The 72,089-nt window shown below is 38.8% G+C and overlaps 1 protein-coding gene across 1 annotated transcript; it reads left to right on the forward strand.

The window, feature by feature from the left end:
- The first annotated feature begins 30,991 nt into the window (after positions 1–30,991).
- Positions 30,992–42,457, forward strand: DLK1 (delta like non-canonical Notch ligand 1). The gene is made up of 5 exons (XM_070931563.1): positions 30,992–31,154; positions 34,650–34,713; positions 37,479–37,609; positions 38,557–38,701; positions 41,064–42,457. Exons 1-5 carry the CDS (start codon positions 31,082–31,084, stop codon positions 41,776–41,778), a joined length of 1,128 nt encoding a protein of 375 aa, XP_070787664.1. The 5' UTR covers positions 30,992–31,081; the 3' UTR covers positions 41,779–42,457.
- The last annotated feature ends 29,632 nt before the right edge of the window (positions 42,458–72,089 follow it).

Raw genomic sequence — 72,089 nt, forward strand, 5'->3', positions numbered from 1 at the left:
GCATCCACCTATATTGTGAGGGTATTTTCACACCAGAAACACACCAGAAAATAGCAATAATTTTTCTTTACCTAAGAGGCTCACAGTCAGCTACTCTTCTTTATGGAATTTAAAAGAGCAACCTTGTGGGAATTTTGAAAAAGAATTTAAAAGAACCAGATGTACTTGTTTCAAGTTAACAAATGCAATATTCAGAAGAACTTAGAATAACAGAGTTGGAAGGGACTTTGGAGGTCTTCTAGTCCAACCCTCTGCCCAGGCAGGAAACCCTACACCACTTCAGACAAATGGTTATCCAACATCTTCTTAAAAATTTCCAGTGTTGGGGCATTCGCAACTTCTTTTATAACTTTTTTTGCTGTATACTTCATATGAATATGAAATACTGGTCACACACATTTTTCTTCTTCACACGTCTCTTTAATATATGCATTTTACTGCCATTTTTAAACTGGCAAACTATACCATTATCTTTAGATAATGAACATTGAGATATGAGTGCGTTCACATATGCATTCCTACTAGGTAAATCCACATTAAAATGTATGAAGCAACATCTCATATAGCTCAAGGCAAACCAAATGCAAATGTATTTTTGTAATATTTGATTAGCTCCATAGAAATTGATTAGCTCCATAAGTGAGAACAGTTTTAATTTTGGTTGAACTATAAAGTACAGGAAGTTACATGAGCACCAAATGATTGGGAATATGAAACAATTTTGCTATGTTCCTCCAGTAAAAAAGAGGAAGGGGGAGAGATCATAATGCAAAACAAATGAAGGTCTAAGGACTAATAGAATTATATCTATTTAGTTTCTGTCTTTTAGCTCTTAGTTCAATTGTCTTTTTTCTTAGTTGGCAACAATGTGTGGGAGAGATCTTGTCTTTATAGTAAAAGCAGTATACAGTGAAGGGGAACACTACATAATCCTTCCTTCTCTTTCCTTCCAGGTCTTTCTTGCTGTATGGAATTGACTTTTCAGCCTGACTCAGAATTATATGGAAACAAATTCCAAGAAAATATGCAGGATGAAGCTGTTGGACCATTATGCTATTTGGCCTACTTTTGCACCAGGTTTTTAATTAGTATGTCTAAAGCTTTAAACATTTTACCCAGTATCTCTGAATGATGAACTTCAGTACACTAAAAGGGCATTCAGTCTATTTGCATGTATCCCTTGGTTTCATTACAAAAGTAATTAGCTGCAATCAGTAAATATCTCTGATAAAACCTTGTTGTGTTGAGATACACACAAGTGTACAGCAAAAAAAAAAAGTTATAAAAATATAGAAAAAAGAGAACATCAGAAAGAAAAAAGAACTGCCACAGAATTGATAGATTCATTCCATTTAGCTAGGGTTGCATCTATGGCTTGCTTAAGCTCAATCCACTACTTGTGCATGACTTAAAAATTCCTCAAGCTGCAAGTAAAGGGTGGGGTATATTCAACCAAGTAGCAATCTGCCAGACATGGTTTCATTTCAATTCCTGCCCTGAATTGAATTTTGATCTTAGTGGCTCAAGTGATCCTTTCCAAATCTATGACTTTATAAAGGCTTTTCAGATGATCAACAGGATGGTCAACAGACAGCTTATTTGCTGAAATGGATGATTAGAAAGCCAGACCTTCCACTATTCCCCCCTCAAAAAGGAACACTACAAGGACATTCCAATAGGCTGAATTAGTGGAAGGATACCTGGAATTTGGAGTAGCCTTTCTTCACTCTACTACAGTTTAACAAATCTGCTCACTGATCTTACCCAGGAGACTCAATCTTCTTCTTTGAATTCCACAAATCAATGCTTTGTGTTCTTCTTCAAAAGAAGACCTCAGACAGGCACCAAGAATACAGCCCATCTGTCTGGAACCCACACTGCATATCGGACATAAATACAATCGAGAGAGTCCAGAGATATTTTATGATAAGAGTCCTCCATTCCTCTACCCGCAATAAAATACCTTATGCCACCAGACTCCAAATTTTGGGCTTAGAAAATTTAGAACTACGCTGATTTCAGTCTGACCTAAGCATAGTACATAAAATTATCTGCCACAATGTCCTTCCTGTCAATGACTACTTCAGCTTCAACCACAACAATGCACGAGCAAATAATAGATACAAACTCAAGGTAAACCGCTCCAAACTTGATTGCAGAAAATATGACTTCAGTAACAGAGTGGTCAATGCTTGGAATGTACTACCTGATTCTGTAGTTTCTTCCCCAAAACCCCAAAACTTTAACCTTAAACTGTCTACTGTTGATCTCACCCCATTCCTAAGAGGTCTGAAAGGGGCGTGCATAAGTGCACCAGCGTGCCTACTGTCGCTGTCCTAATATTACTCTTTTCATGTATTCAAATTATGTTTATACTTTTACCTGTTATCTTATATATGCTTGACAAATAAACTTATGAATGTGAATGAATATGAATGAAAGTTGCATTGGCCATTTCCCTGCTCTGATGTTTCGTATCATAGGGAAATTGCTTGTAGACCTTTCTGATATGGCTGGTGATCCTTCCTCACTTTGAGGACTTCTCTTCAGAAACAGGCATGGGATCTTCCAGAAAGACTCTGGCTGCTTTCAGAGCACTCACTGGGCCAACGTACTTGGAATATTCTTTATCTATTTCAATGCTGGCATGAAATGGCTTTGTCCTTACAATAACTCACTCAGAGAAAATACTGTGAGAAAAAGAGAAGTAGAAGAGAAATGACAGCATTGTCTTCTCCTATACAATAACAAAATATTTCACATCTACTCGAGTCTTCAATATTGTGTAAGAAGGGTTGGTTATAACTGTTTATAACCAACTGGAGATGGATTTAGGGAGATGATTTGGATTTATCCTCTCATTATGCATTTTCTCTTAAGTTTATAGGACTGTTAGCATGACTTTACACAGATCATTCCTTCTCAGAGAAGTTCATATTTTTCTAGACACTTGAGTATTTAAAATATTTTATATCATCATATAAAGAGACATAGACACTCCCTAAATGGCTATAGTTAAGGGATATATTGTGCAATGTTAAAAGTGGTAAATTCCTTCCTCATCAGCAATAGTGAATCATTGATGTGTGTTCTTTATATTTAGTACTGGACCACTTTAAGTTGTTTTGTTTATTGTATCTGTGTAGGTATATGTATTTTAGGATAGTGTGAAGTTTGCTAATTAACTTAGATTTAAGATTTCAGAGGTGAAGTGTTTGATATTTGCCTTGTTGGGATAATTCCTGTTGCTCATATTGCCTTCCTTGAGGTTTCCAGTAACTCACTGAGAGTCCCAGGGAGTCCCATGTACAATATACCCACAGAAGCTTCCAACTATGGGACCTGCTAGATGAGTCATTTGGAGTAAGACCAAATCAAGCAATGCTTTTTTGAAATGGGAGAGAAGACATAGGTTGCTTTATAAAGCAGCTTCTCTTGAAGTCTTATCGGTAAAAGATGTTTTTTATTCTTGGCATGGTCTACCCATTCACACACATATGTAATATTTCTTTGTCTTGTTTCCATATCATATATTGTGTCTAAATTGCCTTCTTATTTGGTTTTTACGGCCTGACAGTATTTGGAAGTGCCCAGTGGTGGGATTCAAATAATTTAACAACCGGTTCTCTGCCCTAATGATTTCTTCCAACAACCAGTTCACCAAGTTGCTCAGAAAGTTAACAACCGGTTCTCCCGAAGTGATGCAAACTGGCTGAATCCCACCACTGGAAGTGCCCTAAAACTGGGTCTTCTCTTCTATTATGTTATTTTTTTTCTTTGAATCTAATAAAGCAAAAAACTAAGTAAACAATGCATTCAAGGCTACTAGCAGACAAGAACCAACTTTATGTCAGAAAAGATTTCTCAGAAAAAGAAGAGACTTCTCTTTCTTCAAAAAAAAACCCAACTCATAAATACTGAACTGTTTCATATGTACTCTAGAAATACTTAAAATTGTGTCTTGTCAGCCTAAAGTTGGACAGAAACTGGCACAGGCAAAGCAGTTGGGATGTGCAAAGAAGTTCTTTATGCAAAACAAGTACCCTGACACTATCCTATATATGCATTCTTTTTGGTGTCTCTGCAACATTACACAAATATTAGCATTTACGTGTCTGTGCATGTGTAATATTCTGCAAGGCAAACTGAGTTATTTTATTAGGATTCCTTTTTCTTTTGTCCTTTCTGCTTAAGGATTTTCCAGATTTTTCAACAATGAACTTGTATAAAACTGTTTCATGCCAATATTTTTATGAGTGTCCCTTTTTTTTGCTGCTATAATGTGATGTGGTTGGATTCTATTGTATCAACCTAAGATAAATGCAGTTCTCAACATCTTCTTACAAAATAGATTTATCTTAAGCACCTTCATCATATTGGGACTAAAATGCCACATTGTTCTGTGACTTGACTTTAATTTCCTGGTAAGACAGTTAATTTATATTCATATACTTCAGCATAAAAGGGGTAATGGGCACGTTTTTACATTTTCTCAGCTGGTGGTTCGAAATAATAGTGCAAATGGCAGCCCTGGGCTTTCAAAGCCATTGACAAATGCAAAGTTAGGATTTTATATGGTAATGTGATGTCACTGCTAGCACTTCAGTTAGACTGGCTTGAATGACATGACTGACCAAATGTGTGCTTTTGTCAAGAAATCCTCAAAGAATTATTATATGATAAGAATCATGTGATCTGCATCACACTTAAATGTCATCCATATTAAATAAAGTTTGGAGGGGGAAAAAGTGCTATATTGCTAACAGTTGATGATCAGAGAAAAGAAAAGGGAAGTTTATATTTTATTTTTATTTTAAATCTGATTTTCCATTCATATTGAAAAGAAGCCAGGACAGATTAAGAAGAATATATACATAATGCTGTTTGGCATGTGCTTTGCCTCTGTAGTGAGTCATTCAAACCATCCTTTCAAAGCTGCAATATGTCTTCTCACCTTATTGTGTTTGCCTTATTGTGTTTGCAGTATGCAGGTGCAGAAGCTTCTCCCAGTTATGGAACTGGCAGATGAGAATCCCAGAGTGATTGAAGCATTCCTGGAGGGGAACTGTGTTGCTTTGTGACAGATCAAAGTTCATTGTCTCTTGGCATGAAGCAATTTATTGCAAAAACATCAGCGGTTCCTAGAATCAAAGAGTTAAAATGGCAAGAAATAGGTTGGGGCTAAATATGAGGAAGAAATTATTGACTACATAAGCTGTCAGTCACATGAAAGATGCCAGCTGAAATGGTTAGTTCTTCTTCATTGGGAGGGAGACTTGTTTATCACCTGTGAGAGATGCACTGTAGTGGATTCTGTATATGCAGAAGATTCGGCTAAATGCCCCTTAATGACACTTCTAACTTCCTAATTTTATTAAAACAGCCTCTCACATGGCAGGCAGGCAGGCAGGCAGGTACTGTATTTTTCGGACTATAAGACTCACCGGAGTATAAGACGCACCAAGATTTCGAAGAAAAAAAGTTTTTGCCCTCCCCAGCCCCCAGGAACACTCTGCAGGCCTCCCAAACCTTCTGCATGACCTATTTTTGTGAAAAATGGGCCTGTTTTTGGCGAAAACAGGATGCGCAGGGTGAGGTTTCAGGAGGCCAAAAATGCCTGTATTCGGTGTATAAGAAGCACCAACATTTCCACCCTCTTTTAGGGTGGGAAAAAGTGTGTCTTATACTCCAAAAAGTACAGGTATTTACCAAAAACATTCCTTTAAAAATTAATCACAACCACAGCATGGTTCTCCTCCATTTTCACAATAAATATTCAAACAAAAACTAGGGTGCTTTTTTTTAAAGGTTTTTTTTTTCCCAAAACTAGATATTTGGATATTTCTCTATCTTATAAAACTCAATTTTCAAGTGCCATTTTTAGAGACCTAATTGTTCTCCTGCCCCTCCTCCTCACTCTTCTTTTGTTTAGTTGGCTTTTTAAAAAAATAAAATGAAATAAAACAATTACCACTAAGATTGAAATTTGAGATATTCTAGAAGAGGTGATTAGCTTTTCCCATGCTGTTTTTGTATTCAGTAATGATGCAAGATCTGAATCATGCAGAGGGCTAGAAGCTAAAATATATGATGAATGGTTGCAGGAATTGGGTATGTCTACTCTAACAACAACTAGGGGTGGCATGAGAGCAGTCTTCCAATATTTAAGGGACTGTCATAAAGAGGAAGTAAACTACCAGTATTCTCCAAAGCAGTTGAGAGCAGGAGAAGAAGTAATGGGTAGAAGCTTGTTAAAGAGAGATCCAGCCTAGAAGTAAGAAGGAATTTCTGTTAATGAGAACAAGCCATCAGTGGAACAGCTTGCCTTCAGAAGTTGTGGTTATAGCAAAGGGTCAATATACCTAATACTTCACATACTAACAGCTGCGAGAATGGTGTATGCACAACAATGGAAAATTGAAAACACCGCTTCAGAAAAGGAATTAGAATTAAAAAACAGAAGAGAGAAAGAATATCATGACACATGGAATAGATTTTATCAATGGCTGGAAACACGAGGTGGGAGTCAGAATATGGAAAATTAGGCTAAGTAAACCTGAAATGAATATTATATATGTATTAGAAAGAATACATTGGAAAAAAATAATTGTATAAAACTAGCACTGTGTAAATTCTATATATGTTATTTGTCTTTCACTTTGGTTTCTATGGCAGATGAAACGCCAGGACTCACTGAAAGTTTTTAAGAAGTGATTGGACCGCTGATCTCAGCCTGCTGAGCCTCCAGACGCCAGTACCTGGCCTTGCACTCCTGCAGGTCTTCTCTCTGCTTGGAAAGCCTATGCTCCAGGGGTGGGTTCTAAATTTTTTTACTACCAGTTCTGTGGGTGTGGCTTATTTTGTGGGCGTGGCTTGATAGTCATGTGACAATTATTTAGGATTTAGCAGAGGTACTGGTCTACCAGGCTTTTAACTGGTTGCAGAGCTGTACCGATCTACCCATTTATTTTTGCAGGCACTGATCTACTCATGTATTTTTGCAGGCACCGGTCTACTCATTTGTTTTCTTTTAACACTGATCAGCTATAGGGCGGCCCTTTGAAGCCCCGCAGCAAGAGTTTAAACAATTTTTTTCCCTCTAGCCATCAGCTGGGATTCAGGAGGCAGCAATAGATTGGGAGTGGGGCCAAATAAAAGGTAAGAATAACATGGGGTGTGGGGGTGTGGGGGGCCGGGGGGGCAGAACCGGTTCAGTGACATCATATCGTCACTGCTACTGACTCGGGAGAACTGGGCTGAACTGGGAGGAACCCACCACTGCTATGCTCATAGTCCTCAGTGAGGTGCTTCTACTGAGCCTCCTTCTCAGTCAGATCCAATTTGAACTGAACTGTTTTGCCAACTCTTTCTTGTGGTGGCTGCTTAGCTCCAACAACTGCTTCCTATTGAAGTCCTAAGGAGCCCAGGCGGGGAGGCTGGGAGGGGAGGGGTGAGTAGAGGCTCGAGAGGTGCCCCTCAACGTGAGTGACATCGAGTTGACCACACCCACGCAGTCACAAAACAACCTAGCCATGCCCACCCAGCCAGATTAGGCAGATCATATTAGTGGTCCATGGGATTTAAAATTATGAATTTAGTGGTCCCTGAGGTCTGAAAGGTTGGTGACCCCTGGATTAGAAGACTTCCAAGGTCCCTTCCAACTCTATTATTCAGTTATTCAGTACTCATTAACACTAAGTGTTTAACCTGTAAATAGAAAGGAGGCAGCTTGACCCTAAATCAAATTATGTCAGAGCAATATTAAGATAAATAGAATAGAAGCTACAGGTATCTGGATAATTTAATGCAGACTGGGAAACATTTCTGATTGTTCATTTTTGAATAATAAAAGCAGGAAAATGATCCTTCCTGCACACCTTTTAGATGATATAGTTAAGTGTGAAAAAAGTGTGACATGAACAAAAACAGATTCTTGTGTAAAAGGGCTTAGTGTTCCAGTCAGTCCTGATATTCAGAGTAAATGTCTGGACTCCAAGTTCTTTAACTGTATGTCTTTTGTACAAAAACTAGTTGGTGAAGGCAGGGATTCTAGAAAAAGGGGAAAAGAAAAAAGAAAAAAAGATGGAAGTATGGTGGGAGAAAGATTAACTGAGCCAGATGTCTATTCCTGAGCTAGAGCACCTACATTTGGTGCAATTAAAATTTACTATTAGCCATTCTATAATCATTGGAACAGGTTATTCCTTTTCTTTTCTGTAATTTTGATTTCTTTTAAAAGAAGAAAATTGGATTAAATGCAAGTGTTTTGGCTTAAATGATTCATGAATCATAGCCTTGAAATGAGTGGCACAGTCTATTCCTCCCACCTCCCCACCTCCAAGCAAAGGTGTTATTGGGCTAAATGATACCTTTTAGATATAGGTGAGTCATAACATTTCTCTGCTTGCACCAGAACACAAAATGAGATTGAACTGTTAAAAATAATAGCTCTATGTCATGTGGACCTAAATAGAGTATTGCTCAGTGCCGTTCATGCCAAAGTAGTTGTATCATTTTAATGCAACACCATGTCTCAATTTATAATAAGACTTGCCAAACTTTAACTCTTGACAAGCCTTTCTATAATGGGTAAGAACAATAAATTGGTTATTGATTGGTTATTTTCCATTACTGATATGCAGCTTAAAGATATGTGAGAACATATTACATTTTTTGTGCGTTCTTTAGCATATGTTACATGGATTGTATGCTCTTTTATGTTGAAGGTGATGGTTCCTTTTATGATTATGCATAGGTATAACACTATGAGTGCTCTGAGAAGATGATAAAAAGTGGGATAAATGGATAAATACGGAGAGGGAGACTTATCCTCTGTGAATTTGCCCAGTTTCCTGTTGAGGTTGCTGATTATCTCTCTGTCCACTTCCTGTGTATCATATACAATACTATATACACCATAATCATATATATTAAGAGAACAGAGCCCACAATCTCTGTAAACTGAACTTTACTCAAATTCTCCTGAAAGCATTTTAATAAATGCAGGGTTAACACCTCTGGCCTGCAAAAAGCTGAATGATTAGATGGCAGAAAAGAGATACAGAAAACTCATTGTTGCCATTCAGTGATTCTCTGCATTATTGTAGCACAGATACAGTGGTCCTAAATCTCTCCAAAACCTGTTTTTCTTAGAGCTGTGCATTTTGAAGTGCTCTACTGAAATGGTGGGTGGAGAAATGGAGTGGCCAATTTCTCCAGAATTCTCCAATAATGTCTCAGAAGCAGAATTCCCCCTTACTTGTGTCAATAGCACACCACTATGGAAGGAATTCCCTTCTGATGCCCTTCCTCATGCCTGAATGGAAGTATGAGAAACTAGGAAGGCTTGCAGATGACTGAGAGATCATTATAGAATAAAAACCCACTTGACCATCCTTTAACCAAGAATGTATGTAAGGAAACCTCAGCTCTGCTGCTCCTTTTTATTTATTTTTATTTATTTTATTTTTATTTATCAAACTTTTATGCTGTCCATCTTGCCCAATCTTTCCTTTGCTACCCTTATAAGTGTCAGACCTAGAAGCCATCTTTTACATTTGGGCCTTCAGGCCTGTCACATATTCTTCTGTGGAAAAATATTGGGGGTGTTGGGGGTGTTACTTGGAACCCTGACAATAAGTACTCTTCCATCAAACTGAATGAGAACTTGCTAGAAAACAATGTGAGGATTTTTCTCTAGATAGAATTACTTTTTCCAGGATACATTGGTTCTGTTCCTGCCCTATTGCAAAATCTTGTGCATATAACCTTTCCTTAATCAAATGTGCACCATTTTAATATTGATTCCATCTTTTGATATTCTTTGTCCATGTATTGCTGAACTTGCAAATGGGAGATTCTACATGTTCCTCCATTGATGTGAACGCTGGATATATCCATATAGCATTTCAATAGCATTTAGACTTCTATACTGCTTTACAGAGCTTTACAGCTCTTTCTAAGCGGTTTACAGAGTCAGCATATTGCCCCCAACAATCTGGGTCCTCATTTTACTGACCTCGGAAGGATGGAAGGCTGAGTCAACCTTGAGCCTGCTGAGATTTGAACTGCCAAATTGCAGACAGCCGGCAGTCAGCAGAAGTAGCCTGCAGTACTGCATTCTAACCACTGTACCATCGTGGCTCTTATCCATATCTCATGAACAGAGTGCTAATTAAGTAGAAAGTATATACAATTTGTATTTATCTGTTTGTGTATAGCAGCTATTTTCCAGCAAAAGTTAGTGATTGGCTGGTGGGTTTTGGGGGGAAAACCTTCCTTCTTTTGTCTTTTTGTAACATCTCATCTCTTGTAATGTTTTGATGCGCAAAATTAAATGACAATGACAAGAGGAAATCTTGCCATTAAGGTCAGCTCAAGGACGAACAAATGAGAAACTAAAAGATCAGAACCATATAAACCAGAAACATATAGCATTATCCAGTGGTGAAATCCAAATTTTTTTACTACTGGTTCTGTGGGCGTGGCTTGGTGAGCGTGGTGTGGCTTGGTGGGTGTAGCTTGGTGGGCATGACAGGGGAAGGATACTGCATTCCCTCCCTATTCCTGGGGGAAGAATATTGCAAAATCTCATTCCCACCCCACTCTGGGGCTAGCCAGAGGTGGTATTTGCAGGTTCTCTGAACTACTCAAAATTTCCACTACCGGTTCTCCAGAACCTGTCAGAACCTGCTGGATTTCATCCCTGGCATTATCCCAATTCCTTCTCTCTAAATTAAATTAAAGTAAATATATGGGGAGGAAACCTTACTGTACATCTTAGATTTGTGTTACATGGAAAGCAGTGTTCCCTAATAAGCACTTAAGATTTTGAATACTTCTTTCCTTCCTTCCCCCTCCTCACACCCTCCCTTGTACATATTTCCTAATTTAGAACTGTTTCATCACTAGTTGAAAAGGAGAAGAACATCAATGAGATGAAAAGGAGCACTGTGCTCATGTTTTGAGCATTTCAGAAGGTATCTTGGTAGAGACATCAAAGAATCTGCTTTCATTTCTCATTGAATCTGTCATGTTCCAGAAAAAGAAAGTTAAGACAAAACGAAGCTGTGATGCACATTCTAATTCAAACTGAAGTAAAATAAAAAATAATTCACTGAATCCTCCTGCAAAGGACTATTTATAAACTGCGATTTCACCCAGCACTTTTAACATAAAGTAAAAATTGAACTCGCCTTGATTTCTTTCTCCCAGTGATTGCTTTAGACCTTCCACTGTCCCAATCAAGGATGATGCATATGATTACCCAGAAAGTTTATCTCATCAAATAAACAAGCAAAGTAAATATATTGAGATATAAATTTCCAATATCTCTGATTGCCATCGTTCAAAGTCTGGACTAGGAATGTACAACCATTTTCAAGTCAAGGACCACATTTGGCTTTTGAATTGTATTACTGAAGCTCATATCCCCCAAAAAATGAAGGCAGAGCATATTAAATAAATCTAATAATATAATTATTAATCCCCATACCCCCATTTTTTTACAGAAGAAATTCTATCGATGGCAAATAATGGGAAATGGAATTCAGCAGCAACAATCAAGTCTTTCAAACTCTTCATTCTCAAGACTATACAGATTCAGGTTGTTTAGCCCTTTGCTACACTTAAAGAATCAAGGCATTTTTAAAAATATATAAGCTCTCACTATTAGCTTTTTCAAAAATAAACATAGGGTCTCAGCCCAATGATCTGCTATAATCCCATGTGCTGTGACTAATGTCTAAATTTTCTAGATAAAGGTCACATGTACTGCATTAATACTGCAAGCTTATTGGTAGATGTTGTAGATTTTAACACAAAACAAAAGGAATTGTGCATCTAAAAAATACTGGTTTTTTCCTCTTTTGGAAATTGAATTATTAGAGAGGAGATGGAGTCCTTATATGCTTATCATGCCATCCTATAATTCATTTGAATTGTGTTGTATACTTTATACTAAATGCATTGTTTAGCTTCTCAAAGATTTCCAAAAATATGTGATTTTCACATATTTGCTTCATTAACAAATAAATAGGCTTTTCTCAAATCAGAAAATCCTCTACACAATGTTAGAATCCCAGAAAAAAAAATTTCGTTGTTCAGATGTTTAGTCTTTCAGCTTTCTGATTCTTAAAAATCATATGTGATATTTGTAAATACAGAGAAAGAAAGAGAGAGCGAGAGAGAGCGAGAGAGAGAGAGAGAGAGAGAGAGGGAGGGAGGGAGGGAGGGAGGGAGGGATACAGATATATCACTTCTCTTGTTAATTATCATTTTTTGAGTGCTTGGGGGGGCTGTCATATATAAAATACCTAGCTATTATTTTAAATTCACATAATATGAACCATTGTATTGCTCTTAAAACAAGACATCCAGATGTTTTAAGTATTTAGCATGGCCTCTGTCTAAGGGGAAGTCAAACTTACATATTAAGGGGAGAAAGCATCTGTGTCTAAAAACACATTATTGTATTCTCACTAGCAAATGTTAGTGGTAGGTAACACTTTAGTAAGCATTAGTCCTGTTCTGGGTTACTAATAAGTAATTGATCAAGCCTGGAAAGCCAAGGGAAATCATCAAAACCATAAAAAAGTGAAAGTTAGAGTATTTTGGACATGTGATGCGACACTCAGAAAAATACGGCATACTTCACTTAATCCTCTAGGGAAAGATTGAAGGCAAAGGAGGTCCAGGCAGAAAAAGAACATCATGGCTTCAAAATCTAAGGGACTGGTTTGGAAAAAACTCAACAACACTTTTTCATGTGGCTGTTGATAAAAATAGGATCGTCAACATGATCGCCAATGTCCGATGATGGATATGGCACAAGAAGAAGAATTGATCGGCTTCCGGTTTGGCTTCCGTCGTCACTAGACGGTCTTTTGGGACCGCCACCCCTGCCGCCCGTAAAGAGCCGCCTTTACAGCTGAGAGGCGGCTCGAAAAACTCAGTTTATTTAAGGAAATGTGAGGAGAGCCAGCGAGAACAGGTAGAGCCCTCTGCGAAGTCTCCAGAGATTTTTTTTTACTCTTGGGGAGGAAGCAGGATGAGGCTCCCTATCCAGCTCACTGCTGCTCCGGGCTTCGGGGGAACTCTGCGCTTTGCAGAGCTAGACGATGTGACCAACCTAATCAGCAAAAACTAACAGATTGCTTGAATAAGCAGGATGAAATCCGGATTTGGGACTCTAAATTGCAAGTATTTGTAACAACCCTATGATTGATTTCAAGAATGAAGAAAGAGTGAAAGGGAAAAAAAAGTTTAAAATGGTGGCTGGCTGAGGCTTGAGAAGAAAGCTGAAAGCGAAAGTCTTTCCGTTTGAATGGTTTAGTATGCTACAAAGCATTTGAAGCAATAGCGCTGGCTAGAAGAGAAGAGAAAAATTTCTGTTTTATGCTTCTTCCTTCTTAGAGACTTGATATTGATATTGTGTGGAGAGAAAACTTTTTTTAAAAAAAGAGTCTGTTTGCGTGGCAGGATGGCGTTAAAACTGACAAAGCCAGACAACCAAGCTGTGGGGGGGGCTCCCCCATTTATAAATCACAAGAGCAATTTTTGAGTTTGCAGATGCAGAAGAATGGTTTTAAAGATTTAAAGGAATTTGTTGTGGAGGAGTTGGCAAGACATGATGAGATTATGAACCAGAATCTTGAAAAATTTAGACAGGAAATTAAAGAGTTGGTTCAACAAAAGTATGATAACCTGAAGCGCTATATTGTAACAGCTTTGAAAAGCTTTTCAGAAGTAATTCTAAAGATGGATAAAGATATCAATTTAGAAATAGAGTCTAAAATGAAGGAAGCTGATTATAAGATTCATAATCTGGATAACAAAATACAAAGAATTGAAAATGATTTGACAATGATTCAAGAAAATAGCTCAGAAGTAGAGTCTAAAATGAAGGCTGATCACAAGACTTACAATGTAGATAATATAAAGCAAAGGATTGAAAATGAAGTTACAATGATGCAATTCAGATCCATGGAATTTGTGATTAGAATGAGGGGAATACAGGAAAATAACAGAGAGGACTTGAGAAAGATGTCTGCTGAAGTTCTGGCTGTGATTTTAAAGGTTAGTTTTGAAGAGGTATTCTGTAAGATTGATAAAGTCTACAGAATAAATTCTTGGGTGGCAAAGCAAAGACAATTGCCTAGAGATGTGGTGATTTATTTTACTGATAAAAGAATAAGAAATGATATTGTGCAAAACTCCACTCTAGAAATGAATGGAATGAAGATCTGAATATATAAAGAGCTGCCGTCCAAGATGTTAAAAGATAGAAAGGACTTTGGATTTTGGGTGACTGAGCTAAAGAAACAAAACATCCCATTTAGGTGGGATGCTCCAGTTGGTATAATATTGAGATATCAAGGAGAAAGATATCAATTAAACACTGTTGAAAAAGCAGAAGAATTTTACTATAAGGTTTTTAAAATGGGCCCAACATCTCCACGTATGTTATCAGTGTTAGGAATACAGGAGGGGGATAAAGAAAAGCAAAATGAACAAGAGACTGAAACTCAGGCTAAGCAGATGGAGATGGAGGTAATGGAAAAACAACAAGTTATAGAGGGCTTTTTGGATGAGCCGCTTTTGGATTCTCCTTCAGAGGCTATAGCTGGATCACTTATAAATATAAGAGAGGCGGCTTTGGATCTCGATTTGATGTCTTATCAAGTTAAAGACCAGCATGTAATTCAATCAGCTGATATACAAGTTCTAGAAAGGCAACCAGGGCGGAGATCTAAACCACAACAAGTTAAGAAAAGAAGAAGCAGGTTCTACAAAACTAAAAAATTTTAAACTAAACAATTCTTTTTTAGCCAACAGATTAATGCCAGTTATTTAAGAGATGATTAAATATAATAAGCGGGACTTATAGAAGGCTGATACATGAAAATATAACTGAGGCAAATTATAGACTTATACTATTTTGAGAAGAATAACAGATCTCTGCAGTGCTGGTGTTTTTGGGATGTGGAAGATGGCCTGTGATTGAGCGGACTGGAACTTTCTATTTTGGACTCTCTGAAAAATGGATTATGTATATGTTGAGCTATAAGGCAAGAGAACTATGGAATTGGGGCATGCAGACAATCTGGCTGTTACCCTAACGTGGTTGTTGGAATTAATAATCTAGACAAAAGACATTACAGAAGATACCATATGGAATATAAATATAAAGTCACTCGGGTTTTTTTTTTATATATACAGAAATACTTATTAATGATGGGGGCAGATGGTAATTGAAGATACTGAATACACTGTTGGAAGTAGGATTTGATGTTACCCTAACATGGTTGATGGAATTAACAATCTAGTTGAAAGACATTACAGAAAATACTATATGGAATACAAATTTAAAGTCATTTGAGGGTTTTATGGAAATATCTTTTAGTGATATGGGCAGAAGAATAAAGATATTAAATATATTATGTATGGTAGACCTGTAGGAAAGTGGGTGATATAAAATTGATATGGTACAAGGGGATAGGTTAGGTTACTGATTGCTTAATTTAGGAAAAGGGATGTTATGTTTAGATATTAATATATTTAAAAGAAATATAAGTATCCAGATGGAGGAAATGGGTAGATTATGAGTAGAATAAATGCCAAATTAGGATCTATTATATAGTTTTTAGCCGAATGCTGTTAAATGTATAGTATACAGGGAATATAATAATAATGTTAGGAAGAAATGTATAGCACATAGGGGGTGGTGTATAAGGGTGGTAAAGTATTATATAATGTGATAGTAATTTGGATTTCATCTTGGAGAAGCCATGGGGGGAGGGGAGGGGGAGGGGGGGTTAGGGAGGGGGGGGAAAGGGGGGGGGAATTTGTATTTGAAAAACTTTTTCAATAAAAAAAAATAAAGATGCCAAAAAAAAAAAAAGAAGAAGAATTGATCAATCAAAAGCTATATAAAATCTGTATTATTTTTGCATCAAAAGGTGGGTACATTGCTAATAAACAGCTGAGTGATAAAAAGACCAACCACAAGCAGCTTCACAAATCATTTGTGTGTTGTGTATTATCTTCTTAAGACATTCTGTACTTCTTTACTTGATAGCCAAACCACCAAGTTATTATGGAAATCTCCTTTTGTGGAAAGATTATCTTTAAAAAGAAAAAGAAAATATTTGAAGAAGAATCTGTCTTTTGAAGATTTAACTTGATCAACTGGAAGGAAAAAAATTAATTAGTTATAGCTCAGTATGGACATCTTTATACTCTCCAAGGCAGTTAATAATCTATTGCTTGATAGGAGTGAGCACCATTACTGAATATTCAGTTTTTAAAAATTCAAATTAACATAAAAATAAGGACTTGCTAACCCTAATTTCCCATCTGAGAGTTTGATGACAGTGCAATAGCCTTCCTGTGGGAAAACCTACTGCAAGCAAGAACCCTATAGTGAAGGTATAATTATGTTATGCTTAGGCATAAATTGAATAGTGCTAAGACAGGCATAATTATAATGTGCATTAACTTAATGTCTTTGAAAAATCAAAAGTAAGCGATGTAGGAACTTGCCTAGCAGAAAGCTTTTGTAACTAGTAGGCCCATGTGTTCCTGTTGGTACAATAGACCTACACTTTTCTTTCTCCAGTGTCAAATTTTAAAATGAAGTAGGAAATGGCAATTCAAATGGCATTATTAAGTTTGCAAATTTAAAAAAACTGGATAATTGAAGTTTATTAAATTTAAAGTAATTTTCAGATTTCAAGTTACAGGGTAATCCTTGCCTGGCAACCAATAGCATAACAACCATTTGAAATTATGGCAGATCTCTCCAGAGCTACTTACAATCCCGTTTTGAAGTTCCAATGGCTGCAGCCCAACCCCTCCCCCAACCCCAGTTGTCACGTGATTACATTTTGATGCTTGGCAACTGACCTGCATTTAGGTCCATTTGCAGGGTCTTGCAGTTACACGACTGCAATGTATGAAATTATTTTGCCAGAAAACGGTATTTACTTCTGCTTTCTGGCAAAAAGAAAAATGTTTGCTTAGTGACCACTGTAAAAAAGATCATAAAATTGGGCATAGTCATGTGGTGACCTGCTTAATAACATGCATGATTTATTATCAGAATTCTCAGCTTAATTTGGGTTGTTAAGTCCAGGACTTACAACCTGTATGTTACTTCCCTATATGAATTTGTTGTTGTTAGTTGTGAAGTCGTGTCCAACCCATCGCGACCCCATAGACAATATTCCTCCAGGCCTTCCTGTCCTCTACCATCCTCTGGAGTCCATTTAAGCTCACGCCTACTGCTTCAGTAACTCCATCCAGCCACCTCCTTTTCTGTCGTCCCCTTCTTCTTTTGCCCTCAATCTTTCCCAGCATTAGGCTCTTCTCCAATGAGTCCTTCCTTCTCACTAGGTGGCCAAAATATTTGAGTTTCATCTTCAGGACCTGGCCTTCTAAAGAGCAGTCAGGGTTGATCTCCTCTAGGACTGACTGATTTGATCGTCTTGCAGTCCAAGGGACTCACAGGAGTCTTCTCCAGCACTACAGTTCAAAGGCCTCAATTCTTTGGCGCTCAGCTTTTCTTATGGTCCAGCTTTCACAGCCATACATTGCAACTGGGAAAACCATAGCCTTGACCATACGCACTTTTGTTGAATACTTAAATGCTATAGAATAGATCAAGAACATTAAAATAAAATTGCCTGCATGCATGTATTTGAGTCTTTCTGTCATTCATGAATATAGTGTGAAAGAAGCCAAGTTCATGTTGTTTTCCTTTAGGCAGATATGTTCTAATTTATGTCTTCCATAAAATGATACCCTAGTAACAGCATCTTGAACAGTGTATGCATTATATGATTATAAATACTACACCATCCTAGAGAAGTCTACCTATATAGTAACTAAGAGTCATTATCAACTTGATGGCACATAATCAATCAATCAATCAATCAATCAATCAATCAATGACATTATAAAAGCAATATACCAAAGAACAATGCTGCTGTTAATCCTTGAAGAACTTTAGTACTTACTTTTCACCACTTGCAACCTGTATTTGTAACCTGTATTTGTAACCTGTATTTCCACATCCTGACCTGAAGATTCCTAGAATTTGCTGAGAAATATTGATAACACATTGGCTTTTTTACTTTTATGCTAGCCTCTCTCTCTCTCCTCTTTTTCCTCCCCTAAGTCTCATTTCCACTTCCAATGTTTGCTCCATCCTTCATAATGTTTTCTAAAAAAATCTACAATATTTTATAGTGGTTATAGCTCAGAACTGTTGACTACTCCCCCATAGATCAGTTTAACAGCTGCTCTGCCGTCCTTTTGATATTATGTGCCAATAGCCTCGTTTCACTTCAATTTCAACAGACCCCATTTTTCTTTTCCCGAAAATTTCTCTAGTGTCTAACAAATATCCTGTACCTAATATCGCTGTCTGTCTTCATTGAACTTCCTATACTCAGAGAAAGTTAAACTTTATTCTGCTTCCTAGCAATTAAATGTTGGCTTCCACGATTAGCTGATTAGGTTTCCTAATGTTGCTGGCCCATAACCTCTTACTCTTCACTATTTATCTAGATGAAACAGGATATCTAGAATTAGATCTAGAATCAGTTTATCTACAGTAGATGGAACAGCATATCTAGATAAATAGAATTTACCTAAATGGAACAGGACATCACATCAGTCAAGCAAGTCACATGTAATTTATACCCACATAGATCTCTAAATCATCCACAACCAAAATCCTTCCATCTTCCAGCCCTTCATCCACTTTTGATACAATGAAATGTGTTTACCACTAAAGGATTGGGTGACTTCTAAAGGACTATCTCCATTATCCTCAAAGTGATGTCTTCTTTCTCCAAGGCCCCTTCTAGTAAGCTATCATCCTGGAAGTAAGATAAAGCTATCTCATGCTAGACAGTCTCATCTATGTATTTCTCTGACTCTCTAAGCATCTCTAGCTCATTCCCCCCTCACCCCAAATTTCAATGGAATAGTTTGGTACTTGACAGCCAGGAGTATATTGCACCAAACACAGCTTGTGGGCATTTAATACATTTAATATTTGGTGCAGTAAACTGGAAACCACCCTATCCCTTTCTAGCCTTCTAGTTTCATAGCAGTTAAATAACTTGGGTTCCCCCCACCCCTTAGGTTTGTCAGATCTAAAACTATATGTGAAGGATTATATTTTTACAGAATTTAGAACCATGGCTTTCTCCTTCAGTTATTAATTTGCCTGGATACTTAGATCCTAGAAGGTCTGTGTTCTGTTCCTGTATTCAAGTCGATAGCAAAATTCCCCTGTTTACTCAGTGAAACTGCAAAATCCTAAATGCCTCTCTTTCCAAAAAGTGCAGGCTGGAATTGAGATTTGGACAGAGGAATGCAACTCTACCATTAGCTAAATCACCTTATCAGTGAATCTGCTTCCATTATAAGTCTTTCATTCAGGCATATACTCAGTGGTGGGATTCAAATAATTTAACAACCGGTTCTCTGCCCTAATGACTGGCTGGGTTGGTGTGGCCATGGTGGGTGTGGCCAGGGGGTGTGACAGGCAGCACTTGGCCTCCTGCATCCCCCGGGAGCAAAATTGGGCCATGAGGAGCTGCCCCCCCATGCCCCATTTTGGGCCTAGTAGGCCTCCCTGCGGCCTCCTGGGAGAAAAAACGGGTCACAGGGGGGTTTGCTCCTGGAAGGGGCGGGGCAGGGCGAGCCAGCAATTTAACTACTGGTTTGCCCGAACCGACCAGAACTGGCTGAATCCCACCACTGCATACACTCCAGTGACCAATAGATTGGAATATTTGTAGCCCAGGGTTGAATGCAGAGTCCTTGGTGCTCTCTGAGGTTGTTTGTTTGCTTGCAGATGTTTCATTACCAGACCAGGTAACATCTTTAGTGCTAGAAGGGAGTAGAGTTTGTTTACATACAGTAGTTTATCCTGTCAGTATTGTTGGGATGGGGGTGTTTCCTCCTTGGTAGGTCCTTGATTGAATGTTTTCAATGAACTTGACAGTATCTTTATCCCATTTTAAGGGAAAATGAAGAAAAAATAGGGCATTGCCACACACAACATTTCCCAGCTCTTCAGAAGATAATGCACAAATCTGTTAAGGAGCAAAAATCTCCCTCTTGTTGCCTAAGCTGCTGCAAGTGTTGCAGTAACAAAATTTTCCTCTTTCCTCACTTCACACAAAAGAACAATAGATTGCATGTGCAACCTCCACCATGGCCTTTCCTCCGATTGTGCGTATTTGTCTTGTTAAATGCAAATAGGTCTCAGTAGTTCCTATGTGAAAAGATCTAAAGCTCCCAGGAGGCGTAGTGAGACAGAGCTCCTGCAAATGTGAAACAGACTGACCACATGCAGTCTCCAAAACTATAGAATTTCAAGTAAAAAATACCGTATTTTTTTGGCTATAAAACACTCCGGATTATACAACCTAGCTTTTGGAGAGGAAAACAAGAAAAAAAAATCTGATTTAGCATGAGCAGCTGATTGGCAGTTGGATCTGCCTCCCGGAATACCACCTATCAGCTGTTCCAGGCTGTGGGAATCACCGTCGCTGCCATCACCGCCCATCACTGCCACCGCACACCCCATTTTCGGCCTCTGCATGTCCCATTTTCTGCCCCCATGCCCCCCATTTTCAGCTTCAGCATGCCCCATTTTTGGCCTATTCCAGGAGGTGGTGGCAGCAATCCCCGCAGCTTGGAACAGCTGATAGGCAATATTCCAGGAGGCAGATCCAACTGCCAATCAGCTGCTCATGCTAAATCAGGCTTTGTTGAAGCTGATCCAGCTGTTTGCTGTTTGCTGCAAGGAGGCAAATTGCTAGGAGGCTGAGGCCAAAGGGTGGGGGCCGGTGGGTGGGTGGGGCTTCGGCAACATTCATTCTATAAGATGCACAGACATTTCTACCCACTTTGGGTGGGGGGTGTCTTATATACCGAAAAATACAATAAATAAAAAGAAGGGTTTTACTATGGCTTTGAGGACATGGCAGCTGAGGCAGCACTAAATCAGCTCAGCTTATAGGTACTAGCAACAGGATAGAATGGTGGAGGTCTGAAACTACTTTAAAACTGGATAGCATTCTTGTGGAAAAGTATCCTTAATCGTTGTTTCAGTCAAACACAGTAACTTGTTCAAGGGCTGTATCTGAAAAGCCTTTGCCCAGGATTATTTCTCCTCTGACGACTGCCTGTATTCATGTCAGAAATACTTACAAAGCTAACCTGAAGGGTACTTCTGGGTTTAAAGGATTTGCCGGTGACAACACCATTGCCCAGGGACATTCGATTACCAAAAGTCATCCCTCCACATCAGAAATGTAGGATGAGGCTGCTAGATGAGAAAGCAAGTGCAGAAAAATCAACAACTCTCCACTTCAGAAACAATTAAATCCCAATTCCTGGGAAAATAACCTTTTTTTTCAGGGTGTTCACTTGCTTGAAGCTCAGTTCAGCAGTCATTATGAGTTCATGGATTCAGCCAGTAAAGGGTAAATTATCCAAAATTTGAATAAAAGTGCTTTTTCTTTGGGTAACAACCTATTACTTGATCACAACAGGTACATTTAATAAGACATTTCTTTAAAAAATTCTAACTAAAAAAAATTATTCTTGACCCTATCTGTCTTCCATCCAACCTCCCATCTTCTTTTTTAGGAAAGATTGTAGGGTGGGTGGCTTCAGAGGGCCCACAATGCCTGGAGATTGTGGAGATCTGGGAGACAACAGACTTCGGCTGAACCCTGGTAAAACCAAGTGTTTTGGGGTTCATGGAGCTTCCAGCTCCAGGATTTTAACATCTTTTGTTCTGGATGAACAAAATGGCACTTCTCCAGACAGACCTAGTGTAAAATTTGGCAGTTCTGCTGGACTTGCGACTCATGCATGACCAGCAGGAAGCAGTAATGGCTAGGAGAGACTTTGCACAACTTCATGTTGTGCATCAGTTGCACCCTTTCCTGGATTGGGGATACCTGCGTTCAGTCACTCAAGCCCTTGTTACCTCATTTGGACTACTGCCATGCCTCTACATGGGGCTACACTTGAAGCATATCTGAAAGCTTCAGCTGGTGCAGAACCCAGTTGCATAGGCAGTTTTGGGGGGGGGCATAGGATCAGTGGTAAAATTCAGCCGGTTCTACCCAACTCGGGCGAACCAGTAGCTGGCGGCGGGAGGCTCCGCCCACCTGCCTGGACATCATCAGGTCCCATTTTTCACCCTCTGCACATGTGCAGAAGGCTCTGTGCATGTGTGGAGGACGCATGTGTGCTCACATTTGCGAACCGGTAGCGAAGGTACCAGGAATTTCATCCCTGCCTAGCATGGCCTATCTTACATCACTGTTCCACAAGTACTGGCTCCAATTTGCTTCCAAGTCCAATTCAAGGTGTTGGTTATCACCTTTAAAACCCTCCATGACATGGGTCCAGGCTATCTGTGTAACTAGTTCACCCAGTGGGATTAGTCTGCACCACCGATCTGGCAGAAGGGGATATGCTGCCAAGGAACATCAGCCAAGGAATTCCAGGTGAGATCCAGAAAAAGAGCCTTTTCTGCCATAGTTCCAGCCCAGGGGTGAAATGTTCCCGGTTCGGACTGGATTGTCCGATCCGGTAGCGATGACGGCTGGTGGTTCAGAGAACCAGTAACAAAAATCCCTGCCCACCCCCCCCCATGCCCAGCTGAGCAGCGCGATCATCAAAGGCTTTTTTTTTTTTTACTTTTAAAAGCATTTTTTCTTCGGCCAAAAAAATGCTTTTAAAAGTTAAAAAAAAAAAGCCTCTGATGATCACGCAGCTCAGCTGGGATCGTCAGAGTCTTTGAAAAGCATTTTTTCTACCACCTCTTCGGCCGATGCTTAAAATGCTTTTAAAAGTAAAAAAAAAAAAAGTTGGCCACGCCCACCCACATTACCCCCCACTAAGCCACGCCCACAAAACCAGTAGTAACAAATTTTACATTTCACCACTGCTCCAGCCCTATGAAACATCTTGCTCCTTGAGGTCAGACCGGTCCTACTCTTTCAGCCTTCTGAAAAGCCTTAACCACATGGCTAGTCTGGGGTCTCAATGGGGTGTGTGGCACTTTGGAGGTAGCTAATGGAGTGGATAACATCCCATCTCCTCCATGTGAGCACTTTGCTCCATTCTTCTCCATCCTGGTTAGCTTTATTTTAATTGAATTTGAAATTTAACGTTCCAGTTTATTGTTTTAACGTTTTATAGGGCATTTTATTCACTGTTTGTAAGCTGCCTAGAGTCACCTTTGCTGAGATGGGCAGCATCCAAGCTTGATAATAAATGAATGAATGAATAGCTTTCTGATCAGCCATAAGAAGGACTCTCTGATAAGAAGTTTTGGGTGCTGAAGGCAAAAGTTTGGGAAGCACTGGGTTAAGACGAGAGAAAGAGTGCTAGCAGAATAACACCATCTCTACCCAGAGGGGAGATGAAATGTAAATTAGCAGATCTCTCATCTTCAGAGCAGCAGCAGCAGCAGAAGCACTGACTTAAGCAGCTAATTCATTATCGCTTATTTTGGCATGCAAATAGACCCTTCGTTCCCTATGCATAAACCACAGAGTTCTTCACAAGGGAAAGATGCCTAGGAATGAAAAATAACTGGAGGGAATTGTTGAATGGTGGTAAGGGAAGATTTTTCTTTCATTCCCCATCATTTTAAAAGGAGCTAGAATTTTCTTAATTTGGGTTTCCCCAGACAGGCATTTCTTCCTCAACCATCTGCTTCTTTTGCTGAAGAAAATGCACCTGCAGCCTCAGGAAATCTCCTTCTCCAAGGAAGATATATAGAATTTTAAAATCATAAATCCTAAAATGACCACAAATATCCTGTAGTCTTAAGCACATCTGACTCAGGAAATGTGTTGCTATTGCATTCCTTGATTGATCATCATTCATCTGCCATCTGAAAAAATAATTTGAAAAAAGAATCTAATACTTTTCTGGGCAGATTGCTCTATGTAATAGAGGACCAAATCCATTGGAGGACCTTTGGGAGGACCAAATCCATCCTGGTGTGCTAGGGCTGTAGTCCAAAGCATGGAGTCAAAACAACAATTAATATAAATCAAGCTATAAATAATTAATTTATCCCTGTTTTGCAATTTGATAGAAAATTTTGAAGCACATCTTGGAACAATATCCAAGCATTTCAAGACCTGATGTAACCTTGGAGCCTTACTCTAGCAATAGCAATAGCAATAGCAATAGCAATAGCAATAGCAATAGCAATAGCAATAGCAATAGCAGTAGCAATAGCAATAACACTTAGACTTACATACTACTTCATGGTGCTTTCCAGCCCTCTCTAAGTGGTTTACGGAATCAGCATATTGCCCTCAACAATCTGGGTCCTCATTTTACCAAACCTGGGAAGGATGGAAGGATGAGTCAACCTTGAACAGATCAGGATTGAACTCTTAAAACACAGATATATAAACTATACCACAGATGTACCATTAGAAACTCTTTCCCACTATCCAACTGCCAGGAGTTAGGCAGAAAGCTGACAGCCCAGATTCGAGTCCCAAGCGCCACACGATGGGATGAGTTCCCATTCCTTTCCCAAGCTCCTGCTAATCTAGCAGTTTGAAAGCATGCAAATGCGAGTAGAGAAATAGGTACACTTCAGTGGGAAGGTAACAGCATTCCATGAGCCTCAGCCAGTGGTGGTATTCAGCTGGTTCTATCCGGTTAGGGCAAACTGGTAGCGGCGGCTGCGGGAGGCTCTGCCCACCCGCCCGGATATCATCATTGTCACATTTGCAAACCGGTAGCAAAGGTAAGTGAATACCAGCCCTGGCCTCAGCGTTTAGTCATGCTGGCCACATGACGACAAAAATGTATTTTGTATAATGCTAGCTCGCTCAGCTAGGAAACAAAGATGAGCACCACCCCTCTAGAGGTAGACATAAGTGGACAGGGGAAACCTTTACCTTTATCTTACTTTGAGCTCTTGGATGAAAGTAGAAATAAAAGTGTAATGCTAAATGAGAATATATAAATAAATACTTCAGGGTATTTTTAATGGGCAAAGGATTCAGGGAAGAAGATGTGGGGGAGGGGGAGAGTTTAGTACCACTTTAGTACCTTTAGTACATGGGTGGACTTGATTAAATCTGTGACTCCCAGAACTGCACTTTACTGTTCAAAATAAAAGAACAGTGACAGATCTGAACATGCAGCTCCTTTTGCCGTTTCTTTATATGCTCTGAGCAGTCTATTGTTCTGGGGGCTTTTTTTTTGTCAGCAAGAAGGAAATGGTTTTAGGTTGCAAAGGAAAGACTTGGGTTAAACACCAGGAAGGCATTTTATAACAAGAACAATGGTGAGGAAATGAAGTCAGGCCACTGGAAAGAATCTTGAGGTTGGAGAAGGAAGGTGAAATATGATTTTATCTACTTATGGGGAGGAAAAGAGGGAGGAATCCAGAGGGGAACGTCCTCAAATGACAGAAAACATAATCTTCACAGGCAGTACAATTTTCTATTGTGTTCCTACAAGCAGAAATTTGTAAATTTAAGATCTGAAAGGAGACATTTTTTTACCTGGAGTATATCTCACACAAAGACGTTGTCGTATTAACTCTGATTTCTTTGAGCAGTGTTTTGCTTTAATAATTTTTTACACATGTTCCTGGAGCGGATAAGGATCATGACCTAACACATCAGGAGGCACCAGGCTAGGTAAGGCGCCAGCGTAAAATAAACAAACAAAGCAATATAATTAATCTCTCTTTCTTTCTTCTCCTTTAGCATTGCTGCAAAGTTGACAGCAGAGAATGTGCTACACAGCTTCTATTTTAAAATACTCAAAACTATTATTATTTTCTGCTATTATACTGTGATCCAGAGAAACCCAAATCAGTTTGTTAGGCTCTTACATCTTGACAGATCTTGCCAATCACATATTTATTTAAACTTTCATAAAACTTTGTGCCTTAATGCTTTTCTTTGCCAATTGGCAAAGTGATCACAAACCAGAACATTAACAGATTAACAGAGTTGGAAGGGACCTTATAGGTCATCTAGTCCAACCCCCTGCTCAAGCAGGAGACCCTATACCATTTCTGACAAATGGCAGTCCAAACTTTTATTGAAAGTGTCAAGTGATGAAGCTCCGACAACTTCCGAAGGCAAGCTGTTCCATTGGTTGATTGTTCTCACTGTCAGAAAGTTCCTCCTCATTTCTTGGTTGAATCTCTCCTTGGTCAGTTTCCATCCATTATTCCTTGTCTGGCCTTCAGGTGCTTTGGAAAACAGCTTGACGCCCTCCTCTAACCAGGTTAGAAACCAGGAGACTATGAATTCTAGTCTCACTTTAGACATGAAACCCAGCTGGGTGTCTTTGGGCCAGTTGTCACAATCAATAGATGAACACTCTGTTGTGCAGAGTAAAGAAATTGAGTGTAGAGAAAACAAAAAATCTAAAATAATATCAACCTTAAAGAGCTTTGATAACCAAAATTGAACGAGGGGATCAAACTCAATGGGTTCAAATCCATGTTCATGTCAGAAAGCCTATCACAACCTCTCTTCAGTTTTTAATAAAGGAAAGTGATGCATATCATACTACATTTTGCTGCCCTTTCAACATGCCTTTTCTGAGCACCCAGAATACGTTTGGTCTCTGCTGCCATCTATACAACTTTTGCTTAACGCATTGTAAGCCGCCCTGAGTCTCCGGAGAAGGGCGGCATATAAATCAAATTAAAAAAAACCCCACAAACTTTAATACACATTATAAGGCCATTTGGAAGTGGCTCCTTCAGCTGAAATTCCAGTTCTATTCAATCTCATTTGTTGATCATGTAAAAAGCCTCCTCCAAATGGCACAATATTGCAGTTATTCTTTTTTGTTGTTGTTGCATTTTTCAACATATCATCAATTGAGCGGACATTTTTATGGTTCCTTATAGCCACGCGTTGACTTTTTGATCACCTTAAGGGTGATCAAAAGAGTTGGAGTTTGAGGCAGTGATGGAATTCAAATTTTTTTACTACCAGTCCTGTTGGCGTGGCTTGGTGGGCGTGGCAGGGGAAGGATACTGCAAAATCCCCATTCCCACCCCACTCCTGGGGGAAGGATATTGCAAAATCCCCATTCCCTCCCCACTCCTGGGGGAAGGATATTGCAAAATCTCCATTCCCACCCCACTCTGGGGCCAGCCAGAGGTGGTATTTGCCGGTTCTCCGAACTGCTCAAAATTTCCGCTACGGGTTCTCCAGAACCTGTCAGAACCTGCTGAATAGCACCCCTGGTTTGAGGTATCTCCGAGCTTCCATCTAGTGGTTGTTTGGATTTGTGTCGAGGCAGACAACCAGTAAGTGTTAAAGACCTGGGCAGGAACTGTAAATTACCCTAACATGCAAAGGAGCCAGGGAAACTTTGGGAGCAGCAACCAGATAAGGGAATTCCATATCATATAAACCGTTTTTTAAAAAAGGCAAATCATTTCAGTTACATGCATGAAGCAGAGACTGGTCAATTTCAGAGTTTCACTTTGTTATGAATTATTTAAAAAGGAGAAATTAAATGACTGCAAATGCTGGGTTTTTGGTTCACCTTGCAGTCAAATCAGCACTGAAGTACAGGTGCTGGTTCCAAAGACTGGGTGGAAGGAGCAATTCTGCAGCACATCTGCCATACAAGACCAACCAATTTGCTGCCTCTGACCACATCAAACCTCCCCCCCCATTGGATGTCAGAGCAGAAAGTCTTTGCCTGGAATAAGAGGAAAAGCACCACATCTGCAATAATCCACCTAAAGGCCTAGCCTAAATGGTTTTTAATGGGATTTTTAAATTTTATAGACTTGGGGTCTTAAATTGGGAGGCCGATTGATTTAATCTCTTTTAATTATCTTAACTTTTGTATTGTATGTATTTTAATTTTGGCTGTTCACCGCCCTGAGTCCCTTTGGGAGAAGGGCGGTATACAAATTAAATTAAAATAAATAAATAAATAAATAAAAAGGTATCTTCAAGCTACTGCAGCAAGTCCATAAGAGCCGTAAAAGGTTAGCCTCTTTTTTCTGTAGCACGCAAGGTAGGTGGGATCATCAGTCAAATAAATCTTGGTCAAATATCATTGACTTGATTTGATTCAACCATTTTACAGACAAGTGGACTCTTTTTTTTACACAACACTTTGGAAACTTTGGAATTTGAGGTGTAGTGAGCCTGATTGGTTGGTTGGTTGGTTTCAAAAAAGGATTGGATCAATACATGAAAGTCATGATGATCAATGGCTTGATACCTCTGAAGGCCATCTTCTGTAAGACTAGGGCAGTGGTGAAATCTAAAATTTGTTACTACCGGTTCTGTGGGTGAGGCTTGGTGGGGGGGGGGGGTAATGTGACTTGGTGGGCGTGGCCAATTTTTTTTTAACTTTTAAAACCATTTTTTCTACAACATCTTTGGTGAAGAGGTTGTAAAAAAATGCTTTCAAAAGGCTCTGATGGCAGAGGCTTTTTTTCTTTTAAATACCTTTGACGATCCAAGCTGAGTTGCCTGATCAGCAGAGGCATTTTTTCTTTTAAAAGCCTCTGACGATCCAAGCTGAAGAGGTTGTAGAAAAAATGCTTTTAAAAGCCTTTGACGAACCCAGCTGAGCCGCGCGATCATCAGAGGCTTTTTTTTTAACTTTTAAAAGCATTTTTTCGGCCAAAGAGGTTGTAGAAAAAATGCTTTTAAAAGTAAAAAAAAAAAAAAAGCCTCTGATGATTGTATGGCTCAGCTGGGCATGGGGGGGGGGCAGGGATTTTTGCTACTGGTTCTCCGAACCACCCACCTCCATCGCTACCGGATCAGGTGATCCGGTCCGAACTGGGAGCATTTCACCCCTGGACTAGGGGCATCCTTGTGTAGTTGGTTGCCCACTGTAAGAACAGGCTGCCAGACTAGATTGGCCAAGGCTCTGAACCATCAGGGTAAGCAGTGGTGAAATCCGGTTGGTTCTATCCGGCTCACACGAACCGGTAGTGCCAGTCACGGGAGGCTCTGCCAACCCACCAGGACTTCATTACATCCCATATTTTACCCTCTGCGTATGCGCAGAAGGCTCTGCAAATGTGCAGAAGAGGCGCATGAGAGCATAGCGTGCGCAAATGCTCACACTCCCGAACCGGTAGCGAAGGTCAGTGCATTTCACTACTGATTGGGCAACACTAATGTTTTTATGTTCTAACTAGTAGTTTAAGTAAGCACTTAAACATTTGGGCAACAAAGATGATTCCTTCCTTTCTTGTTCCTATCCCTGAACAAGTCTAATTACATTTTAGTTTTGAATTTTTTTAAATAATTCACTTTTTTAGAATTAATTTACTAACCAATTGAGAACTTAAACATCATAAATTTATAAGTTTAAGTCTGCCACTAGTTTCCACCTGAATAGAAATTAGGGAATGATGCTTCTTAAGCAAAAGACTGCTTGATAAAACTGATTTTATAAGGCTGTATAAGAAACTGCAGATGGGCTGCAACTTTGAAACAATCAAGATCACTTTTCTCCTAAAGTCCTATGGGGAACTGAGAAATAAAATTCATTTTGAAAGATGAAGCCTTGTGCATCTATTAAAGAAACTTAACATTTGCAAGGAACTAAAAGGTTACGGATCTTCCACAAAATCATCTGGTGTTAGGCTGAAGAACATATGGCCATGCAGAGTTGGGGATCTGTGGCTTTCTTGATGCTGGATTAGAACCATCATGATCTCTACCCAATGGATTTGCTACTTGGACTGAAGGGTGTCAGTCCCTTCTTCAAGGGTTTCCTCTAAATAATCCTTGGACCAAAAAACACCAGTGGGATCTGAAGGTCAAACTTGTCAAGGGAGATATAAGGTGAGCAGCATGTTCACTGGAAGTTTTAAAAAATAGGCTGGACAACCATTTGACCAGGATGGTATCACATCTCCTTCCTTGAGCAGGGGGTTGGACTAGAAGATCTCTGTGGTCCCTTTCAGCCCTACGATTCTATGTTCTATGGATCTCATTCTTGTACAAATCTGCGGGAGGCCTTTTTCCATTTATCTTTCCATGATATCTTTGCAGGTGGCTTCCAAAGGAAGCTGCCCCAACAGGCTCTCAAAACGACTGGAATAAGATAGCAAGCGTCTGTGTCTTTGGAAATCAAGCAAGTGCTGTTAGCTAAACCCAAACTCTCGCCAGCAAATCCTCCGGCGTCTAAGCGGAGCAACCTTGCCATTAGTAAGGGGGAAAGAATCGCCAGGCGTCCTGCTTGCGCGATCCGCTGCTCCTTAACGCCTTAACGCGCGGCTTGAGTAGCCAAGGCGTCCTTTCCGCAAATCTTGACCGCTTCACTTCTAATCTTAAAGGTCGGGGCCTGTTTTGAGAGAGTGGGGGGGGGAGAGTCCAATTCATCTCGCTTTCCTTCAGTCGCCGCAGGAAAAATGGGTGGGATGCAGATTATTGGGCAACAAGTGGAACCGGGGAGGAGTACATACACACGTCAGGATGGCAGCGGAAAGACCCAACTAGCTGAAGTGCAATCCTAACCGTCGGTGTGGTGTGTGGTTTTTTTTTTTTTTGGGTATTATATTTCCTCCCTCCCCATTCTCCGCCTCTTTGCTATTCCTACGCCTATGCCTGGGTTTGTTTGTTTGTTTTCTTCTCCCATGCAAATTCCCGGCAAAGGGGCAGCGCGAACGTGAGAATGCCTTGGCCCCTTTCCTTGGTCAGGAGAGAAGAGCTTCGCCCCAGATTAGGTGGGGCTTGGATTTCTCGCGGCGAGAACCATCTCTCCTCCTCCTCTTCCTCCTCCTGCTGCTGCTGCTGCGGCAGAAAGTTCCCCTCCTTTTCCTTCCTGGAAGGGGGGAAAAAAGGAAAATAAATGACCAAACATACAAATATATATATATATAAATCTCCTTGAAATCTCGCCTCTAGGCGAAGGCAAGCGGGACGCTTCCTGGGTGGAGGGAATACACCCCTCCCGCGTGCAGCGGCGGCGGGCTCGGTCTTCTTTTCCCTCGTAGGCATTCGAAGGAGGGCATGAGCCCCTTCGCCGGGCGCGTTTGGCGATGGATTCCCGCACCGCCAAATCCCTGGGCTGCTTTTTCTGGCCGCTGGTCGTCTGTCTGCCGCTGGCCCAAGGTAAGAAGAGAGTCCCGGGGTGACTGAAGCGCGCGCGCCCGTCTTAGCTTCTGCGGGGTCCGGTAAAAAGGGTCTGTTGCTTGGGCGAATGGGCGCTAGTTCGCCGTACGGCGCTAGGATGAAGCAGCTGGAGGGCTTCGGAGCCCGTCAAGGGTTTGCCGTAGCCGGTTTCAACCCTGCTCCCCTCGGAAGTAAGCCCCGATGGTTTCACGTGACGTTTCCAAAACCTGTCCGTAAAAGCCTGGGCGGACCGCTTTCTTTGGTGCGAGGCTCTTGGCTTTGGGAGCCTACTTTTCAAGGAAATGCGTTTTGTCGACAGTTTTGCTCTTCTTCAGATTTTTTTTTTTTCCTTTTCTTTTCTGGTCGAAGTGCCCGTCGGGTTTGTGAAAGCTCGGGATGGTGGAAAGGGACGGGCTGACTCACCTGTCCTGATATCTGATGCTCCCGACTTTATCATCTTTATTCTCTACAGCTAATTTGGCTGTTCTAGAAACGTAGAATGGCACTTCAGCGGGAAAATGTGTGTGTGCGTGCGTGTGTACGAAGGATAGATAGATAGATAGATAGATAGATAGATAGATAGATAGATAGATAGATAGATGGATGGATGGATGGATGGATGGATGGATGGATGGATGGATGGATGATGGATGGATGGATGGATGGATGGATGGATGGATGGATAGATAGATAGGCAGGCAGAGAGAGAGAGAGAGAGAGAGAGAAAGAGAGAGAGAGAGAGAGAGAGAGAGAGAGAGAGAGAGAGAGAGAGAGAGAAGGTAGGTAGGAAGGTAGGTAGGTAGGTAGGTAGGTGGTAGAGAGAGAGATAAGGTAAGTAGGACCCAGATTGTGGGGGCAATAAGCTGACTTTGTATAAATATACAAAAGTATGAAGGCTATTGCTTAACGCATTGTAAGCCGCCCTGAGTCTTCGGAGAAGGGAGGCATATAAATCAAATTTTTAAAAAGGTAGGTAGGTAGGTGGGTGGGTGGGTGGATGGATGGATGGGAGTGTGCTGTGTTTAAACTGTTTATTTCCTTTGAAAGTCTTATTATAGGGTAACAGTTTTAGACATCAATAATAAGCTTGTTTTAGATAATGACTTCTTTTCATTTTTCAACCCTCTTTAGGAACTGAAAAGGAGTTAGGGATTTAATGTGTTCAGATCCGTTAATTACTGCAATGAGTCCCAGCTGCAAAAATATGACAAACTTTCTGTGACATTTATTTTCATTTTTAATTAGAACGAGAAATGCCCATATCTTTTCTTACACTGAAGTACACTTGCTTGTGTTTTTTCCCCCAACATATCCGAGCTTCAGTCATTTGTATTTTTCATCTCCTATAATGGACATCATCAGTGAGAAATTGATAAATATGAAACCGCCAGATGTGATTTTTCTTTGAATCGTGTTGTGTAAAACATGTCTTATGTGTACACATTTTATAGACTGAAACCTTGCACGTTAAGTCTAGCTTGATTAAGCATCATATATTTCAGTGATATCACTCTGCAATTAACTTTTCCATGAAATCAATGGGAATTGAATTTTTATGTACCATCCACCACAATTATCATTTATTTATTGCAATTTATATGCTCCTTAGTCCAGCCAGATTCCAAATGAATTACAGCTAACAGTAGGATTGCAACCTAATGTATGTTCTGATTTGTAGATATTTTTACAAAAGTTAACAAAAAAGGGGGGATGTTCAGTTCTGTTATAAATCTTGTACGAAATCACATGTGAATGCCAGATAAAATCATAAAACTCTGCAGTCATGGCACCCAGTCTATCATGTCAGATCATACATTATCCTAGATCTTTAAAGGTCTCATCCTTTGAATCAATTATATGTCCTATGTACTAATATTGACATTCTAGTTTTAGCTATAGTTTTTTTTTTCTTTAATTTATATGCCGCCCTTCTCCAGAGACTCAGTGGCTCTCAGAAAGCTATTGCTTAATGCAGAGACAATGCGTTAAGCAATAGCCTTCATACTTTTGTATATTTATACAAAGTCAGTTTATTGCCCCCACAATCTGGGTCCTCATTTCACCTACCTTTGAAAGGATGGAAGGCTGAGTCAACCTTGAGCCTGGTGAGATTTGAACTTGCAGTAATTGCACCCAGCAGATGTTAATCTATTAATAACAGTGCTTTAGGCCACTGTACTACAGGCTCTTCAGTTTATAATCACATGGTAAGATAGGCTGTGGCAATATCAAATAGCTACATCTTGTATAATTTTTTTAGAAGTCCCATTGAGTGCAGTAAGGTTCAAGATCAATTATATATTACTTTATCCTCTGAAATTCATTGAGGCCTGTTCACAAAGATCTGTGTGCAGGATTGCCTTTTTCACCCTGTTTTGAGTGAACTAAATTGTTTTAGGAGTTATATTCTACTATTGTGGCAATATAATGAACTTCTAATTCCTATGTTTATTTTTTTGCTTTTCTCAATTACTTAATATCAAACTGAGGAATGTTGGGTTTATTTAATATTGGTGTTGTGGATTAAACCAAAAGCCAAATCATTGTTAGTAGTGCCTTTTCTTTGATCTTTTATTGTTGAATAAATGCAAGCATCTGAAACCCACAGTGTTTTATTTCAATATTGTACTTTCAACTAAAAGCATATAAACAAGAATTCAGGTGTCAAGTGAGTGGAGCATTATTTAATATGACTTTCAATGGCAGATTCATGTTCACAGCTGAAAAGTGTATATTCTATTGTACAATTCTAATAGGAAGACTTGAAACAGAGGTAACAGTATGAAGTGCAATTGGTCAGAATCTATGCCATTCAATATCATTTCTTCCTCCTTCCCATTGCTTCTCCCAACAGTTGAACTATACTTGTTGATCTGGCTCCATAAGAAAGTATATTGACAGTCCAAATTTTTAAAAAGGGAGAATTTAAAAATACAAAGTGACTAGAGGTTTTAAAATTTTGCCTACATTTTTCAGGGAACAATTTTATTGCAAAGGCTGAATAGGCACTGTCTTTGGGTGCCAAATTTTAGGGATACCCAAAATGGAAAAAAAAATCTCTGAAAAACACAATAAAAAAGCAAAAAGTAGTAACTGTGTTTTCTGTGAATTTGCATGCCCACTCACCGGGTCAATAAAATTTTGCAGAATTGTTACAGTATGATAAGAATGAGTGCTACTGTAATTAAAATTATTTACTTAGGGTGAAAATGTCTGAGAAAAGAAAGAAAGTCATCCAGGGCTGAAAATCATAACTGTAAAGTTCAAAAATGTGAAGGAAAAAAAAAACAACAGAAAATTTTTTAAAAATTCCTAACAAAATCAGAAAATGAGCCAAACCATACACGGCACCAGTATATGACTTTTCGTAAAGACCCAAAATGTCTAGAGTGTATTGCTAATAGATTATTGTGTTGATATGTTTACTATTCTAAAGTCATTGCAAACATGTTTGCAAGAATGTCTGAAATGTTACATAGCAATTCCTTTTTTTAGGAGCTGATTGCAAACCTGGTTGTCATCCAGTGAATGGATTTTGTGAAGTTTCCAATGAATGCAGGTAAGTTAATTGATATCATGTTTTCCAGAGGGAAAAAAAACAAGGGACAAGTATTGTTTTAATTAAGCGCTATTGCTACTTTACATTTTTATTTAAGAATCATTTACATAAAATGCAATTCAGTACCAAATATTTTAATCAGACTATTCATCATACTTGATTTAAACTTTTAGCAACCATTTTTAAAAACAACAATATACAACAGCCTTCAAGAAAAGGAAAAAAAAAAAGGTTTCTCAAACCAGCAGAACAAAAAAGAATAGGCAGATCAAAGATTTCCTCTGAAATCTGCTCCAGAGGAACGAGAGGCCTCTTGGATGCATTATGATGTGGAGGAAAGGGAAGTCTCTTTGGACAATTTGGATATTGTTCAACAACAATAGAAGCTCCATTCGTTCACACATCAATGCATATCTTCTCAACTCAAGTCTTTCTAGGCAGTCCATATTTGAGTTCCAAAAGAATCAAGGCAGGACATTATATAGACATACATTGAGTTTGTTCCTGATGAATATGATTCTTTTCTGTTTTCATAGTTTCAAACTAGGTTTGACCAGTTTTCAATTCAGAGTAGAGCTGGAAGGGACCTTGGAGGTCTTCTAGTCCAACCCCCTACTCAAGCAGGAGACCCTATACTATTTCAGACAAGTGGCTGTTCAGTCTCTTCTTAAAAACCTACAGTGATGAAGCATCCACAACTTCTGAAAGCAAAACTGTTCCTTTGGTAAATTGTTTCACTGTTAGGAAGTTTCTCCTTAATTCCAGATTGCTTCTTTCCTTGATTAGTTTCCATTCATCGTTTCTTGTCCTGCCCTCTGGTGCTTTGGAAAATGAGTTGACTCCCCTCTTCTTTGTGGCAGCCCCTCAAATACTGGAATACTGCTATCATGTCACCCCAATCCTTTTCTCTAGACTAGCCATAACCAGTTCCTGCAACCATTCTTCATATGTTTTAGGCTCCAAGTCTTTAATCATTCTAGCTGCTCTTCTCTGCACTGCCAAAATCTCAACATCTTTTTTGTAATGTGGTGACCAAAACTGGATGCAGTATTCCAGGTGAGGTGTTACTAAGGTTTTATAAAGCAGAACTTTAATGGACCAGTCCGTTAAAAGCTTGGCTAATCTTTCTTGGCACTTTTCTCACTCCTGGTAACACTTTTCCATCTTAGTGACTTAGCCTCATTCAGTTCTTTTGGGAGACATCTATTTCTTTGGAAACTTAGCTTTTGGTGTTTTTAAAGTCATCAATCTGATATGAATTGATAACATGCTGCATTAAATTGACATTTTCCCAAGTTACATTTCTGTTTTTTTGTCCTGCTATGAGTAAAATTCCCACACTCCATTTTTCATACATGTCCATTCATACAAATAAATTGCAAAAAACTACCATATTTTTTGGAGTATAAGACACACTTCCCCCCCTAAAAGGGGGTGAAAATTTAGGTGCATCTTATACACTGAATGTAGCCCCGCCCACCCACTGCCCCCCCTTTGGCCTCTGCCTTGCAGCAGTGACCTCCTTGCAAGCAAACAGCAAGAAAAACAGTTCCTTTCAGCTTCAGCACAGCCTAATTAGCACAAGTTGATTGGATCACCTCCCGACTCTCAGCTGATTTGCTCTCAGCTGTTTTGTGCAGGGCTCTGCTGCTTGCTGCAAAGAGGTAAATTGCTGGAGCAGATTTTTTTTTTCCCTTGTGCTAATCAAGCTATGCTGAAAATGAAAATGAAAGTAAAACAGGCTGTTTGCTGTTTGCTGCAACGAGGCAAAATTGCTCAGAGGCAGAGGCAGAGGGAGATTTCTTTTTCTTCTTTTCCTCACCAAAAAAGGTAAGTGCATTTTATACTCCAGTGCATCTTATACTCCGAAAAATATGGTACTAGTTGTTGTATTGTAGTATTATATAATAATTGGCGTTATGCCAGTGGCAGTAATATGCTAATACATGGTTCATTAATATTATTATACATAATTCATGTATTCTGCCATTGGTGGTGTTAGCATCATCTATATTTGATGTATTTAAAACTACACTGCTCAAAAAAATAAAGGGAACACAAGCAGAAGACATCCGAGATCTGAATGAATGAAAAAGCCTTATTAAATATTTTGTTCGTTATATACAGTAGTTTTGTGTTCCTTTTAGTTGTTTGAGCAGTGTATAAACTACTGTATGTAAAGAACAAAGTATTTAATAAGGCTATTTCATTCATTCAGATATCGGATGTCTTCTGCTTGTGTTCCCTTTATTTTTTTGAGCAGTATATTTTTCATACATACTGATATAATGTCCAGGATACAATGACAATGCTCAGTTCACTAACAAATCTCACCCCCCCCCCTTCATTTATAGGGAAACTTTAACTGAAATAGATGTGTTCAGAGCATTGGACTCTATTTTAGTGTTTATTTTAAAAAGAAAATGGAAAATCATAAAGCTGCTACTTGCCAGCAGACTTCAGCATCAAAATCTTGGGTAATTCTGGGAGATGCAGAAAAAGACTGAGACTGCACATGGCCATGCAGTGTAGGTTGTCTATGTGATGAAAAGTGTGTTAATGAGATGATTATCATGGAACTTTCACTAAGAAAATCACACCAGTATTCTGTAGTTATTTTTTAATCAGAATGAGGGATCTTATTACCATAACAATCAGAAAAAGGGATCTTATTACCATAATTTTATCTACAGTATCTAGTTTCTTAATTCTGTTTGCAAAAAGATCTTTGCTTGATTTGCTATCTCATATTGTGTTTCTGCTAGATGCCGACTTGGTTGGCAAGGCCCTCTCTGTGATTGGTGTGTTCCTTTCCCTGGCTGTTTGCATGGGACATGTGTCAAACCAGGCCAGTGCATGTGTGAAGAAGGATGGATTGGTAGCCGCTGTGACACAGGTTTGGAGATCATTTCCTTTGCTGTTGAATGAAAATCCTGATGAAAACAGTTGGAGCTCCATCTGGTGTTGAAGATATCCTATTCATTTATTTAACATATTGCTATGCTGCAACAACTCTTGGTGTTTACATAGAAAAAAATACCATAGAAAAAGATACCATAGAAAACATATCCAATTTTTAAAAACACACACAATGGCACTATAATAATAAAAAGAATATAAAATGGTGGATCCTTGATGTTCTCTGAACTTGGTTATTTTCTTGCAGAGTTGCTAGCAAGAAGTTGCTAGACAATGTATGTAAAAGGTAAAGGTAAAGGTTCCCCTCGCACATATGTGCTAGTGTGGGGTGTGGGGCCTGGGGGGGCATGTGTGTATGCACACGGGGCAGGGCGCAGGTAGGGGGGCCACATGCGCATTGCATTTGGGGGGTTCAGGCACAGGCGCACGCTTTGGGCACTCAATCCAGAAAAGGTTAGCCACCACTGTACTAGGGGCTTTCAGGATTGCTTGCTCCAAGGGACCAGGAGGATGATTCATTTAATGATTTTAATATCCTGATGTTTTATTGTTTTATGTATAAAAGCTACCCAGTCTTATTATTGGGGTGCCACAGAAATCATGATGTATAAACAAGATATTTAGTTCAGATTTTAAAGAGCTGTTCTGATTGGATGAAATAGAATATTTCTGGTTTTGTATATTTTCCTTAAATGTAAATAAGCAAACATTAGTTATTGTGAGAGAAAGATAAACACAACAATTTTATTTATTTATTTTATTTATTTGTTCTTATTTCTATACCACCCTTCTCCAAATAGGACTCAGGGCGGTGAACAGCCAAGTAAAAAACAATACATACAAAATTTAAAAGCAGTTTAAAATAATTAAATATTTTGGCCGTAAACAAGACTATGTTTCTCTTTTTTTTCTGTTTTAACACAGTTGTTCATCCTTGTTCTTCTAAGCCTTGTTCAAATTACTCAAAGAATTGCATCGAGACTGGAAATGGTGGATACACTTGCTTGTGCGCTCACGGCTATATGGGAAAAAACTGTCATATGAAAAAGGGACCCTGTATTGTTAATGGGTAAATATGGATCACGTTTGTTGATTTACATTTGACTTTGGTAACTAATACAATCTTCTTCCACTTTCCAGATGTGGCAGTTGCTGGAATTCCCAGTGAAAATTGTTGAAAGGAATCATCAACAGCCCCTCAATGTCTGTCTTTATATTTCTGTGCCTGTTCTCTATCCTTGTCAAATGGAGACTGGGGAAAGAATGCAACTTGTAAATGGGAAAGCAAATTCATTGTTTAGATAAATTTGATATATTCATTTGTTTTTGATGTGCTACTCACCAGCCCTGCTCACTTTTGGCTTCAGTATCTAACAGAGAGAAAAAAAAACAAAGGCCTGAAGAAGGAGATTTGGCCTTTTTGCCATTAAAAGGAGGCTGCTTTGCTGCCAATGTGTGTGTTCTCGAGCAGTAAAACTAAATTAATATGGTTAAGTCATTTCTTAGTTCATGAGTAAAAAAAAAAAAAAAAGACAACAGTGAGTGTCATTTTGATTGGAAAGTTGTGGGTAGCAGCACCACAGTTGACTAGAGGAGAACATTGAATGTAGTTTCTGTATTTTCCCATTTCTTTCCAGCAGAATTACATATATTGGAACAAGTAATTAGGAAGTAATCCCAACAAAGATTCCAATAGTTATGTTTTCAATATTTATAATGACTTTCCATACAAATGGAGAACATGTATATATTGTTTCAGAAAAATAGACTTCAAAGTATTGAAGTCTATTAGTTAGCTGCCATGTTTTACAGTATATGATGTTTTTAAACCCAATCTGAAAGTCTCTACTCAACTATGTTCCAGAATAGCAGTTTTGGACAAGAATCTTAACATTTGTCATACAAAACCTAGACTTATAAGCATGACTATATAATCTTTTTTTTCCTAATTGCAATATCAATTTCTTTCTTTTTGATTTTTTTCATAGTAAATTATACAATGAATAGATGAAACACATGAAGACACAAAGCATAAGAATAGAGAGACACATCTAAAATATTTTTTGATCTAATAGCATTGCAGATATTTGTTGGAGACCATAACTTTTCAGTCCTCAATATTTACTTTTCACCATTCATTTTTAACATTACAAAAAGCCATGGCACAAGAATACGTCCTATTGGTACTAGACTGATCATATCCTAGGTTTTTGTGGTATTTAAGTACAAGTATCAGAAACTTAATATCTGATTTGCTTTCAAAGGAAGAGATTTGGTTTTCAGAATCATGGTCTGAACTTTGTAGATAGATTGCTGGCACAAGATGGGATGTATCTTGCAGAAACTGATAAAAATATGTCGATCAGGAAGACTTTAAATACAAACCAATGCGTGGTGGAAATGCAATAAGACCTCATAAAGACTTGTGCACTGTAGAAATAGCTGAAATGAGATTCTAAAAACACACAACGAAAAATCAGAATGTTGGCTCAGAAAATTTATGACTTTCATTAGTTATAAACTAATATTAAGACCATGGGAAATAAGATGAGCCTGAGCTCTTAGTATAAAAGGCAAAAATGATTTAATAAACATGGCAGACATATGGTATGATGATTCTCTTGGAATGCAGCGACTGAAGGATACAATTTCTTCAAAAGGAACAAAAGCAGAGAAAAGGAAGAAGAGAACTACTGTATTGTTAAAAGATCTGCTCAGAACGAATGAATTTTGCAATACCATAGAATACATCTGTGTTAAAGTAAATGAACAAATAAAAACAATACAACTATTGTCTACTCTTCCATACACAATCAGGAAGAAGATATGAATGAAGCCTTTCCAAAGCAAATTGCAGTTTTGCCAAAGAGTTGCCTAAGATCCCAGGCAGTCAAGCTGTCAACCTCTTTTCACAACCGTGAAACATGGCCTTTGCCAGCCTAGATTAATCTGGGATTTACATCTTACTTTGAGTTTGCTGTGTTCTCTGTAGTCTAATACTCAGAACATTTCAAATGGATTGTGTTTGAAATGTTCTAGTAAAACACCTCCAGGGGTGGTTTTTCCTCAAACTTAAAACATTTCATTTTATGCATATGAGTTTTTTTAAAAAGGGTCGGGGAAAAAAATGTAAGGAAATAGAACTGCTACTGGTGTGAATTATAAATCAGTGGTCCCCAACCTTTCCGGCTTGGCAGCCTGGCAGGTTGGAAAGGGGATGGTTCGGTGAGCATGGTAGGCGTGCACATGCTCAGCTCCATTTGCACAAGTGATGGCCGGCAAGTGGAGCTCTGCATTCATGCATACACTTGCCCACCACTTGCGTGGCCCAGGTCTGAACAAGTGGGCTGCAGCCCAGCGGTTGGGGACCCCTGTTATAAAGTATCACCTCTTGTTCATGTATTTCTTTTTCCTCTTCTTTTGAATTGCAGCTCGCCTTGTCAAAATGGAGGAAGTTGTTTGGACGATGACGGGTTTGCACCTTACGCGTCTTGTGTGTGCTCTCCAGGATTTACTGGACAGTTTTGTGAGCTTGATATTGATGACTGTGAACCAAACCCGTGTGAAAACGGAGGCACGTGCACGGATATTGGCAAGAGCTTCCACTGCTCTTGTCCAATTGGCTATGGAGGCGTGTTGTGCAGCAACCGCATCCCAGCTTGTGATAGTAGTCCTTGTGAAAATGGTGGGACATGTCATGGACACCGTGGCAGAGGCTTCATGTGTATTTGCAAACCATACTTTGCTGGGCCCACCTGTAGTTTTTCCATTAGAAACACAAGTGTGAATGTGGTAGCTAAACAAAGACAGAATCAGAATCACCACCTGCATTTGAGAGGGCATCTTAAACCAGCTCAGCTGCAAGAGAAGAAAATACTGACCATAAAAGAGACAATTGAAAACAGGCAGTCCTTGCTCACTAAGAGTCAGGTGATCTGCTTCATGGTCCTAAGCTTTCTTACATGTCTTGTTGTTTTGGGTACAACTGGAATCATATTTTTCTCTAAATTTGAAATATGGCTAGCCAATGCCAGATACAGCCATTTACTCCGCAAAGAGAGGGATTGCTTTCTAAAAGCAAATGATGATGAAAATGTTTCTGTGAATATAATATTTCCTGAGAAGATTAACCAGGGTAACGAGTAGTCTGTGTATCTAAATCCTTTTATTTAGCAAGGACATCTCAAGTTCTATACGTGTCAGGGACATAGATCCATTTTTATTTTTACCTGCGACAAAAATTCTGGCTTTGGACCAGTTGACAAAAAAGAAAGGTGCTCTGCTTTTGCCAGAGAAATACTCGTTTCCCAAACATGTTTTCTAGTTAAATTCTTTTGTGAACCAGGATTGCATAAACTTTTGGGGACTGAAGGTTACATTTAGCCCTTGAGTAAAAGCTAGGAATGCAAAACAGAAGAGTCTGGCCTACTTTAAAAAAATAATGTAAGTTTTAGTTTATTTAGTTAATTAACTATAATATAATTACTCCTCATGCATTTAATATCATTTCCATTCTCTAACATTTTAAATTCAGCAGCAACTTTTTTAGGGGCTTTGAAGATCACACCAGGGCTTGTTTGAGGGAAGGGATATTATGTGCCAATGTTTACAGACCTGTGACACTTAATTTAGGTTGTAATCCTACATTATATACCTGGAAATAAGTTGTGGAGTTTGCTTCTGAACAGGCACATACACCATTGAATTATTGTTATTGTAAATAAAAAGTCAATACAATATTCTTAATTAAGATAGCTATTGTCATATTATGTGCTATGTTTGGCAACTGTGATATTTCTAAATGAATTTCTAATGCTTATTTTGAATAAATAGTTATTAAGGGCTACACAAATCAAACTGTAGGAGTAATTGTTTTCTTTTGATAATGTTAATTTATATATTTTCCTCAATTTGGGCCAAATATTTTCCAGTTGAAACAGTGAGAAAATAATGTCCATATCCTCAGACACATGGCTAGAAGCATTTGGTAGATCAGAGCAAAGTTTTACAACCCTGGCAATTCTAAAATGGATAGATTTCAACTCCCAGAATTTCCCAGCCAGCCTTGTTGGCTGAGGAATTCTGGGAGTTGAAGTTCGTATAAATAAATAAATAAATAAATAATTTTATTTCTATACCGCCCTTCTCCCGAAGGACTCAGGGCGGTGTACAGCCTATTTAAAAACACAGAAACAAAACAATAATTAAAATTTAAAATCATTAAATAATTAGGCTCCAATTAAAATCCCAGAAATTTAAAATACCCCAATTTAAAACGTTATGTTAATAGCCTGGCCTGGCGGAACAACAGGGTCTTCAGAGCGCAGCGAAACACCCGGAGGTCGGAGATCTTACGTATTTCCGGGGGCAGTTCATTCCACAGGGCTGGGGCTCCCACAGAGAAGGCCCTCCCCCTGGGTGTCGCCAGCCGACATAACTTGGCCGATGGCACCCTGAGGAGACCCTCTCTGTGGGAGCGGACTGGTCGGTGGGAGGCTATTGGTTGCAGAAGTCGGTCTCGAAGGTACCCGGGTCCTATGCCATGGAGCGCTTTAAAGGTGGTAACCAACACCTTGAATCGCACCCGGAAGACCACTGGGAGCCAGTGCAGCTCACGCAGGAGGGGTGTCACGTGGGCACAACGGGTTGCGCCCATAACCACCCGCGCAGCCGCATTCTGGACCAGTTGGAGCCTCCGAGTGCTCTTCAAGGGGAGCCCCATGTAGAGAGCATTACAATAGTCCAACCGGGAGGTGACAAGGGCGTGAGTATGTCTTGAAAGTTGCCAAGATTGAGAAATATTGGATCAGCGCATCAGTCTCTGCAATTCAACATTCTGTATTGATCTCAGTGGTCAACCAGTAGCCAACCTCAAGTTAATTAGATGCTGAATTCAAAGCTGATATCTCTTCCATTATTGTTCCCTGGCAGCTGGTTAATCAGTAGCATACTACTCTCCAAATAAAAAGATGCAATGACCAGTAATGAAAAGACTACATATATATGGTACTTTCAAAGTTATCCCACTACATCCCCTGCAATAAACCATGGCCTAGTGATTAGTGCATGAGATTGGGTCTGTGCTCAACTATATATATGATCGGGTGATTCTAGGCCATAGCTATCTTGCCATCCAAAGTATCTCACAAAGTTGATACTGAGGTAAAAAAGAAGTTAATCCCAATGTACTTAAGCTCTGAAGTAAAGTGGGACAAAATAAAGAAAAACTAAGCTAAATAGATCAGTGTGATTACTCTCCATGGATGTGATGAAGAAACAATGCTGAAGGAAGAATGGATTTTTAAAGGCAAATTAGCTGATTCAGAGCAGAGGTGAGGTAATAAAAGGGGGCTTTCAATTTGTTACTTAAATCTGTTACCCTTTGTGCATTTCAGGAATAAGATAACTCTTAGTTCGCTTGCCCCCAAATTTAGTTTTTGCTCATGCTCATAGTTTTTACTGTATTCAGGGGGAGATTTGCTTATGCTGAAATTTATAACAAATCTAGGACACTTTAAAGATCAATATATTTGAAAACAAAAATCTACTTCATCAGATGCAATTATTTTTGCTGCAATAAAAATAGACTTGGGTTGATTTATCCCATTATCAATGAAAATAACAATAATAGTGATAAAATGTATATGTCACCTTACTCCCAACAATTCTGTGCCAATGTTTTAAACATCCGATTGTGTGAATGGTTTTTAACAGTAGATGTCAGATAACATAAAACCAGTCTGGACTGGAATTTTGACAGAGAGGTAAGAAATATGAAGACTTCAAATCTTTGTGTCTGCATGATGCTAAACTATATTCAGCAACTGAGAGTAAAGAATTAAGGCCTCACTTTCCCATGTCAAAATCCTTTTTTAACTAAAATAACTCTTCCTTTGCCTTTTGAAAGCCATTCCCATAAATTGTAATTGCACAAAAAATATTCTGTTGTATAGATTACTTTCATATGGGCTTTTGCTATATTAATGGTCACCATCTCTTTCTCCCTCCCTCCCTCCCTTCCTCCCTCCCTCCCTCCCTCCCTCCCTCCCTCTCTCTCTCTCTCTCTCTCTCTCTCTCTCTCCCTCCCTCCCTCCCTCCCTCCCTCCCCTTCCCTTGGACATATATTGGTTCCTGAAATTCTGTGTGTTATGGGGTAGGGGTGGGATGGATATGGAAGAAATAAATCAACACAAAAAATCCCTCTAAGCTGTTTTGTTTATGCACATGTGAAGTTCTGATCATATATCTTACAAAAATCATGCTTCTTCAATCTATATGTTTTAAAAATGGGTTTTTAATTCTGACAGTGATAACATCCAGTTCAACAGGATGGTCTGGAGAAGTAATTACATGGAATGGGGAAAGTGCCAGTGCATATGTCCAAAATGTTCAACCCAAAAAATAGTATTTCAATCTACAGGTGGATTAAAGCCCAGAACTTCACTCCGGTTGTAGATAATAAAGCTGCCAACAATCCATATTGTCAAAACAAATAGTCTTAGAATATAACATTGGACAGGAATATTTTCATAATGCAGTGTAAAATTGAAGACCCTTGATTATCTTTAGCCCAACAAAAGTTTGCATTCAAGTTACATATATTAAAATGTTTATTAAATATGGAAAATATATTATGTTGCAGAGCTCTGAATTATATGAAATGGCAGATGGCCACCTCACCCTCCCAAAATCCCTTTAGACAGTATAGTTAAAACAAGGAATTTACATCTGTATAAGTAAGGAAGGGGTTAGGCCAGAGGTGAGCCTTAACTGCAAACAACCACAGATGTAAAATACTGTTAGTCTCTTAGCACCCATTTTGGAATATCTAGGTCATTTCCAAAGTACGACTAGAGTAACTGGAACCAATATTTCAGGGTGATGGTGGAACATGGCAAAGCATTGAAGCTTCATTTTAGTTTGTAATCCTTTTACTTCAGTGATATTTGTGGGGACAGGTCAAAACAAGCAAGATGGTACATGTGACATCATGATGCCAGCTCTGCCCCCTTTATATGTACATCAGTGTTGTATGCACATGCAAAAGAGGTGAGTCTTGTATGTTATGTTTCATCTGTCATCTTGCCTAGTGTGGCTTACCCCATACTGTACACACTTCACAACATGTTGTCATTAGCCTCAAGCCTGAGCAAGGAGGGACCATTACCTAGTGCTTCAATGGAGATGAACACCGCCCGCTAGAGTCAGAAGTGATTAGCACATGTGCGACGGGAACCTTTACCTTTACCTTTAAATGAAAAAACAACTGAGATATATTATATAGGATGTAAAGCTGACCTATGCGTGGTGTGGTGGTGGCAGATGTTTCTCTCTTGGGACGCAAAGAAAAAAATATCTGCTGTGAACTCTGTGTGGCATCAGGGAGGGCATCTGACCAGTAAACATTCAGCTCCATCCAGTTGCCCCAACTCTACTCCGAATTAAGGGATTATAAGGTTGTAAAAAGGGAGGGGTTTTTTAATTGCACAGCCTCCAATTTACTGGCTCCTTCGGATGTAAATGCATCAGTTAGCAAACTTAAAAATTAACTATATAAAGTTGAGCAACCATATTTGGGCCAAAAACATAGGAAAAAAGTATGAATTCTTTTCTAACATTTCAATTTCTGCAGCTTTCATATTCTTTGTTAATCCTATTTTTTAAAAATTGGTTATTAGTATCCACTAGGTGGCAGAAATGAAACATGGAAAACTTTTCCATGAGCCTTCTGTTGAAAGCTTTTCTCTCTCTCTTTTTTAAATTAATGTTCATCTTAGAACTAAACAACATCTGTAACTAAAATGTATTTTTAAATGGTGCACAATATCATATAAAACAACCTTTTATGGTGCCAAATTCTTAAGGAGTCCAACTTTTAGAGAAAACTTTTTACAGTTTGGTAAATTAACAGCTTTTTTGGAGTGGGAGAGGGGACAAGAATATTTACTAAGAAGAAGCTGCTGAATTCCTGGAAGAAGAAAGTAACACTTTGCATTTCCCATGATCCCCAGAGGGAAGTCAATAGCTTGAGCCTAGAACAATTCACCTTTGAGAGGCGGATTTCCATCCTTCAAAAATGGGCAACATTTTAGTGGGTTCTGCCCTTGATATGTGGAAGACCAAAGGCAACCTGGAGAAGAATGCTTGATTCTGAACCAACATGTTATGTATTTTTTTCTGGCAAAAAGTTACACAAAATTGCAAATGCTAGAGGAGAAATGTACACAATTATCTATATACAATTCTGTACCAAAAGACATGAAAATCAAAAATTAAGAAGAAAAGCTGAACAAATCTAGAGCCATCCCATTTTTCCATCTCAAGCATATTTTATTCGTATAATTTGTATAATCTAGTGTTTTTACACCTCATATATCGTAATATCATTAAATTCTAGTATAATCCATATTCAAGAATTGTAAAAGCCTGAGTGTTCATTCTCCAGATAAATCCTACTTCTATTGACATCACACAAATATACTATTTCTATTGCAGACATTTGTCCATTCAGCATTTCTGAACATCTCCTGAACGTCTCTGGATGAAAAGCTTTCTTGCATAAGATTCTGGGCATGTTGGTGCCTGTGGAAGAAAGTCCTCATTTCAGCAATGGGGAGAGAGGGGATGGGTCAGAACTTATCTGAAGCTTTCTCATGAAGAGCAGCCCAGTGGTGGATTTCAAAATTTTTTACTACTGGTTCTGTGGGAGTGGCTTGGTGGGCATGGCAGGGGAAGGATACTGTAAAATCTCCATTCCTACCCCACTCCAGGGGAAGGTTACTGCAAAATCCCCATTTCCTCCCGATCAGCTGGGATTTGGGAGGCAGAGAATAGATGGGGGCGGGGCCAGTCAGAATCTTTACTACTGGTTCTTCGAACTACTCAAAATTTCCGCTACAGGTTCTCAAGAGCTGGTCAGAACATGCTGAAACCCACTTCTGGAGCAGCCTGGATTTTACAATTCCTGAACAAAGAGATGCCCCATCACACTTTACATAAGAATAAGAGATCAGGCTTTATGTAAAAATAGAAGAGGGAAAAAGTTATAGTTTTTCTATAATAAAAGGTGCTAATGATTTTACATGGCACAATAGATTTTAAAACCATGAAATCCATTAAAAAAAAAAAAACTTGACCTAACAGTTGCATCCCAGTTGCAAGTTGTATAAAACCCTCTTCCTTCAACATAAGACTTTGCTCCTGAACAACTGAATTGGATACATTCCAAATGACACAGACACAAATGGCATTGGCCATTAAAAACAACAATACAAAATTCATATGACTTTATTAGAAAAATTAAAAATCACAAAAATAAAAAGCTTTGTCCAGTGCCTAATCCTTTTTAAGATTTGTATCCTAAATGTAAAATTAGACCCTTGAAAAGTAATTCTTTGAACCAAACTTATGTTTATATGAGGAAAAATGAGTTCATCATGAAACAGTTTGATTCAACTACTGTATATCTTTCAAAGATCCTGGAGCACCGGGGAACTGCCAGAGAACTGGAAAAGAGTTGATGTAGTTCCCATCTTCAAAAAGGGGGAAAAATAGATCCAGGAAACTACAGACCTATCAGCCTGACCTCAATACCACAGAAGATTCTGGAAAAGATAATAAAAAAACAGATCTGCCAACACCTAGAAGCAAACAAAGTAATAACCAAAAGTCAACATGGGTTTCTCAAAAACAGATCATGCCAGACTAATCTTATTGCATTCTTTGACAAAGTGACAAAATTAGTGGACCAGAGGAATACTGTCGATATAATTTACTTGGACTTCAGTAAGGCATTTGATAAAGTAGACCATAACCTACTACTAGATAAAGTAGAAAAATGTGGGTTAGACAGCATCACGACCAGATGAATTCGTAACTGGCTGACCAACTGTACTCAACGTGTAGTCCTCAATGGAACTGCATCTACATGGAGGGAGATATGCAAAACATAAAATAAATTTGATCACACAAACAGAAATTGCGAGGAAAATCAAATTTGTAAAACAGAACCAGTTTGAACACGCAAATAAGACAGGGCGATGGCTGGCATATAAATTGAAGCAAGAAAAAGAGAGAAGGACAATCCATGAACTACAGGACGACACAGGAGAGATACACTATAGGAACAAGGACAAAAAGGAAATAGCAAGAACTTTTTTCCAGAAACTATACAAACAGGAAGAATCTTCAGAAGAGGACATCAAACGATACCTCAATGAAGTCGATATCCAAGAACTAGAAGAATCACATAGAGATCTTTTGGATAGGCCGATTACGATGACAGAATTGATAGAGGTGAGGAAGAAACAGAAAATAAATAAAACCCCAGGACCAGATGGTATACCCGCAGAGTTCTACAAGGTGAAAAAAGTAAGGTTCTACATTTAGGCAAGAAAAACAAAGTGCACAGGTACAGTATATGTGGTCCCTTGCTCAGTAGTGGTGACTGTGAGAGGGAACTTGGAGTTCTAGTGGACAATCACTTAAATATGAGCCAGCAGTGTGCAGCAGCTGCCAAAAAAGCCAACACAGTTCTAGGCTGCATAAACAGAGGGATGGATTCAGGATCATGTGAAGTGTTAATACCACTTTATAATGCCTTGGTAAGGCCACACTTGGAATACCGCATTCAGTTTTGGTCGCCATGATGAAAAAAAGATGTAGAGACTCTAGAAAGAGAGCAGAGAAAAGCAACAAAGATGACTAGGGAACTGGAGTCTAAAACATATGAAGAACAGTTGCAGGAACTCGGTATGTCTAGTTTAATGAAAAGAAGGACTAGGCTAGGGGAGACATGATAGTAGTGTTCCAATATCTCAGGGGTTGCCACAAAGAAGACAGAGTCAAACTATTCTCAAAAACAAGAAGCAATGGGTGGAAACTAATCAAGGAAAGAAACAACTTAGAACTAAGGAGAAATTTCCTGACAGTTATACAATTAATCAGTGGAACAACTGATGTTGCAAATGCTCCAACACTGGAAGTTTTTAAGAAGATGTTGGATAACCATTTGTCTGAAGTGGTGTAGGGTTTCCTGGCTAGGCAGGGGGTTGGACTAGAAGACCTCCAAGGTCCCTTCCAACTCTGTTATTCTATTCTAAAACTGGAACATTTCATGAATATTGTAACTGATTACTTTATAGTCACTGAGGGTCCAGTGTTGGAATCATGTCCATTGTGACACAATAATGCAAATTATTTAATTTATGTCCATCATGTGATACAAAGTACATAATTTGCATGGTTCCCGCAATAACATCCTGACTTAGCCTCCCCTGTTTTGAATGAGAAGGTCTAATTTTCAATCCTATAGAATGGTTCATACAGAACTTCTGATCAAGTAACCTGAAGGAAGTCTTTGCCCATAGGGGATGGAACATATAGAAAAGGAAACACACATTGCAATGCTTTAGTTCTTTTCAAATTATTTTAAGTGATTGTTGGAAGATTTTAGGCATTAGCTCTGCATTAAACTACTTGTGATGTTAAACTAGCAATGAAAAGCAGTTCATTTATATTTTTTCTATTCTATTTCTAAATCAAAGTACAGCTTAAAATTCACCAAGTGAATTTTCATGCACTCAAACAACAAAACCCAGTCCAAGTTCTTTAAAATCAAAAACTTTTTATCATTTGCAATTTTTATGCCTGTTGCCTAATAAACGAGATGGATTATCATTGCTGTGAGATAGAATGTAATCAAATTTAGATCAGTACTTGCCAAGTAGAGCAAGAAGTATCTGTATCTAGTTTCAAACAGGTATATTAAGGGAATTTGGTGCAAGGGAAGGAGTGTTAGTATAGGTAATCCTCAACTGAGTGGCTGTGGTTTCCGGTGTCCCGGTATAGCCAGCTGGCTCCATCGCTGACTATCTTGGCCCCCTCAGAGAGGGCTTGTAACTTGAGTGTCCTCCTGGATGCACGGCTGTCTTTAGAAGATCATATGACGGTGGTGGCCAGGGGGGCTTTTTATCAGGTTCACCTGATTTACTAGTTGTGTCCCTTTCTGGACCGGGATGCCTTATGCACAGTCATTCATGCCCTCGTCACTTCCCATCTGGACTACTATAATGCTCTCTACATTGGGCTCCCCTTGAAGAGCACTCGGAGGCTCCAACTGATCCAGAATGCAGCCGTGCGGGTGATTATGGGAGCTACATGGCGCACCTATGTAACACCTCTCCTGCGCGAGCTGCACTGGCTCCCAGTGGTCTTCCGGGTGCGATTCAAGGTGCTGGTTACCATCTTTAAAGCGCTCCATGGCTTAGGACCTGGGTACTTACAAGATCACCTTTTGCCACCGATAGCCTCCCACCAGCCAATACACTTCCACAGAGAGGGACTCCTCAGGGTGCCGTTGGCCAAACAGTGTTGACTGGCGATCCCCAGGGGGAGAGTCTTCTCTGTGGGGGCACCTGCCCTCTGGAATGAATTGCCCCCAGAGATAAGTATGATCCCCGACCTACGTACTTTTCGCCGTGCCCTTTACTGTTTCAACAAGCTGGGCTGGCTTAAATAACGAATTTTAATGGGTGTTTTAGTTTTTTTGGTTTTTAATATAAGGGCCAAATTATTTAATATGTTTTAAACTGTTTTTAAATTTTATGGAGATGTTGTCTTTTTATTGTGGCTGTGCACCACCCTGAGTCCCTCGGGAGAAGGGCGGTTTAAAAATTCAAATAATAAATAAATAAATAAATAAATAAATAAATAAATAAATAAATAAATAAACAAACTAACTAACTAACTAACTAACTAACTAACTAACTAACTAACTTACGACCACAATTGAGCCCAACATTTATGCTGCTGAGAAATTTGTTAAGTGAGTTTTGCCCCATTTTACGATTTTTCTTGCCAAATTTGTTAAATGAATCACTGCAATTGTTAAATTAGTAACACGGTTGTTAAGTGAATCTGGTTTCCCCATTGACTTTGATTGTCAGAAGGTTGCAAAATGTTTTGCAATTGACACTGGGACACCACAACTGTCATAAACGTGAGTTAGTTGTCTAACATCCCAATGTAAATCACATGATCTTGGGGATGCTGCAACGGTCGTAAGTTTGAAAAAAAGTCACTTTTTTAGGGTCGTAACTTCAAACTGTCAATTAATGAACTGTAAGTCGAGGACTATCTGTAATTATGAGGTCTTTCACTGAGTGCAATCAGATATTTTTTTCTTAGAGTTGTAGAAGGATGTAGATGATGCAAAAAAAAGCAGAAGAAATATGATAGGAAAGGAACTGGTGGAAAGTAAATAACTATGGAGTAAAGATAAATAAATGATTAGATCGAGTCAACTAGCTAAGCAAATGTTGAGATAGCCAAGATTTTGATCACTGAAATCCAGAACTTTCCCTACAACTTTCTCTACCATGTCAATGCTAAAAGAATTTTTCTCCCAGAAATGTCATTGGTTGGAATGAGGCAGTTTCAGTGCTCTGAGAAAATGAAAATCTGGGCTGAATTATTTCACTCCATCTCAGAACCCAATGTACAAACCTTATTTTTAATATAGGCATTGTTTCCAATGTTCTACCTGTGATTCAGGTACATTTATTTATTTCTATTTTTCACATATAGCAAAAGGTTTTACCAGATGGTCCAGGGCATTTGGTTGAGATAAACAATCAAAACAATGAACAGTAAAAACAGGAAAGTGAGGAAAAAGAACATTTAAAAACATTTTAAATCTCCTGGAAAAGCTAAAAACAGGCTTTATAGTTGTGCAGAAAGTTTCAGCATTTTGAATTTTAAAAATGAATAGATGGTTCTCAGTTCTGTATCTTGAATCTGACTTTTCAGCCTTATAACATTCATATCTAACATTTTCTTTTGCAGATGCATTCCTCTTATTGAATTATAACGTATGAGTATAAATAAAAATCATAGTAATAATAGCAATAGCACTTAGACATATACCACTTTACAGTGCTTTACAGCCCTCTATAAGTGTTTTACAGAGTCAGCCTATTGCCCCCAACAATTTGGGCCCTCATTTTACCCACCTCGGAAGGATGGAAGGCTTAGTCATCCTTGAGCCGGTGAGCCTCAAACTGCCAAACTGCTGGCAGCCGGCAGTCAGCAGAAGTAGCCTGCAGTACTGTACTCTAACCACTGCGCCACCACAGCTCACAGCTGGTCTTATCACCAAGATTTTCCAAATAAAACACATCTACAGTTTTCCCCATTCATTTAATATAAAATCTTGGATCTGACTGTTGTAGAGATGTTTGTGGAGATGAGAAATTTAAGAAAACATCCCAATTAGGGCAGACAGAATCAGTTTAATTATTTATTGCAATAAAGGATCAGATAGGTATTGATACCTCAAAATCTGAACCAAGTTATGATGATGAGACTCCAGTTTTATACAGTTTCAAACAAAGGATTCTTTGAAGTCAGCAGTTCATATGGTCTTATACATTTATCAATTTTAATTGACATTACAGAGTTTCTTTGCAAAACAATCATAATTCTTTTTGTAGATTACTGAAGCATATCTTTTATCTTTTGTTGAAACAACAAAGTGGATATTTCTGTCACTTTAACCTCAAGGTGTAAATCACGTAAACTGTTCTTATCTGTGACAACTGAGAGGCCTTGAAGTAAGCATCCTGGCAAAGAATGTCCTTGCCTGTGTTCTGAATATAATTGCAAGCAATTTCTCTCTTACAATATTAAGAACAAAGAGGGGCCCTTCAGTGACTATCTAACTGGATTCGTGTTTTTATTTATTTTATTTTATTTGTTACCTGTCCCACCATATGACCAACCATCAGAGTGAATTCTTTTAACTTTCTAACAGAACTGAACAGTGCCTTGACTCAATCCTTCCTGAATATAAGAGATTAGTTGATATTTCAAATCCTATATTAACTTTTTTTGTACTTCCAAGCAATCCATAGCATTTTTGGGTAATCAGATTCAAAGTGCTTCATAGCCACGTATCATTTTTCTCCTTCTCTTTCATATACTCTATCCATCGCTACCCATTTTCTAGCCCTTTCCCATTTCAGGGGGCAACTTGTATGCTAAAGCAAAGCCAGCTGCCTCCACAGAAGAAAGGCAGTTATGAGCAGCCTCTTGGTACTCATCTGGGCTTGCATTTCTGATCTGATGGAGAGCAGTTGGGCTGGACATAGACATTGCTAAGAGTGGCTCAAACAAAATGACATTTGAATGGCCATTATATGTTTCAGAAAACTCTGGAAGCCTCTAATTGAGCTTGCAAGAAAGCAAATAGAAATCTTGTTAAAGCATCACCACAGTTGTACTCATTAGAAACACAGAACAAAGCATTTGGAAGGAAAGAAAGTAAACTGAGTTTTAGCTAACAGATTAAAGAACAAATTGCAGGGAAGACTTCTGTGAAGAGGAGTTAAGGCTATCTACGTAACATTGTATCTGCTGCTCAAAAATATGAGCAATATGTGATGTTGTCGGTTGTCAGTTTTCACATCACCTGCTTTGCTGATCATTAAAAATATGAACTTGAAAATAACTATCTCTGTCCTCAGTGGGTCATACACTTTGCAATCTGTGTAAGAGGGTAGCTTCAGTCAAATCATCTCAAATTCAGAACTGATTTGACATTTAACTGGCTTCCTAAGAAAGCTGGATGGCTAAAGTGGTATAGATATTGTATTGAAACAGAAGGACTTTATATGTATTATAACAGAAGGACTTTATATGTATTATATTTCAAATTTAGGACAGTAAATAAATAACATAATATTTATTTATTTATTTATTTATTTATTTATTTATTTACTTACTTACTTACTTACTTACTTACTTACTTACTTACTTACTTACTTACCTTACTCCCAAAGACTCAGATAAAAATATAGGGAACAATAAAACTGTCTATCTCAGCATAGCTGTGCTAAAAGAAATTAATAAAAAAAAGAATATCAGTTTTGAGAACTATCTTAAAGAAACACACATATAGCCTTATACATACACATACACATACATACACATATACACACATATATACATATGTATTCATATACATATACACATAGACATACATATATTACATTCTACACCGCAGAATGAAATCCATGCTGAGAATGCTCATAAATAACATTTAATTTTTTAGAGTCATCCATATTAAGTAAAAGAGCGCAGATACTGTTACTGAAGGTTTCACTTATCTGCAAATCACATATCTGCTATAAATTTAGAAAACCTACAAATATGTTTGACCAATTTTAAATCTCTCTATGCCATCTGGCATCTATCAGCTTTTTCTGTTCCTTCCCTCTGCTAATGGAAAACAGCAAACCTGGACCTTGTTATAATGTTTTCTACATAACACAACACCAATTTCTGATGCCCAAAACTTTAAAGTTTTGAAAATTATGAAGCTTCTCTTATCTCCATAACACTTCTGTGATTTTCAAAACACTCCCCATTTTGACATGTCTAGCAAAATATCACTTGTCTTCCCATAAAAATGCTTTCTTGTCTTCCCTCAACATACAAAATGAATGGGCTTTAAGTGTGAACAGAATAAATTCCTGGAAAAAGAGTTCACCCACCACCATTGTACCTTTTTGCTGATTAAGAGGAATGCACATACTCAACACAATCATAGCATAAAAGACATTTACACAATAATAATCCAGTTCTGTTGAGCAGTGTTGCTCTGCTAAAGTAGAAAGAGGCGGACATAAATTGCTCTCCACTGGCTAAACATAGCAGCTGCTGAAGGATTAGGAATTCAGGCATTGTCTTACAATGGTTCCACTTCTTCCTAAGTAACTAATATCAGTCATGATAGTGAAGAAAGAGACATGGTAGACAGTCTGGTATACATTCTAATAGGGCCACAGAAGTATCCATCCTTGTCTTCCAGTTGTACATCACCATTCAAGGCTGAATCAGAAATCATGTGGAAAGCTTGAAGGTTCCTGGGGCCTGGGTGGAACAAAACAGGATGAAGTTAAGCACTAACAAGCCAGAAATAGAGTTATCCTGAAGCCCCAGTTTTAAATCTGGATGGACTAACATTTCTCAGGAGGAACAGATATGCAACCTGAGTGTCTTCCTGGACTCATAGTTATTGCTGGAGTTGCAGGTGGTGGCTATTGATCAATTTCAACCTTGAAATGAAAGCCCTGGCAGCAATAATTTACACCCTCATCACCACTAGTCTAGACTTGTGCAATGTGCTTGACATGTTGCCTTTGAAGACTTCTCAGAAACGGTGATTGGTATAAAATCTGCTTCCATGTTGGCAGGAAATACATGCTACAGCCATGTGACACAGTGGTGGGTTTCTACCAGTTCGCCCCAGTTTAGGCAAATTGGTTAGCAGTGGGAGGCTCCGCCTACCCACCCAGACGTCATCACGGTCACTCTGCACATGCGCCCCATGCGCGCTCACAGTTCCGAACCGGTAGCAAAGGTAAGTGAAAACCACTACTGAATTGTGACATCTATATTTCAGGTACTGCATTAGCATCCAGTATATTTCTAGTTAAAGTTTAAAGTGCTAGTTTTGACTTTTAAAGCCCTGCATGGTTTAAGCTCCAGGAATCTAACCAGACTGTTCCTCCTAGTAGTACTGACCTGCTTGCCAAATCGCAAATGTTAAATGTTCGCCACATACAAGAGGTAAGAACTGTGTTTGTCTCTGGTACCCCCAAGCTAGCCCCCAAAAGGTATACAAGTATAGTAAACAAAGAAACCAGTAACTATCCAGGCCATGAACAGCTATATGCAGTCCCAAGGATATTTTTTGATGTTAATAGCTGGAACGTGAGCTATGGGTTTGGGCTGAGGGATAATGTAGGCAAAATTCTGACATAAAGCTAGTAGGAAGTCTTCCTGTTAATGAGACTGATAGAAGGCTTAAGCTTTGGATCTTTATTCAGAGTATTATTGAAAAGGACACACTGTAAATTGGAAGCTCCCTAGATGCTATGTAGGTTTTCTTTTGGAGGTCTGCTGGAGATCCCTAGCCCTAACCCTGTCACTCACCCCAATTTCATTTCCTTGAAGGACACCAGAGAGCCCTAGCTATGCCCAGTTCTAAAAGCAAGGTATTTGTAAGAAACATTGTTATCAGAATTAGAGTTAAGTCCTTAGTCAAGCTTTTTGTTAAACTGAATGTCAGGGTTCTAAGTAATAGATTCATAGCAAGCAAGCAAAACTCCGAGACAGGTGGATTCCTCAAAGAATAGCTTCATTGGATATATCATATTGGCAGAGATCTGGTGAAAACTGACTCTGTAGGTTTCCGCAGTTTTCACCTAATTAAAAGTAAAAGTTTTCCCTCAACCCCAAACAATCAGTCACATGATCCAATCAAGGCGCTGCCTGGTTGCCTGGTGACATCGCTCCTCCTTCCTGTGGCCAGGTGTGAGAACATCCTTGGTTCCCAAGAGAAAGTGTTTTATTTTGACTACAAAACCTCAGCTATCTTCCGCTCCCCCCCCCCATCCCTCAGCTCCAGTGTGGCAGCACTGAAGCTCCAAGACGGCTTTGGCCAGGTGAGCTTCAGGGTTGACACTGAAAAGATTGCCCTGTTTATATTCTCACTGGAACAAAAAGTGGGTCCCACTTTTGTTCCAGTGGCCTCACTTTTTGTCCAACAAATACATAAGCCAATCAGTAGTGGGTTTCAATTTTGTTTGCTACCGGTTCTTTTGCGGATGCGTGCGCACTTGTGCTCGCATGTGATGCTTCTACACATGTGCAGATGCGTCTACGCATGCGCAGAGATGTCTGGGGGTGGGTGGGTGGAGCCTCCCGCCACCACCGCTACTGATTCGCCCAATCTGGAGCAAACCAGTAGCAACCCACCACAGAAGCCAATCAACCTGTGAAGCAGGAACAGCATCTCTCTTTTTCCAGCTGAACCACATGTCTTACCGACTGGAGAGAATATACAGTTGAAGGACATAGGAAGAGGTAACACAATGGATGATCGTTTCGCAAATATGGTGGACCCATGATTTTTCTCACTTTTGATCATTCAGTATGTGAATGATAATTCCAAAATATGTTACGGAATATTTACCTTCTTATCTTGCTGCTCAATTATGACTTCCTTTTGAAAAAGTCATAGAATAATTAAGAATAGCCCTATGTGTTAGATTTGGCTAAATTTAGAATCAGGTAACTTTCTGAAGTGAAGCAGATTCTGCACTGATCAGAATTAAGTGTGGAGTTTTCCAAAGTTCATAAGCTATTTGGTATTTTGCAATGCAGCCACTCCAGTCAGGGTGTACCATTGTTGTACTCAGAATATTCACCATATGAGCACTCCAATTAAATAGTGCCTCCTGCTGACATTGCTCAAATAATGCTAGCTTTCTGCAGTCAACATGTGTTCAGGGCAACTCTCTGCAGGAGTTCTGCAGACTGTCATGCTGAATATGTAATGCCTGCAGGAACCTGACTTCATTATAGCATTGTCAGAATGAGACTGGGAACAGAGGAATTATCCAGAGCATTCATATAAGGTATATTTTAGGTATAAACTGAATGGCACTCTTGTCTGAAAAACAATACATTTAAAAAAACAATGTTTTTTTAAAAAGATATGGAAAACAATACAAAATGGAGGCTGAATGACTGTCAGGTATCACTTCTAATCACAATACAGACCATAATATAGCTAGACCAGAGAAGGATGCTGACTAGAATCGTATGCAATAATCGGCTCAAATATTATTTTTATTACTTCTTTTTCATTTGAGCAGGACTGTTTAACGTGTATTGGTCTGAGACTTATTTTGCATCACATATGTATGGACACACACATACACAAACACATATTTGTACAGTACACACACCTATATATAGTATACACACACATATAATTTCTTCCAGATTTATTCTTTCCAACCAATTAAATTCCAAGATTTTTTAAACCCTTCATTTTCTGTTCCAATCCAATAATTCACTGTTTTGTCTCAAGGCATTACATTTGATCAATACTGCTGTTATTTGTTAATCTGTCTTCTTTCTTTAAAAATCTTAGTTGTACAGTCTTTGTTATTCTTTTCTTCCTACCCCTATTATTTTGATTTTAGTACCACAGGTGAGATTTTATGCTGAAAAGTATTGCCTTTTCTCCTCTTTTATTAGTAGTAGGTGTGCAAAAATAACCGACTACCATGCTTTCCCGAAAATAAGACCCTGCCTTATATATTTTTTTTTAACTCTGAAATAAGCGCTTGGCCTTATTGCCATGCGCTCAAAAGCCCAATTGGGCTTATTATCAGGGGATGTCTTATTTTGGGGGAAAACAGGGTAAATAATTCAGAATAGAATAGAATAACAGAGTTGGAAGGGACCTTGGAGGTCTTCTAGTCTAACCCCCTGCTTAGGCAGGAAATCCTACACCACTTCAGACAAATGGTTATTTAATCTCTTCTTTAAAACTTCCAGTGTTGGAGCATTTACAACTTCTGGAGACAAGTTGTTCCACTGAATAATTGTTCTAACTGTCAGAAAATTTCTCCTTAGTTCTAAGTTGCTTTTCTCCTTGATTAGTTTCCACCCATTACTTCTTGTTCTACCCTCAGGTGCTTTGGAGAATAGCTTGACTCCCTCTTCTTTCTGGCAACCCCTGAGATATTGGAACACTACTATCATGTCTCCTCTAGTCCTTCTTTTCATTAAACTAGACATACTGAGTTCCTGCAACTGTTCTTCATATGTTTTAGCCTCCAGTTCCCTAATCATCTTTGTTGCTCTTCTCGACACTCTTTCTAGAGTCTCCATATCTTTTTTACATCATGGTGACCAAAACTGGATGCAGTATTCCAGGTGTGGCCTTGCCAAGGCATTATAAAGTGGTATTAACACTTCACATGATCCTGAATCCATCCCTCTGTTTATGCAGCCTAGAACTGTGTTGGCTTTTTTGGCAGCTGCTGCACACTGCTGGCTCATATTTAAGTGATTGTCCACTAGAACTCCCTCTCACAGTCACCACTACTGAGCAAGGGACCACATATACTGTACCTGTGCACTTTGTTTTTCTTGCCTAAATGTAGAACCTTACTTTTTTTCACCATTTAATTTCATTTTGTTAGATAGTGCAAAATGTTCAAGTCTGTCAAGATCCTTCTGTATCTTAAGTCTATCTTCCAGAGTGTTGGCTATTCCTGCTAGCTTGGTGTTGTCTGCAAATTTGATGAGTTCCCCATCTATCCCCTCATCCAAATCATTGATGAATATGTTGAAGAGTACTGGGCCTAAAACAAATCCCAGAGTACCCCATTGCATACTTCCTTCCATTGAGTTCCATTGAGGACTACATGTTGAGTGCGGTTGGTCAACTGGTTATGAATCCAGCTGGTGATGATGCTTTGTCAAATGCCTTACTGAAGTCTAAGTACATTATATCAACAGCACTCCTCTGGTCCACTAATTCTGTCACTTTGTCAAAGAATGCAATAAGGTTAGTGTAAGGTCTTGCTTCTCCAATCTTCCCAAGAAAGCAGGACTCTTGAAACTGCAGTGGTTCCAAAAGGAGCTTTTATTGGAAGGTTTGTGATAACAAGAGAGCTAGGCAGGAACTGAAGCTTCTCATTTAAAACCAGCTATTTAAAGCAATGCTAACCAAACCCCTACCATAGTACATCATTGCAGGGAAACAGAAATAGAGACTTCATATAAAGATTAACACAGTAATGCAGGAAACAGAAACAGAAATTGGAAACAGAAACAGGAACTTCGTATACAGACTACTCCACTCCTCCCTTTCCCTTCCTTCCACCAAAATGCCACCATCACTGTAGAAATATCTGAGACACGACAATTAGTCTGGCATGATCTGTTTTTGACAAACCCATGTTGGCTTTTGTTTGCTTGTAGGTGTTCCCTGATTCATTGCTTGATTATCCTTTCCAGAATCTTCCCTGGTATTGAAATCAGACTTTAATTTGATTAGTATAGGACATTTTGTTTAAACACACAGAGATAATGAATAATCTAATGCAGTTATTCCCATGCGGTGGTACACATGCCAAGTGTGAGACTCAGAAATAGTCTAGTGGCCCTCAATGTAAATCATTGAAACACTATAAATGATAAGTATAAAGCAGAATACCTGTAAACATACAAAGGAAGGAAAAGTAGGCTTTTGCTTCTATCATAGTGGGATATCTGTTTGATATATACTTGCTAGAACAGGATACCAAACACTGAGAACCACTGATAATATATTCATACTTATTATTAATAAAGTATTATGCCATGTTTCCTACGATCGATAGAAAACTAGTTATAAGATGAAATGTAGAACATGTAGAGGCATAAGTGGAGCATCTTGGGCTATAGTCTCTCTTTGAGTATAGTCTCTCTTTGACACGCTTCACAAAGAAAAAGAAAAATTGGAGGAGATTTTTGAACTATAGTTGTTTTGGACAATGTTGTTTACATAGATGTTGATATTACAACCTGCTTTTCAGACGAACAAAGACTGGTACAGAATTAACACAATCCCTGGTTGATCTGCAGGTATAAGATCTGCCCCTTCAAACAAGTCTTTCCCTGCTGGAAAGATTGAACAAATCCTATTGGTAGAGAGCACTTTATTTTCTACTTACATTATGACTGCAATCCTATGTAGACAGAGTTGGGAGTCAATTTCACTCAGTTCAATTCTGTGCATACACATTGCTGTAAACAAACAGATTTGGGTTGTATATTATCTAATCAAGAGGACAACAAAGAAGATGCTGTGTATTTTCCCATAATCTTTTTTGCAGATGCTCATAGGATTAAGCAATCATACTCCCCCTCTATATTATTACTCAAGCACTTAACAGATTATATAAACTCTTGTTATTTTTTGCTATAAAATATGTCTTGTTATTTCTTGTTATAAAACTATCGTCTTATTTTTGCTTCCTCTAAGGATTTTTGGTTTGTACTAGAAATCTAGAGTGCTTTGCAACACTTTCTTCTGTTTCAGAGCTGTTAGAAGATAACCCAATGCCTCTGTCCCCTGTGATGGAGCTTGGTATTTTAATGGATTTTTTTTTTTGTTACATGTGGTTATAACTAAAATAAATACTTATATAACTGAGAATGATGAAGACTCGGACAGGAAGATCAACTGCTATTTTGTAGAAGTGTCTCTCTTTAAGCATAGACTTACTGGATCTACAATATCTATCATCTGTCTATCTATCTATCATCTTTCTACCACCACATTTAGACTTTTTCTTTAAATCTGTTGGATCTTCATTACTTTACATAAGCATGTTTTAACCTGGATCATAAACTTTGGATCATAAACCCCTATCATTTCCAGCCATTGTAAAGGCATCAGGTTCAACAAAGTTGTCCAGGGTGTTGTCAGCTAACCCCTCCCCAACTATTATAGCAAACATGGAATTTATATGCGGGGGTGGGGGGTTGCCAGAACAATTGATTGAGGATGGGCTTAGTTTCAAAATGTATGACTTCCAAAACTTCATTTTAGCTAGGATCTGAGAATACCATGCCAAAAGAAAGAATCCCAAGGAGACAAGATAGCTGTGTGCAGAAACATAAAGAGAGGCTACAGGGAAGATTGTCAATATTTTTCCATGACTACAGTAACAATGAACAGAAGTATAAATTGCTGCTGCATAGATTTCACTTAAATATAAGGAAAAAACTTATATTTTTTAAGTTAAGATATGTGTAACAGTGAAACAGTCTCCCTCTGAAAATTGTGGGTGCTCCATCTCTGAAGGCTGTTAAAAAGAGGCTAGATGGCCACATCTTGTACATCATTTAATTGGTTGGTTTTCCTGCACATTGCACAGAGTTCGGCTAAATGACTCTTATAATATGGAGCCATGATGGCACAGTGGTTAGAATCCAGTATTGCAGGCTAATTCTGCCCACAGCCTGGAGTTCAATCCTGACCAATTCAAGATTGACTCAGCTTCCATCCTTTCGAGGTTGGTAAAATGAGAATCCCAATTGTTGGCGGCAATATGCTGACATTTTTAAACCACTCAGAAAGTGCTGTAAAGCTCTATGGAGCGGTATATACATCAAAGTGCTATTGCTACTGCTATACCTTTCTACAAACCCATGACCATTAATTCTTCAGCTTTCTGATACTGCATTTCTTAACGTCCTATTTCCTAGTGCCTGGACATTTTGGCAATTATTTCTTGAAATGCACATTATCATTATTATGTATTGTAAATTTTTCACAATTTAATTCATCAAGGGCTTTCCAATGAAGTTTGGCCTTGACCCCCAACAGGAGGGGTAAGACAAGTGTTATCAAAATTTTAGAAAGCAAAGCTAACTCTTTGGCATTATTCTGAAATTCTCTAATTTGGTTATAATCAAAGACATGGGCATTTTGAGAATAAAGCAATACCACAGCAATTTTTCACATTTAGTTGTAGAGATTCTTTATATGGAGTTCTCTTTATTCTCTTTATGATAGCCTTAATCCTTCTGCTCCAGCTACAGAATACCAGTCAGAGACAATTGAGAGATCTTCCAAGTAGCATGGGAGGCGGCACAAAAAGTTTTGCCATATAGAACATTCACTTTTGAATTGGGAAGGGGGGAATCTACTTTTGGAAAAGTGGCTGCATTCACATCTCTAAATATGAGCCCATCGAATACATGACATTTTTGTATTTTGTGTTTCTGAAGGATCTGCACTGCAACCCATCTTCCCCCTATGTTTTGAAATAATTCAAATAGTTCTGTCATTAACATTTGCTGTTCTACAAATATATTGTTCATTGACTTTCTTTGGTCAAGAAAATTCAAATACTTATTGTTGGTTGGAAAAGAGATATAAATGATTAACTTTATAACTATGTATAAAAATTTGATAGTAAAAATATGACTACAGGAATGAACTTTTACAGTGGATTGGATGACAATTAAAATAGAAGAAACTGTTGGAACAAGAAGAACAAAAAGAAAAGTCGAAGTCAACACCAAAATGTCACAGGAGAGGGATGATTGATGTTTTAAATGTTTATTTGTTTTATATAAAAAAAATTAAAAAATATTTTTTAAAAAAAAAAAGAAAATTCAAATACTTCCTTTCTTCCTTTTGTTTTTTTCTCAGAACTGGATACAAGGAAGTGGTGGGTTCTAACTGGTGTTACCACCAGTTCACTTTGTGTATGCGCTTTGCACGCAATTGGTGTGTGCAGGCTCGCTTCGCTTGCATGCACGCCAAACTTGTGCTTCGCGCAAACGCATTGAATTTCGAAACAGCTGAGGCCTGGCAATCCACTCTGCCATGCCTTACAGCTGGGCTAAAAATGAAGGAATAAAGATAGATATAGCCCGGGGGCTGGCGGGAGGACCCAGCTGACAGTGGGAGCAAACCGGTTCACTCACACATCAAAATTTCCGCTACCGGCTCTCCCGAACTGGGGAGAACCGGTAGCAACCCACCACTAGAAGGAGATCTCCCCAAAGACCTGGCTGTCCTCACATTCAAGCAAGGGCAGTGGTGATATTCAGCCGGTTTGGACCGGTTTGGGCAAACCGGTAGTGGCGACCTGTGGGTGGGCCCATCCACCCGCCTCAGCGCTATGCCATCCTATTTAGCCATGTTTTCTAAGCCGCGCACATGCACAGAAAGCATTTTCTGTGAGCAGTGAACCGGTGGTAAAATTATGTGAAACCCACCTCTGAGGAAGGTGATGGTGATCTATCAGGACTTTGTCAGGATTGAATCAACAGCTCTGCAAATCCACATGAATATATTAAAAACTTGGAGAATTTAGCGGATAGATTATTATTATTATAACTTTATTGTCATTGTACGTATATACACAGTATACCCATACAACAAAATACACCCAAAGACCAGGTCCAACACACATAACAATCCCCAAACACACCCAGCACAAATTCCCGTCCCTGAACCACCCAAACATCCACACAACAGACCAAGTAATGCTGTCGAACAGCTCACTGATGATGGCCCTTTAGTTCATTGTTGAATGCAATTATAGCTCTGGGATAAAAACTATTCAGAAAACGTGTGGTCCAAGTTTTAATTGTTCTGTATCTTCTGCCAGAAGGCAACAGTCCAAAAGGATTGTAAGCAGGATGGGAAGAGTCTCTGAGAATATTATGCAACTTCCTCAAACAGCAAGATGCAAAGAGGTCATCCAGAATAGATGCCTACCAGTTGACAGTACGGCCTTTCTAATGCCAACCTCTAACACCATACAATAGGAGTAACCTTCTCACTCTGGGTGATTCCAGACCTTCTACCTGTTCAGTTCCAGATTCTGTGATTCCCACAGTGTCAGCTATGCTGGAAATGGATAGAAAGATCTCCTTAGTTTTTCTAATGACAATGACAATAGGAATATATTGTCTGCACTGGTCTCTTTTGTATAGAGGTGGGATTTGTTCTACAAGAAAAGAGGATATAAAATAATATTTTATTAACTTTCAATATCAACTATTTTTTTCTTCGAGGAAATTTTTCAAACTGTCATTCAGATACCCCTAATTTATATGATTACAGTGTTATCTACATGAGGCTTTTCTTGAAGAAATGTAAAAACCTAAGGATACTACAGATTCCTCTATTATAGTCAAGAGCTTTATCCCTATTCATATCCAAACAACTGGGGCAGATTAGTGTGAATCCAATAGAAGTTATGTAAAACTTCTTGAAAACTGTCTGATTGTCTTGATTCATAAAGAACTATCAGGAAAAGTTTATTCTATGTTATACAGTAGATAAAGTTGACTTGAACTCATCTTAAAGTTCCTGAAGTTGAGAAACATTGATAATAGTGATTCTTGTGATTTTATGAGTACTATGTCAATAATACTGTTTCTAGACTATTATATAAAACCATTAAGCATTGAGTTAGAAAAAAACAATTACCGTAATCAGAATTACAGCTGGAAGAAACTATTTAGACCATGAAGCAATAACAACAGCAACAGCAACAACGTGACTTAGTTGTAAATCTTAATTTGATAAATGGTGTTTACTTTTAGCTAAAAGGTATATCGAATATGCAGCATGAATTCAAATAATTTCTAGTTGTTTAAAGATGCTCAGGAAAAACACTTTTGTCATTAAAGTGTTCTTATTTCAAGGATAGGTTGTGTAATATTTCCCCAGCTGCCACAATTTTTCCCGTTTCAAATTGTCTATTAATTTAATGTACCTCAAGAATTTCAGAAGAGGCTAGTGAAAGCTCATTTTGGCTTTGATGTCTCCTGCTGGCCTCATTAGTAGGACTGGATGTATTTAATGGAGGTTATTTGCTTTCAGCTGCCAAATACATCTTGAGTTAGCCATCTCATGATGACCTTGGGTTGATTTTGGAGAACTTTTCATTAGCTATCTTGATTACACACAGCAACAGCAACAACAATAACAAAAGCTGCTTGCAGCTTTCTTCTAAATAGCTCTATGGTAGCTATGTTTGCAGCTCTCAGAACTTACAGTCAAAAACTTTTTTTTTTTTACCATTAAGTGAATAGTAGCAAACTCAGACCATGACTTTTCTCTGATGCCACAATTAAAAAAAAAATTCATGCTTTGTTTTGTCTTTTAATAATTACACTCTTTAATAATGGAAATATGTCTATTCAGGAATATATTAAATACATCATAAAAGGTAAAGGTAAAGGTTCCCCTCGCACATATGTGCTAATCGTTCCCGACTCTAGGAGGCGGTGCTCATCTCCGTTTCAAAGCTGAAGAGCCAGCGCTGTCTGAAGATGTCACCGTGGTCATGTGGCCGGCATGACTCAATGCCGAAGGCGCACGGAACACAGTTACCTTCCCACCAAAGGTGGTCCCTATTTTTCTACTTGCATTTTTTACGTGCTTTCAAACTGCTAGATTGGCTGAAGCTGAGCCTTGGTAGTACAGGGGTTTAAGGCACCCTGTTATTAAGCTGGTTATTAAGACCAGCTGCCTGCAATTACTGCAGGGTTCGAATCTCGCCAAGGCTCAAGGTTGACTCAGCCTTCCATCCTTTCTAAGGTAGGTAAATTGAGGACCCAGTTGTGGGGGCAATAAACTGACTTTGTATAAATATACAAAAGGATGAAGGCTATTGCTGAGCACATTGTAAGCCGCCCTGAGTCTTCGGAGAAGGGCGGCATATAAATCAAATTAAAAAAAAAAAAAGTAAAGGGAGCTCACCCCGTTACGCGGCACTGGGAATTTGAACCACTGAACTGCCTGACCTTTCAATTGACAAGCTCAGCATCTTAGCCACTGAGCCACTGCATCCCATAAATACATCATAGTCACATTTATATTCTGAATAAAATTATATTCAAGAATTTATTTCTGGTCTCACACCCAGATAAGTATCTATAGCAGTGATTCTCAGCCAGAGCAACTTTAAGTTATATGAATCAACTTGTTGCCTGGGGAATTTTGGTAGTTGACATTCACACATCTTTAAGTTGAGAATCACTGATTTATAGGACTGTAACCTAACTTTGATTGTCACTTTTCTGTTCAATGGTTGCTATTCAGATGGTTATATTCCCACAATACACTTCACCTGGTTACTGAAGCAAGACGCATTCTGGTTTGCATATTCGCCTGAATAGCAAGCATACCTAATACTCCTTCCTTCTCCTCCTATTTTCCCCATAATGACCTTGTGAGATGAGTTGGGCTAAGAGAAAGTCCATAGTCACCCAGCTGGCTTTCATTTTTTAAAGGCATAGAATTCAGACTTCTGGTTTCTAGCCAGGAGCCTTAACAACCAAACTGGTGCCTTAACAATTAGATCAAACTGGCTCTCCAGTTTAATTCTATAACAAGGGACGTATGTAAAATAAGAGCGAACAGAATAAGGTCCTCTTTCTCAAAAGATCTTTTTAAATTGCCAAACACTTTCTTGAAAGATCTTATACCACGTGACCCCATGAAATACAAAAGGCTGCAAGAATTAGGTTTCTAAAGCTTGTGCATTTAGTACAAATAAAGGCTCTGAAGATAAATTTTGGCAAGTTTCTGCAACCTGCTTTTCTTCATTCAACAGGTAGGAAACATTTGACCTCAGGCAACACTACTATTTCTGTTTTGGTCAATAAGATGTTCTATTTCTAGAAATCCAAATAAGGCATTTTTCTCAAAGCTAATCCTTTAAAACCTCTCTCCAGATCTAAAAGGTTCGAGCATGTATTTCAAAGCTGAATGCAGGGGCGGGAGAGAGATGCTGGGCGAGCTATGCACATTCAGTTTTTAAGGTACTAATTATTTTAATCTCTTTGAGATTTTTGTTGTAGTATTTTTGATGCCTTATTTAACCTTTTGTAGATTTAACCTTTTCCTGCCATTTCTGAATTCCAAATTCCTGGCTGAATAGTGGTCATTGCCCTCTCGCTAGTATTTACTGTATGTCGTATACTTTTAATTTAGTTCTAATCTAATGATAGTCTTCCAAACCATATTGCTGAATTTTTAGAATGTATATAACTGAGGAATGGAGACCCTAATAGTGGCAAACTACATTTTTCTGGACCCCTTGCTGAACAATGTTCGTGGTGTGGTTCAGCAACATGTGGAAGAATATATTACTCTGTCTCTGTAGCGATAATCGCTGAAATAAATCAGTGTTCGCCCCTTTTCTACAGATTCTACATCTGTAGAAATCTAGATTCTGAACTATATTCAGTGATTACAACACTATAAAATTGGCCTTTTCATTTTCTTCAGTAACTTGGTCATGAAAAATGTTTCTAGAGTTATTTTTTCCCTCTCCAACTCCTGGTTTTTCCTTATCTGATCTGCTTTCTGAAGAACAAACCAATGGCACAGATGAGGTTGAATTTGCTCAAGTGAAGTGTTTGCCAGGAAGACATGTTTTAAAGCTCCACTTTTGTTTGGCTCTCTTCTTTTCCTCCCACTCCGGAGAGAGTTGATAGAAGACTATCCTCAAGAGGTGGAAGCTAAATGCAGTTGGAAAATGACACTCTTGAAAAAAAATGTGACTTTGCATATGCCTTAACCACACACTTTTGAACAGATGGAAAAAATGATTCGGGGATGACAGATGGAGGACCAATCTTGTTTTCAAACAGGAAAGGTTGCAAGAACTCTAAGTAAGGGCAGCCAAAGTTTAAGATTGTGTGTCTGTGTATGTGCATCAGTGAAATAAGTTAATGACTTTAGTGTGAATTAGACACATGTGTGTATGACTATTAACCATGCCACATATCCTCTGAATTATATTCCAGTGTATGTATGTATGTATATATGTATGTATGTATCAGAGGTGGTATTCAGCAGGTTCTGACCAGTTCTCGAGAACCGGTAGTGGAAATTTTGAGTAGTTCAGAGAACTGGTAAATACCACCTCTGACTGGCCCTGCCCCCATCTATTCTCTGCCTCCCAAGTCCCAGCTGATTAGGAGGAAATGGAGATTTTGCAGTAACCTCCCCTGGAGTGGGGTGGGAGTGGAGATTTTACAGTATCCTTTCCCTAGAGTGGGGAGGGAATGGAGATTTTACAGTATCCTTCCCCTGCCATGCCCACCAAGCCACACTCACAGAACTGGTAGTAAAAAAAATTGAATCCCACCACAGGTAAGTAGTTATTTATTTGTTTGTTTATTTATTTATTTATTTATTTATTTATTTATTTATTTATTTATTCACTCATTCATTCATTCATTCATTCATTCTAAGATGCATTCTTAACATGGTTGTCCATTAATGATATTCTCAACAGCTGGTCAGTATATTAGATAGGATGTGTCAATAGCTGATATAGTGTAGGTAAAGGAAAGAAGTACCATTGTATAGATACTTTGGGACTTACTGTATGAACTCCTTGCTCATACCATTGTCAGAGCTTTCACATTTGTCAGCCTGATTAGAAAACCAGGCCAAGAGAAGCAAAGTTACTTGTACTAATGGCAATAGCACTTAGACTTATATATCGCTTTACAGTGCCTGAAAGCCCTCTCTAAGTGATTTATAAATGTCAGCATCTTGCCCTCAACAATTTGGGTTCTCATTTTACCCACCTCGGAAGGATGGAAGGTTGAGTCAATCTTGAGCCCGGTGGGATTTGAACTGCCAAATTGCTAACTTTCCCTATACTTTCCTTATTGGTCCTTTAGTGTGACAGCAAATGTACTAAAAACATTTCAAAAATCAACATTTTCTCCTGTAGTATTAATTGTTGGGGTAAGCAAGCCAACAGTGGGCTGGGACAAGAAAAGACAAGACAAATGGCAGAAGTGAATCTTTGTTCAGAATGTAAAAAACAGAGAGAAAGAGAGATAATTGCATCTGGGCATTTTAGTTCCATAACTTTGGGGAAGCGCCTATTAACTTTATAGCTGTAAAAGTAAAGGTAAAGGTTCCCTCGCACATACCTGACTCTAGGGGGCGGTGCTCATCTCCGTTTCAAAGCTGAAGAGCCAGCGCTGTCCGAAGATGTCACCGTGGTCATGTGGCCGGCATGACTCAATGCCGAAGGCGCACGGAACACAGTTACCTTCCCACCAAAGGTGGTCCCTATTTTTCTACTTGCATTTTTTACGTGCTTTCGAACTGCTAGATTGGCAGAAGCTGAGACAAGTAATGGGAACTCACCCCGTTACATGGCGCTAGGGATTCGAACCGCTGAACTGCCGATCTTTTGATTGACAAGCTCAGCGTCTTAGCCACTGACCCACCGCATCCCTTTATATAGCTGTAAAACTGAGTAATAAATGGTAAATACTATGCCAAGGACACCAAGAGGATGTGGGGGGGGGAGGGAATCTGTATAGTGTTGTGATTAAAGCATCAGATAGGAAATGAGGAGACTGAGACTCAAGCAGCCTACTTAACTCTTTGGGCTTCCTTGGTGTAAAGGACAGAGGGAATGGACTTAAAAGACAGGAGGAAGAGCCACTACCAAGGTCATATGGTCAGGTAAGAGGGGTTTGAATCTGGGCCAAGAAATTAATTTGAGTAAACATATCAGGCCCCTCTTAGTTCATACAAAAATAAAGAGGCAGGGGAAGCACATTCAGATTTGCAAGAGTTGGTTACTATAGCTCTTAGAATAAAAGTAGACCTGACCTATACATCATTTGTGGAGGTTTTTTTTAGTCTGGTCTACTTTGTTAGGTGGACACATGGTGACTTTGAAACAGTTGTGATATAACAACCTAGACTGCATTACAGTGCTGTTGAGAATAAAAGAAAAGTATTTCCAATATATTATAGAGCTCCCCTTACCAGAAATGTTATAATAACACCGTGGCTATAATAGTTTCCTAGTAAACAAAAGTAGGAAACTATTAACAAGTTTCTGGCTTGAAATCCACCAGGAAGTTTTTAAAGTGCTTTTATTTCCCTGAACCTATCTACTTTGCCCATACTTAAAAAAGAAAGAAGAAAAGGTTCAAGCAGTGCACAATTTCATTATTTTTCTGATAATTTTGAGTGACTAACATGGCAATTAAGAAGAGGAAAAAAAATTTTTAGTTGTTTATTGTATGTGTGTGCTTTTTCATGTATTTTCATATGTATGCACATAAATGTATATACATCTCATACGGCATGCCTACAGAGAGAAAAGCTATTGGCCATTGCTCTGCTGGAATAGAAAGGTGGGAAGTGTCGGGGGATTGTCCTTTCTTGAAAGCCTCCAGTGATGAAGGCAAGCTGTTCCATTGGTTGATTGTTCTCATTGTCAGAAAGTTCCTCCTCACTTCTAGGTTTTTTTCACAGCCTTCATTGCTACTTGCAAAAGTGCCAGTTGGAGCTTCAGGGTGAAATGAAGTGTCTTGTCAAGGTCATCATGTTGCCTCTTTGCCTCAGTGAAGCACATCATGTCACAAATGACATTTTTGCACAAAATCAAAGTTGCCTTACTTAGATGTAGAAAATGCCAACATGCAAAGTTTCAGATAGAAAACATTAACAGATTAACAGAGTTGTAAGGGACCTTGTAGGTCATCTAGTCCAACCCCCCACCCAAGCAGGAGACCCTACACCATTTCTGACAAATGGCAGTCCAATCTCTTCTTGAAAGTCTCAAGTGATGAAAATCCCACAACTTCTGAAGGCAACTTCTGTTCCACTGGTTGATTATTCTCACTGTCAAAAAAAATTCTCTTTATTTCCAATTTAAATCTCTCCTTGTTCAATTTCCATCCATTATTCCTTGTCTGGCCTTCAGGTGCTTTGGAAAACAGCTTGACCCAGGGATGAAATGTAAAATTTGTTACTACCAGTTCTCTGGGCGTGGCTTGGTGGTGGTGGGGTAATGTGACTGGGTGGGTGTGGCCAACTTTAAAAAAAAAAAACTTTTCAAAGCATTTTTTCTGCAAATGCAAAAAAATGCTTTGAAAAGCCTCTGCCGATCAGGCAACACAGCTGGGATCGTCAGAGCCTTTTCAAAGCATTTTTTAACCACCTCTTCCATGAAGAGGTTGCAGAAAAAAATGCTTTAAAAGTCTCTCTGATGATCCCAGCTGAGTTGCCTGATGGT

Source organism: Pituophis catenifer, unplaced genomic scaffold (assembly GCF_029215685.1).
Source record: "Pituophis catenifer annectens isolate HBS135680 unplaced genomic scaffold, rPitCat1.0.hap2 SCAF_1, whole genome shotgun sequence".
Classification (NCBI taxonomy): domain Eukaryota; kingdom Metazoa; phylum Chordata; class Lepidosauria; order Squamata; family Colubridae; genus Pituophis; species Pituophis catenifer.

What these genes read in the sequence shown, in the direction of transcription:
- DLK1 (XM_070931563.1), top strand. Translation starts at nt 31,082, where the DNA reads ATGGATTCCCGCACCGCCAAATCCCTGGGCTGCTTTTTCTGGCCGCTG. An exon ending in CTGTCTGCCGCTGGCCCAAG is followed by an intron (nt 31,155 to 34,649) that starts GTAAGAAGAGAG and finishes TCCTTTTTTTAG; the next exon opens with GAGCTGATTGCAAACCTGGT. An exon ending in TGGTAGCCGCTGTGACACAG is followed by an intron (nt 37,610 to 38,556) that starts GTTTGGAGATCA and finishes GTTTTAACACAG; the next exon opens with TTGTTCATCCTTGTTCTTCT.